Here is a 68935-nt window from a genome sequence, read left to right on the forward strand (position 1 = left end):
TGAGGGTATACATATGTGGAGAGCAGACTGGAGCCGTGTGTAGCTTTCCTGCCTTGAGTGAGTGGGTACCTGGGGTCGGGCCCTCAGAGAAGATGCAGCAAGGCCATGCTCAGACTAGAGCAGCAATCACGATGCAGGCGACAGGTGTGGGAGAAGCTGTGGTTCCAGAGACCTTACTCCTACCTTCCCCTTTGGCTTCTGAAATGGACTCCGGTGGTCTTCATTGTGGATGGAAAGGTCAGAATAACTTGGCAGTGACCCGATTACCCCCAGAGTTCTTGTCCCCAGAGGGCCGAGGGGCCACAAAATCAAAAGTCATGTGGTGCTTGACCCGGCCCTTGCCCTTACTCCAAAGAGCAATCAGACCAAAGCAAAGGGTCACTGAGGTGAGGAAGGGGAGGAAGCCCACGGCTAGCACCATAGCCACACCTCTGCTGTCCAGAGAGAAAGGCCCTGGGATCCCCGGCATAGTGATGTTGGGGTCAGACAGAGTGCCATTTGGTGGCTCAACTTGGATAACTTCCAGCCAGGTTCTCAGAGAGTCGTTCCCAGCAACATTGCTGACCACACAGACGTAGGCCCCCCTGTCCCGTAGCTGCACCGAACGGATCTCCAGCGTACCATCCTCTAGCACCCTTACCCTCCCAACCCTCCCTAGCCAAGATCCCTGAGGTCTCATCCAGGAAACAGTGGGGGCTGGATCCCCATCTCCAGAGCAGGAGAAAACAGCATGCCCGCCCTCCTCTGCAATGACCCATCGAGGCCCTGACTTTCGGATCAGGGCCGGTTTGCAAGTGAAGTGGCCTGGAGGCAGAATGTCTGAAAATTCCCTTAGGTTCTTCCCTTGGACATGCTGGGGGCCAGCACAAGCAGGGGGTGATGTGCCAAAGTCCAGGCGCCGGCGAAGGCGGAGCAGCCAGAGGAGGCGGCAATCACAGGTTAGGGGGTTACCAGACAGCCTCAAGGTGACCAGTTTGTCTGGAGAAGGGAAGGCTGTTTCCTCTAGGGTCTGAAGAGCATTGTCTGCTACATCCAGTAAGTGGAAGGCAGTCAGGCCGTGGAAGGCATGGGCAGCGATGGAGGTGAGGCAGGCCCCCGACAGTCTGAGCTCCTGGAGCCGTACCAGGGGGCTGAGCCTCCGGGCTGGGATGGCTGAGATAGGATTCTGAGATAGATCCAAGACTCGGAGGAAGCTCAAGTGGTGTAGTGCTTGGAAGGGTACTGAGCTCAGATTGCAGTGGGTGATGGCCAGGCTGCTCAGATTGAGGCCAACCAGGCTCCCTGGGTCCAGGGCCTCCAGAGATGGCCAGTGGTGGATCTCCAGCTCCTTTAGTTGCCCTAGCCCTCGAAGTGCCCCAGAGGGCAGCCTCTCAATATCTAGTTCTCGAAGTCTAAGAGCTACTAGTGCTGGGAGCTGGGCAAGAGCTAGGCCAGGCACTGTGCTGAGGTTGCAACGTTCCAGAGTGATGGTACTTAGTTTGGCCAGCCCTGAAAACGCTCCCGGAGCTACAAACACCAGGTGATTGTCTCCAACCTCCAGCTGCTGGAGGCTGCCTAGCTCACCAAAGGCTCCATCTAGAAAGAGGACAATTTGATTGAGGCGGAGGTCCAGCAGCGTGAGGGCAGACAGGCCTGAGAATATCCCAGGACCCACAATTCTCAGTCGATTGCCCTGCAGCCTCAGGGTGAGTAGACTCTGTAGGCCATGGAAAGCCCCAGGCTCAAGGGTGGAGAGCTGGTTGTAGCTGAGGTCCAGTTCTTGGAGCTGGCCCAGTCGAGAGAGCATGCCACGCTGAAGCCCCCACAGGCGGTTCCCACTCAAATCCAGGACTTCTGTGTCCAGTGGAAGCCCTCCAGGGACAGTGTCCAGTCGCCTGTGGGCACAGAGTACTGCCCGGGTCTGGGAGGTGCAGTCACACAAAGTGGGGCAGCTACTGATGCTCCCCCCAGGCAGGAGGAGCAGGAAAAGGAGTGGGGACCACAGGAGCCAGGCTTGCTTTGGGGCAGAAGCTGCGTCCATCCCCTGAGGCCTGGAATAGATGATGACATGGTCTTTTTTTTTTTTTTTTTTAAAATGGCTTCAGATGGTGGTGACCCTGCACTGCACTGAATCTCCTTAAAGGGGAGGAAAGGTGGATCTTGCCAGCAAGTGTGGCACACAACCAGGGAAAAGTACGGTACCTTAATGGGGAAATCTCTCCTTTGCAGCTATGCATAACTGGCCAAGTACTTCCTGTGCACGATCTGTGACAGAAAGTTTAAGGGAACGAGTAATAGGGAAAGAGCCCTGCATCTGTCTCCCTGTAAGGAGCTTGCCCTGTATCTGTGAGACCAGGGAGTCCTCAGGACCTGTCTCCCCGACGTCTGCTTTCTGCACACTCTGCTATGCTCCTCTCACCCCTTCTTATTCTCCCATATGCTGCACCCACAACTTTAACCAAAGCTAGCGAGATTCCATCCAAACTTGAGAGAGTTTCTGATTCTGTGCTACTGGAGAAAGGTCCTCACCTTGACCGAGTCATCAGAAGCTAGGGGCATGCGAGCTTTAGCTGTGCTCCAGTCTCTGCCCTCTTCCAGCCTGGCCCAAGGCCCAGGCTCTGGACTAGCCAAATGGTGTCCCCAAAATGTTTGTGTGGATGGTAAGGTTGGCTGTATATTATCCATGGAACAGAGTGGGGGGGTGGGGACTGGATGATGAGATTGGGAAGGCTTTATAAGAGCCCCAAGGACAGCACCTCTTCCCTTATAGATGGGGCTGGGATGTGGAAGGTAACCAAAAGGTATTCAAATATTTCATGGGGTCCTCAGCCTTGAGCTTCTTTTATATCCTTCCACCTGAGCTGCCCGAGAAGACACAAGAAATGGCTTGTTAGCCAATGAGGCACGGTTAAAGAGGGACTGACAGCACATGACCTGATGCTGTGGATGGGAAGAAGGGAGCCACTGGGTAGCACGGTGGACATCTGGATACAAGCACAGCACCCATCTGTATAAAGTGAGCACCCTAAGCCTGGGCAGCATCAGGAGATGGCGACCATGAGAACTGTAGGAGGCTGGACAAGGTGCTAGAGTTGGAGGCATCTTTAGTCTTGAGTGCCTCTGCTTGCCTTGCTAATGCAGTAGGGACCCCAGGAGAGGAGGGATATTAGAAAGAGATGTCAGAGGGCCTGGAGCAGGAGCAAGTGGACACTGCTGGAGCCACCTGCTGTGTTTCCCTGGTCCTGCACCTCTGGGCTTTCAGGGTTCAGGTTTTCGGGGCCCTGTGGACTTAGATTTCTGCTGCATGTCCTACTTTCTCCCATGAAGAATACGGGAGGAGCTGCAACTTCCCTTCCTTCCTACACTCCAGGAGAATCATTCCGGAGACTCTCCTCTAGCTACTTCATAGGACTAAAGCAGTTCGGAAAGGAAAGGAAGAAACCAAGTTCGATCCTCAGTTTGGATGTAGAGGAAGAACAGGGAATGAGGGGTGCAGGAAGCTGTTGTGGGGTCACTTGAGGAGGGGAAAGAATCTCAAGGGGCAGCAGCTGCTGTCTTCCCTCTTACCCCTTTCACAGCTGAATGGGCGTCTGTGTGGTACCAAGAACTCCCGGCCTCACCTCTCCCTCTGCCTCTTCTGGGAAGTCCACCTGACAGCTAGCCCTTCATCACTGTTGCTGCACTTCCTGTTCGTCCCTTTGCTCTGCATTCAGCAAAAGTGCAGTGAAGCATGTGCGCCAGCCAGCTCCCTTCCTCCTGCTTCCATGAGTTTTCTCTGTCCTCAACGCCTCCTAGCCCGGTGGCTGGGGGACTTAGGGTCAACACCTTCTATTTATAATGGCTAATTTAATCACAGCCTTCCTTTGTTATCCTCTATGACTACAGGACTGGCCTCTGGTCACTTTGCAAGAAGAGATGGATGTTACAACACTCTTTCTCTTCCCCGGGGTCTGGAGTCTGGGGCATTGCCCCCTCAGGGAGATGGAGCTTTCCTGTCTATGTGACAGTCATAGACCCCTATGAACACATACCCACTTTAAAGCACATCAGATTGAGGCACGGGGATCTGCATGATGAAGGGGCACTTGGGAGAAAGATTTTTGGAGTATCCACACAGATTGGGTGGCTTTCTAGAGGCTAAAGAGGGATGGGTGGTCTTCTAGGACTCTCCTTATCAGATGTTTCTGGGACATTTTAATTTTCCAACCACAGGACGAATGGTTGGCTAGGGTAGTGGGGACAAGCTCTCTTTCCTATAGGCTATTTAGCATGGCCTTGTCTTTGAGAATGCCATGGGAAAGGGCAGCTGATACTTGCCCTCAGAGGGGCAGGGTCACTTACCGGAGAAGCTGGGGGATGGCATCAAGTTGGGCGCTGCATCTCTCCAGGGCTGGGGTCTGTCCCATTCGAGCTGCACCTTGGCCTCTCCACCTCCCCTGTGTGTCTGACTCCCCACTCCCTGCTGCCCGGCAGCCTGCCGCATCAGCCGGCTGGCAAGACTGCTGTTGTGGCCGCTGCTACTGCGGCCGCGCTGCCAAGACTGAGGGAGAGAAAAGAGCCAGGAAGCATTTTCTTTTCTTTTCTTTTTTTTTCCCTCCTCTTCTCTTTTTTTGAACCGGAATGAGCCTGCAGCAACCCTGTTGGTGCAAAATAAATAAATAAAGCAACCAGGGAGGGCTGCAGCAAGCGCCACTACGGGGTGACGAATCGGATGGGGGGGGCGCAGGGCGGGGGTGCAGGGAGGAACTGAAGACCCAGAGCTGGGGCAGGGTCTGCTACCGAGGCAGCCTGGGAAGCTTGAAAGAGTTCTGACATCCTGGTTCCTCCTGAGCTAGAGAGCTCCCGGGACACCACTTCCACCTACCGCCTCTAGTCTCTTAAGATGCAGGGCAATTCTGTGCAATTTCTAAATCTAAACCTGCCTGTGGTTACCATTTGTTGGAAGTTCTCAGTCTAGAATATCTTCCTTCAGTTTAGTTTGCCATTCCTCTGGTGCTGGGTACCTGAGCATGTTTCTAAGTCTCCCTGGGGAGACTGCTTAGCTGGGGAAAACAGGGGGGGCTAAAATTCTTATAAAACAGATGAAGTGCTGACTCCACACGGGAACAAAACTGCAGAGCAAGCATGTATCCTAGGCAGTCATCTTCAAGTCTCCCAACACCCGACATGTGTGCCCTGCACCCTTGTACAAGCACACAGGTACACACGCAACGCACGTCCAGCCTTTAAAATCGTTTTATAAACAATGGCACAAGTTGGGGTTTATGTTCACCTAGCTAAACCCTTCTGTTGAGAGGGGGAAAAAAAAACCCTTCCTCCCTCTCATCTGCTGCTTACACCTCCTGGGAGAGTCTGCAGCTTACAAACTGAGAGAAATTCTGAGCAAGATTGTGAAGGAGAAACCGGTCCCTGTCCTGTCCCTAGTCACTCCTTCATACTGGGGTCAGCAGCCCACAGGTACAGAGCGGGGGGGTGGGGGGGTGCCCTCCTTCCCCATGGACAGGCAGTGTAGACTGAAGTCAAGGGCATCCTCCCAAGTGCTGGTCCCTGGATTCTGGCCGTCAGCATCAAGTCCTCTGCTTCTTTTACGGATCGTTCTTGGGACAGAAGACAGCTGGGGCTGCGATGTTGTGTTCTAGTGTCCTGTATGGATTGGAACTTTCCCCTAAGACCCTATGGCTTCTCAGAGCTGTGACCTCAAGGAAGAGATTGTGTCAGAAGAAACCTGTCTGTAGAACTGTGTCATCAGAGGCAGAGCCACTGTGTGCTCCACCTGTGTGGATGGCTGTCTCTGGTTAGACTGTGGTAACAAATTTGACTTTTAGAGCATACACAAGCGGTTTGCATTCTAATTTTGCCAGTGATATCCTTCTCCATACCCAACTCCCATAAAACAGTTATCCTGGGCCCTTATCTCCACCCCACTCTCATTCATTGTGTATCCAGGCATTTTAGGTCCCAGAAAACGCGTGTGTGTCGGGGTGGGGTGGGGTGGGGGTGGGGTCAACAACATTTCTCAACTAGGAAGAAGGAAGGCAGAAAATCTCAAGAATCCATATTCTTGTTATATACAGGTCCTTCTGGGTGCTTGCCCCCAGTCTCTGAGCTAGAGCCATCTCCCCCAGAGGAGCCTGTGGGGAAATACAGTGAGGTATTGAAAGGTCTGTTATCAGCTTCTGAGCCTAGATTTGAGTTCTCTCATCCCAGGTACTTGGATTTATCCCCGATGTTTGTCTTTCTGGCTTTTTGTTTGTTTGACTCGGTCATCCTATATCCCATCTACCCCACAGCTTCCAGAGCCAGGGTGGAACTTAAGGGAAATCAAACATGACAAGCCTTTTCTCCATCGCTTGCTGCTGTGGCACTACCGGGCAAGCCTAGGGGCAGAAACCAGTCTTAGTATTTGACTCCTAGGGAGATCACCCTTCACAGAGTGCAGAGAGGGAAAGGCTGGTGAGTGGAGTCCAGGGAGACGGTCAGAGGGCTGAAGGAAGTAGAAAGTTGTCCTTCCTCCGGGTCACTTTGACAGCCCCTCAGAGGACTCAACGTCAGTGCTGAAGAGTTCCTTATAGAGTGGAGGGAAGGCGGCTTGGCCCACGATGGGGTGGAGGTGCTGGAAGTCCTGTAGCTTTTCCACATGTTGGCTGCACAGGCTCCGCAGCTTCCCCTTGGGTGGCAGCTGGGGGTGGGTTAGGAGGGAATGAGTACTTCAGTGCTTAGCAGGGCAGCCACATCTCACTGTACCTGAGCGAGGGTGACCCTCCCGGTTGCCTCCCCCACACCTGACCCGACTGGAGCAGCCAATCCCATTGATTAGAGGTGTGTATATCTGGAAACTGAAGGTAAATTAGAACTGACACAAGAGGGGATTTAGCTCAGCAGTAGAGCACTTGCCTAGCAAGCGCAAGGCCCTGGGTTGGTCCCCAGCTCAAAAAAAAAAAAAAAAAAAAAAAAAAAAAAAAAAAAAAAAAAAAAAGAACTGACACAAGACAGGAGAGCTTTTGCTAGGTTCAACTTTGATGGTCATTTCTGTACCCTCAGCCCTGCGCCTGGCTTGGAGCAAGGATGTGCTTGAATGATGGCATCGGTGGCTCTGCCTAGCCCAGAATGAACTGCATTTGCTCCCGTGGTCCTTTGCTTGCTTCATGTTGTTTCCTCATCTGGAGAATGAGGCTCTGCTAACTCTTATCCTGCTAATTCAAGCGTTATCTCCTCTGAGACGATCATCCCCATCCCTTGCTGGGCTAAAGCCCTTCCTGTGGGCTTCCTCCTCTGTAGCACTTGCCACACTGTAGACAGAAAGGATCCAGTTTGTCTGCCTTCCTGCCGCACATGTACTTAGATAAAGTCCATTGGTCTTTCTGTCACTATGTATCTTCTGTTACTGGCTTGAATGCTGGCATTCATGCTCAACAACTGCTTGTCTGAACTAAACAGAGTTTCTAAGAAGGTGTCCAACACAGCAAGTAGTAAGTCAGTGCAGTCAGCCTCCAGCCAAAGGAAGGTAAACCTTTAAGAAAGGTGCAGAACCCCATGGGACAGAGGCAGGGAGAAAGACTTCAGACACAATCTTTCCTATACAATTGCCCAGCATAATGAAGCGAGATTTAAAAAGCACCTTTTCTTGACATCCCCCCTTCTTAGCTTAGTTCCCTAGAAAAGTAACAACCAGAAAAGTAGGCAGCAGGGTGACTCCCTCACATCTCTTGAATTTATTTTGTGTTTTAGTTCTTTGAGTTTGCCTGGGTTGCTACAACCGTTTCTTTTATTCACTCAAAAGATATTTGACTAGAAACTCCAAAAATCTAGATGAAGCACTGTCATGAGCTCTGGTGTAACATCGATGACTAAAAAAAAATGTACTTTTATTAAATGTATACAGCAGCCAGGGAGTCATAAACGCAGCCACACACTGCCTAACATCTTTTTGGGGAACTATGAACCTCAAACTTCAGTGGTCCCATAAGGTTAAAGGAGTATCATCGGTACAGCTGTGTTTGCCTTAAGTATATCCAGTTGTACTCCGCCGTGTGAGGCTATGGGCAGACGCTTCTTAGAACTTATTCCCCCTAGTAAGCAACACATGATTGTACCTAACACTAAAGCAGGACGAGGGATGGAGTTCTTCTGCTGGGTAACTGTTTAGGGCAAACCTCTCTTGAAGGAAGGCATGAAGAAACGTTTGGAAACAGAGAAGAGAATGCGACAGGAGACAATAGTAGGCACAAGAGGCCCTAAGAGAGACGGAACCAGGTATGTTTAAGGACCAGTGGTAAAACACTGCAGTCAGAGTAGGGGAGTCAAAGGGTGGTGCAAAGTTAGGTGAAGAGGAAGGCAGGGGTCACATCATGGTCCAGTTGACCGTAACACAGACTCTGGAGTTGAATTTTGGCTACCATAGGAGGTTGGAGATCAAACCAGGGTGGTTATTGAGCAAGCGCTGTGTGACTCTGACATGGCAGACAGAGATGGGGTGGGAAACTGAGTCAGGAGCAGTAGTCCAGTTGTGGCTGAGAGCTGGATGGGGAGGGGCGGCATCAAGGGACACGTGATATATTTTGAAAGTGGATCTTGCTGGGCAAGGTGGTACGTGGCTGTGATCTCAGCACTTAGGAGGTGGAGGCAGGGGGATCATGGGTTTAGGGCCAGCTTTGGCTCCATGAAACTGTGCCTACAAAAACTAATACAAAGCACACCAAAGTGGATCCAACCACTTTGCATTCCAATGACTTTCCCTGGACCCTGTCTCTCTTTAAACCCATTTTGTAGTAGATTGAAGTTTACATTCCCTAGGGAGAGACTGTTTGAAGTAATTTTCTCAGTTCTATGTGATGATTGTGCATAACAAAGGCCTAAGTTTACTAGCAATAGACCGATCCTTCACACAGGTCTCAAAGTAAACTCCCTGAGGACAGCTCTGAGTATAGCAGCGCCTGGAAGCCAGGCTTTCATTCTCAGACGGCTCTGAGGTTTCCTAGCTCTTCCTTCAGAGGTTTCCTAGCTACTTTTGGCTACTCTTCTGCTTTCTCAGTCTACCCCAGCTCTGACCTCACATTTACCAAAAGTACCATGAGGGTTGGGGAGGCCTTCATAAAGGGCTGGCCTTCAGGTGTGAGGGTTTGAATGCAGATCCCAGAACCCACGAAGAGAAAACCAGGTGAAAATTGGGCGTGGTGACACAAGACTTGATCTCAGTATTTGGAAGGCAGAGACAGGCAGGTCTCTGAGTTTAAGGCCAGCCTGGTCTATAGGGTTTCAGGGCAGCCAGGGATACATAGAGAAACAAAACAAAACACAACACAACACAACACAACACAACACAACACAACACAACAATAGAGAGAAGAAGGAGGGAGAGGGAGGAAGCCAGGCAGGGTAGAACACGTTTGTGATCTCAACATCTGAGATGTGGAGACAGGCAAATATCTGGGTGCTCTCAGCAGTCCTCGGTAACTCATAGGCCAGGCCAGGGCAGTGAGAGACCCTGTCTGAGAATGAATGAATGGATGGATGGATGGATGAGTAAATGAATGAATGAGTGAAAAATATAAAAATGCAGCACCAAGGGAGGATACCTGAGATTATCTGACCTCTGCAGGCGTGCAGAAGCCCACCCTCCATGTACGATTTGGCCTCCTCAGAGCTCCAAACATCCCATTCCCAAGGCCTGGATCCCTGCTCTGCCTCAGGAATGTTTATTGAAACCTTGTTTTTCATGGTCTCATTCTCTTGCCTCACACTGTTTTAAGGAAGCATCTATGTTTTACCCGCTTTACCTTCAAATTGTGAAGAATTTTTCCTTTTTTATTTTTGTGTGTGCTTGTGAGCAGACATGTGTGTATGGAGGTCAGAGGTCAACTTGCTGGAGTCAGATTTTTGCTTTCATCATGTGGGTCCCAGAGATCAAACCCAGGTCATCATGTTAGACTCTGTGGCAAGTGTCTTTGCTCACTGAGCCATCTCACCAGCCCCTTAAATTGCCTTGAAGCCCTGCCATTTTTCCAAAAGCAGTCCCCGCTTTTTAAGGGGAAATTTCATGTAGCCCAGGCAGGCCTGAAACTCATTATGGAGCTTAGGATGACCTTGGAGTCTTGTTTCTCTTGCTTCCTTCTGCCTCCTGAGTGCTGGTATTACAGGCACGCACCACCATGCCGCACTTCCAAGAGCTTTTATGATAGCAAATTAGGGGCCCCAGGGATGTTGTGGAAAGAGCACTGGGATAAAGATTTGTGTTATCAGTTAATATGTGTCACTGAATCACTTTATGCTACAGGAAGACTTTAACACCTGTCCTGTTATAACTGGCTTGCTGTAGGATAAGAGACAGATCAACAGCACTCTGTTGATCTCACTGTTAAAATATCACACATTCTACTCCATGTTAGCATTGTATTAGAAGGTACACAAGTCTCTTTTTAACAGATTAAAATCTCTTAGTGGGGACAAGAACTGCATCTCTGTATCTTTCCACAGTGCCTTGTATAAGCAGGTGCTGGGTAAGTGTCGGCTATATTAAACTGAATTGTTCCCTGGGGGTCTCTTCCAACTCCAAACTAACTTTCCATTCCTTTGTGCATGGAAACAGATGCTCCTGCAGTTCCCACAGCTGCTGCAAACACCACGGCATAGGCCAGCACTGCAGCACTCCCTCCTCTGCTCCCGAAGACCCTGGCCCTGATGTCCTAGAACTGGCAGTGGGCCTAGCCTCTTCTACCCTATGATCTGCTCCTACCTTGGCTAGGAGGCCTTGTCGATGAGTCTTGCAGAGATGATGATGAAAGGCCAGCTCCAAATTGTATTGCAGATGCTCCACTCTCCTCTTTTCTTGGAGCCCAGGACGGTCTGAAGGAAGGAATGGGACCAGAGTGAAATGGAAACAACAGAGACAGCCGTGCCCAGCAAAATGGGGTCATGTATCTTTTTGGAGAGGATCTCTCAGATGAGGGATTCTCTGTCTCTGTCTCTCTGTCTCTGTGTGCCCCCCCCACCCCCCGTTTGCACACATGTGCATACTGGTTTGATAACAGCAAGCTCTATGACTCTGGGCCTGTCTAGCTAACTACTAGGGAAACTAGGCAGGGGTGAAAAGGGTGGGGACTGTTAATCTCCTGAGCACCTTGTAGCTAGCTACCTTGTCTCTGGTAACCTGTCTTTCATGTAGCTGATTCAATGTCAGGCACTAGATTTTTGTCATGGAGGTAAAATGTTGGAAGAGAGCTTCCTCATTCCTATAAGAGTGACTCAGAGAGGTGACCTTCCTGAAGCTGTTCGGATAGGCCGGTTCCAAGGCCTCTAAATTAGTCTGTGGCTCTCTTTTAACTCCTAAGCTACCTTTTCCTTTGCTTCCCTCAAATGGATGCTTTTACAGAAGTCATCTAGCTTGAGGCCATCTTAGAGGAGTTGGAAGACTCGTGTGTTCATTAGCCAACCCAGAGCAGCAGGCCTACTCCCCTGGGTCCTCTGGATAGCCAGCGCTCAGCTGTGTGTACCCCAAGCTCTACCACCACTGTAGACATTCTGTCTCAAAATGAGCTCACATCAAGTGGTCATTCTCAATCTTAGTGGCTCAGTCTAGAGGTGGCTGTTAAAATTTTGGGCGCAACCCAGATGAGTTATGTCAGAATTTGGGCGTGGGACTCAGGGACTCAATCAGTTCTTAAAGCTCCCTAGGTGATTCCCATGTGTGTTGTAAAGGAGTCACTGCCATACACTGAGCAGTAGGATGATGTCTATGGGGGAGGTGGCTCATCTCCTCCCAACCCTCCCTTTTCCATGCTCTCACTGCCCCACTGTGTGCTACCCTTGCCCTGCCCTAAGGCTCCTCTGCAAACTTTAATCTATTGTATTTGACAGAAGCATGGGGAAGAGCTCATTTCCTTGTTTCAAGCAATCTCCCATTTAGTCAAATCCGAAGGCCTAGGTTTTCTATTAGCTGCTGTGCCCCAGCCACCAGAGTGTCTGCTCCCATGCCCAGTCACACTCACTGGCATTGATGAGAACCAAGGCCGTGTAGAGGGCAATCTCATCCTCAGAAAAACACAGGGCGCTGAGGAAGTGGGAAAAGTCGAATATGGAGCTGATGAGCTCGCTGCAGCCTGCCGGAGTGGAGATGAAGAGAGTAAGAGTGGTCCCCAAGGACACCACCCTTCGAATGTTTGGAGTGGGGGACGGGGCAAACAATCATGTGTAGAGGATTGGCATCAGGAACTTCTCCATTCCCACTGCCCTCACCCAAGGCTCGGAACAGCTCCACACCACCGTATTTGCCTTCAAAAAAGACTGTGTGGTTGTTGGCATTGTAGGCCCGGCACATTCTGACGAGGACGACTTCCATTGCTCCTGGGTAAAGGGGATAAAGATGGGTGGGCAGAGTTAAGCAGAGCCAGGAACCGACTCCCTCAGTATTTTGATTTCCTTAAGTCACGTCCTCCACTTGGCCCTGGCCCTGTCCTTCCATCCCCAGTCTGTGCTCCAACAAACCCCCACCCCCCACCCCCACCCCTGCCCTGCACGCCCAGGGCCTGCTGACCCCAGGGCCTGCCGGCCTATCCCAGAGCACCTGCTTTCAGTAGTATGATCTGATCATTCTGGCACAGCTCCATGAAGCCTGAGAGCCGCTTGGCGAACTCCACCACGTACTGAATGGCCTCAGTGAGGTGGTGGGCACAGCGCTCCCACATCTCCCACATTGACTGCAGGGACAGAGGGGGAGACCTGTGATCCTCCCAAGCCCCTGCACCCCATAAACTGCAGGGTGTGAGTTCTACATTTCTATGCTGTCAACCATGGCGCCTATTAGCACAATGTAGCCAGGGTCAATTCCTGTCAGTGGATTATAGTTACTGCTACTTCCAGCTCGGTATAAGGAATCCTGGAGAGTTATATAAGGGACGAAAACTTCTAATTTCTTAGCTTCAAATTCCTTTCTCCTGATAACCTGGTCTCTCCTGAAGCCCATTCAATACTAGGTATTAGGCTTCTGCCATGGGAGAGAAAAGGTTGCCAGAGAACTTCCCAGACTCCCAGGGAGTGGCTCCAGACAGGAAGTGATGGCTTTTCTGAACCACTCTGATAACTGCTGTGGAGAAAGGGAAGCCATACATGATACAGTTTCACCTGCAAACAGTGTACACACTGCTGTTTATTGCTCTCTCTGAAGAAGGTCTCAGCGACTGAGAGATGCAAATGGGAAATACCAACTGATTTCAGAGCAGCTGTATTGTCAGAGTATGACAGAAAGGGTGGCAGGCACTGTAGAGCCATCAGATTTGAACTTGACTTTGGTCCCATCACTGTGTGACCCTGAGTACCTCTACCTCAGTGTAAATTCTGTTCTCGGAGGTCAGTTGCTGGAAGGACTGAGCATGATCTCACAGGTGGTTCTAACCTCCGACATTGTGGTCTGACAACAGTTAACTACAAACTGAGAATCAAGTTTTTAAAAATCTCACATTTTAAAGCTGGGTGGTGGTGGCACACACCTTTAGTCCCAGCACTTAGGAGGCAGAGGCACGTGGATTTCTGAGTTCAAGGTCAGCCTGGTCTACAGAGTAAGTTCCAGGACAGCCAGGGCTACACAGAGAAACCGTGTCTTGGAACCAAGTCAAACCAACCAACCAACCAACCAACCAAACAAACCAAAAACAATCTCATGATTATGCACCTTCATCCCTATCTTTAGACACTTGTAGCTCACAGGCAGCAGATTGGACACACTTCATCAAAGCCTCTATTACAGTGCCTGACAAGAAAGGGTGTCCAATAAATGACGCTCAGACGCTGATTAGTGTCAGTTACTGATGGAGGATGAAAGGCAGCGTGGCAAGGTCTGGATGGAAGAGGATGTAGGTTGCCAGCTAGGTAAAATTACAACAAGCAGGAGCTACGGAAACAGTCACTGAGCTGCCAGACAGTCACGCCTGTTAGCCAGCCTGTCTGTGATGCCCTATAGCCCCATATCTGTGTGAGTCGCCATCTCTGGTCTCTTCCAGTGTGTGTAGGGGGTGAGGCCCTCCCTTCCCTCATGTCTCTTGCCCTCACCTTCCTCTGGTAGCTGGTCACCTCCTCCCGTGAGAAGAGGTTGGTGCGCTGCCGTAGAAGGTCCTCCAGGCGTAGCTGGCACGTCTCTCGGTAGGACTTGCAGACATTCTGTACCAGGTACTCTGTGGCCAGAAGAGGAAGGCCCAGCTAGCTCTCAGCTGGTTCCCACCCTGAAGTTCATAAAGAGGCTTCCTCTCTGCCTGGTCTCCCCTGCTCGGCCTCCTCCCTTGGCTTTTTGTCTAGGATCCCCAATTCCTTAGGACTAATGTTTGATTACATGGGTGCTGTGCCGGAAGATGTTCTTACCTCATTTTCACCGCCCCCACCCTTCCCAGATGCTCACCTATGTCTGTCAGAGAGGCATATGGTGCCTCTGGGGCACTGCAGAAACTGGGACTGCAGTGGCTGTCTGGGCCCTGTTCTGGTTCCCCAAGCTGAAGTCCACGTCTTCCAAGAGTAAGCTGGCCGTCAGTGCTATAGATGCTGTCTCTGCCTTCAGCTTTGCCTCGCTCTGGGCTATACTCAAGGTGGCAGGAGGCCCCTTGGACCTCTGTTTTGGCCAAGGTATTGGAATATGGTGGGCCAGAGCCTGAGGCTCTCAGGAGGCCAGGGGGACAAGCAGAGGCCTCGGGCAGGTCAGGTGAGGCGCCCAGTGGTAGCTGCCCATCTGGGACCCCTAAAGTGTATGTGAGTGTGTCTGCTCCATGGCTCCCAGCTGGAGGAGTCTTGGCTACTTGTTCCCGTTGCTGCTGCTGTTGCAGTTGTTTCTGCACCTCTGCATGCAGACTGTCCCTCTGCTTCTTGGACATTCGGCCGAACTTGACAGCTGAAGAAGGGTCAGGAATCAGTACAGGAGGCAAGAGAACACAGGACAGGACAGGGGCAGCAGGCACATGGATCGGACCCCAAGCTCGATTTCTCCAGCTCTGTGTACAAACTTTCCTTTTGGGAGCGTGGGCTCCCAGCTCCCTTCACGCCTGGCTCTGTTCTCTTTAGCATCGGTTCCACCAGCATTCCCATCTCCCCAGGCAAGTTTGTTCAGTTCTAAACCAGATGCTAATAGTGCAGAACTCAGGCAATGAGCTTGGACTGGGGATTCTAGTCTCCTGAGACTAGGGCTGAGGTGGGGGTCGAATAGGGGGCCTCAGGCTGTATTGGGGTCAGCTTGCCTGTCTGGGAGGGCCGGAGGAAGAGAAGGGCTGCGAACACAGGTTTCCCTGTGGTCAGGCCTGCAGGCTCCCTGGTGACCTAGATACTCACCACAGCCCAACCCAGGCTCCGGTGGCTTGCTCTGAACATCCTCTTCTGCTCTCTCTTTCCTGCCTTTTCGCTCCCCCAACCCCTCCCAGGTGTGGGGGCACAGCCCTTCGCCCCGCCTGCCCCTTTGCACCCCTGCATGTTTCCTTTCGCTTTGTTATTTTGAGCACTGAAAAGTGCTGACAGGCTCCTTCTGGGTCCTCCTCACCTCATGCCCCCCACTCCACCCAGGGCTCCTTCTGTGGTGAAGACGGTGGGTGAGGAGGTGGATAAGGCTCTAGGAACACCACCCTCGATCTCCCACCTTCTGGGTCATTCTCAAGTCAACTCTGTTCCTTGCCACAATCCTGTGCCTAGGGATGGTTACTCAGGAGGGAGATGGAGTTAAACAAGGCAGGAGGTAACAATGTGGGAACTGGGTAGGAACTAGGCCAGGAGAAAGAATAGAGAGGAGAGTTCATTAGAGAAAGGGGAGACAAGAGTAATAGGATGCCGGTAAAGGTCTTTTGGAGCACAGCCTGAAGTTGAGACTCTGAAGTGCCTCGAGGGACCCTCAAAAAGACAGGACAAGAGGCTGTGGGTGGAAGAACGGAGAGAAGTCCCTGGCAGAGTGTTTTTGCAAGCCTGTCGGGCAAGAGCCAGGACGCCTCTGAAAGTGCAGGGACTCTTTGGGGCTGCCACCACATCCTCACCATCTCTGGACATGCCCAGAGCCAGGCACTTCTGCAGGCGGCAGTGCTGGCATCGGTTGCGGCTGGTTCGGTCAATGGGGCAGTTCTGCTGACGGGTGCAGGAGTAGGCCACATTGCACTGCTGGCTGCGGCGGAAGAAGCCCTGAGAAACAAAAACTGCTTATCCCACCCTTCCTGAGCTGGAGGTGGTCGTGGGGACCTCTAATCCATGTGCACTGGTCTTAGGGATTTCTACATCCACCAAAGTCCCCAAACCTCCACTGCATAATTGTGATTGACCCTGTGGTCACTTTCCCACAGCAAGACTGGGTCCTCCTCCTCCCTCTGTTCTCCCCAGGGGAGACCACTGGAACGGCCAAGTGCATGTATGCAGACAAATGCCTGTAACTCACCTTGCACCCCTCACAGGTGATAACGCCGTAGTGGATGCCAGATGACTTGTCCCCACAGATCTTGCAAGGGATCACTTCGATTTGTGCTGGAAGAGAGAAAGAGAAGTTAGCCCAGAATATTTTTTCTGGCTTTCACTACCATGAACCTGGGCTGCAGACGCAGGTGTGTGGTGCTCTCCCCACTTCTTCAGTGAGCTCCAACGTGCCCTCTTGCATTATGGAAGGGGAAGTAAACTGTAAGTGATTCTCAGCAAAGGGTCTGAGGAGGCTGCGTTCTGTTCGCAAAGCAGCTGGGAGTTGTATCAGCTTTTATGGGGCCAGAAAGCAGCTGCAAAGAGGCCACCTGCTCAGTCCTTCAAGTTGAACATCTCCAGTGCCCTCCTCCCATCCTGTATAGGGCCAGAGGAGTCCTTGCTGCTTCATAACACCTGCTTCCCGCCCAGGAGGCTTCCTTTCTGTCCCCTTCCCCCCACTGAGGTTTGACAGAGTATGGGGCACTGCCACTGGGCACTAGACAGAAATGTCAGTCGCTCTTGGAAGAGAGTGAAGGCTGCACAGGGACAGGAACCGAGGGGAACCGACACAGTGGGGTATAGAGAGACTAGAAAGAAGCAGAGGTGAAGTCTAGAGAAGGGCTCAACCCAGCTTTCCCGATTGTCTAAAAGCCCAAATAGGGTTTCCAGACTGATGGCCCCAGAACCAAGACAAAGAAGTGCTCTGTGCATAAGTGTGTAAGAAGATGTACAAAGGCATCTGTGTCTATCCATAGGAGCACAGAACATGTCTGTTAGAACTGGCTGAGATTAAAGCATGCTCCACCTGTTCTCCTCACAGATGAAAAACCACTTAGCTTACACAGCTTAGACTGCGTGAGTGCCAGGGCTACAGCCCCACTCTCTCGAACAGTTCATTATCTGTAATGTTCTTGACATGTTTGCAGGCTTACTTGAGTGTGTGTGTGTGTGTGTGTGTGTGTGTGTGTGTGTATACAGAAGAAAAGTATACATGGCTTGTTGACATGATGCCACATGCCCTTAGTCCCAGCACTAGGCAGGCAGAGGCAGGTGGATTGCTGTAAGTTCAAGGCCAGCCTGATCTACATATCAAGATCCAGGCTAGCCAGGACTACTCAAGAGAAAGAAAGAAAGAAAGAAAGAAAGAAAGAAAGAAAGAAAGAAAGAAAGAAAGAAAGGAAGGTAGGTAGGTAGGTTGCTCTTTGTGGCCTGCTGACTGATGGCGTACTGTCTGCACCAGTGCACATGTGCACATTTGTTGGTGGTGGAGACAGCTTCCTAGACATTAAAATCCAAGGCAGCAGTGGTGGCACACACCTTTTATCCCAACAGTCAGGAGGCAGAGGTAGATGGATCTCTGTGAGTTTGAGGCCAGCCTGGTCTACGAAGAGTTCCAGGACAGCCAGGGCCACACAGAGAAGCCCTGTCTCAAAAAACAAAACCAACCAACCAACCAACCAAACAAACAACAAAATAAAAAAGCAGAAACAAGTTTTTACTCCCACTGAACTCATTGTAAGTGCTACCTGATCAGTCTTAGCTGTGGTCTGCTGCTGGTTCTCGGTTGATTTTCTTTATTCTGTCTTATTCCTGCCAGTGCCTACAGCTTTCGGCAGCATGTCAAAAGACATCAAGAGATCTTCATCCCGCACTTCTTTAAAAGGGAGCTAGATGAGCCGGGTATGGTGGCCTTTTACCCTAGCACTCAGGAGGCAGAGGCAGGTGGACTCTTTGAGTTTGAGTCTAGCCTAGTCTGCAAATCAAGTTCCAGGACAGCCAAGGCAGTTACGCAGAGAAAGCTTGTCTTGAAAAACAAAAAAGCCAAACCAAACCAAACAAAACAAAACAAAAAAACTGAAAAAGAGCTCGGACTTAGTTCTGAGGTAGAGCAGCATGCATGAAGCCCTAGGTTCAATCTGCAGTTCTTTGGGGGTTTGGGGAGAGACAGACAGCAGCTAGGTAAAGCTTGAAGTCCCAGCCAACCCAGATATTTTCAGCAGCAAGTCTAAAGACTGGGGGCAGGAGGGGTAGGGTGGGGGTGGAAGAGCTGGCTCTTCTCACAATCACGGACTGACCTCTGGCTTTTACCGAGTGGATAGTTGAGAGCTGAAGCAGGCTAGAAAAGTGATCTACAGTAAAAAACCCTTCTCATCTGTGACCTGTCTCCCACCCAGGGACAGAGGAAGTGCCTCATGGAGAGCAAGCCCACTCCCATATCATCTCACGTCCCATGAGAGCCTACTAGCTGGGTGGGGCTGTGCATCCCTGCAATTTCAGCACTTAGGAGGTAGAAGCAAGATGATCAGGAGTTCTGGATTATCCTTGGTTACATCAGGAATTCAAGGCTAGCCAGGGCTGTGTGAGACACTTCCGAAAAACCATAACCACAAATAGGTCTGTTGATGTGAAGGAATGAGGTTAGACCATGATTTGCCCATCACTTCCCAAAGTATTCCATCATCTTTAAACCATGATCTTGTCAAGCTGGTCTAGAGCTGGGTCAGATTAAGCAGCTGTCTCTTCAAGGGACTGGCCATATGAGTGTCTGAAATCCTTCCATGAAAACTCAATTCTTTGTCCCACCTCCAGACAGACTTGCCACCTGCCAACTGCACAGTAATCTGTGGCCAGCAGCCATCAAATGCTCTGTTCAATGGCTTCCTGTAAGTTACAAGCTGGCTCGAACGCTTGGCGGGAAAGAGAGAACAGGAGGGGACCTGGGTACCTGGAAGAGCGGTGGAAAGTGTGGGGGCACATACACTTCCAGTCACTCTCAGCCTCGGTTCCCTTGGCAGCAAATGACGGTGAAAGCAGCATTGCCTGTGGTGTAGGTCACACAGCATGATTCAAGAGAGTTCAGGGAGCACCACGAGAGGCAGAGCACTATAGGACAGGGTATTACTCTCTGAGATAAAGCAAATCCATGAGCATGGCCGCCTGACAGAAGCACTTGGGTCCATAGCCTTTGCTCTTAACCAACACCTTCTCCTCTGTACTCTGTGGTATACCACGTTTTAGTGGCCCTAAGACCGGAGAGGGGGAAACCAACATAGGTCACCCAGAAAAGCAAGTGGTAGGGAGATTAGGCCAAGCCACGGTGGGAACTCAGGCCCTGGCCTGGCAGGCAACCACAGGCCTCCCTACCTCTTCCCTTCTCCAAGAGCCACATCCGCGTGCGTGTGTATACTGACCGCGTGGATGACCCCTGTCATACCTCCTGACCCACACCTGACCCACTGTTGGTCCTGGTCCGGGAACCTTACAATAGTGTGAGTAAGACCCTGCCGTATCATAAGCGATATGGTCAGTCAAGCACTGGGAGATTTGGGGGCTGTGGGAGCCCAGGACCCCAGCTGTCAGCATAGCCCCTCCTCTGTCTTCCCATTGCCAGTCCAAGGCACTGGCCCACAGTGAGACAAGCACATAGAACAGAGCTGTCTGTGTTAGGTCCCCTAGCCAAGCAGGGAGACTAAGAAGTTCGGGACTGGGGGAAAATAGTTATAGCAAAAGAGAGACAACAGAAATCAAGGGAAACCCCTGCTTGTACTGGTCCTGTGCCCAACACTCCACATGACCAAGCTTCTTGTCTTTCTCTAGTTCTCCTTCTCCTTCACCTTCACTCCGTCCAGTACCATCTACCCTAAACACTTATCAAAGAAAGTACCAGTGGGATGTGTGTGTGTGTGTGCGTGTGTGTGTGTGTGTGTGTGTGTGTGAGAGAGAGAGAGAGAGAGAGAGAGAGAGAGAGAGAGAGAGAGAGAGGCAGACAGAGACACAGAGACAAAAACAGAGACAGACAGACAGACAGTTGGGGAAGGAGGGGGAAGGGCTGTTAGGGAAGTCCTGAGAGGAGGAGAGAAACACCTTCCACAGCAAGGCTTCCAGACTCAGACCCTGAACAACTTGTGATGGGAACCCCGCTTGGGGAGGGGGTGCTGAGTAATCACAGGATTACTCAAACTGTTGCCTGGGAGCCTAGTCTGCCAGGAACTTACCATCTCAGGGCCCAACGGTGCCAGGAACTGGAGCCAATCAAAGGTCAGGAGCCTTCAGGCCAGCCCATACCCCATGGCTCCCACAGCAGCCAGACTCTGCTTACTCTCTGAGGATTTTTGTGTCTTACTTGCTGTTCTCTCATTGTACCTTTTTTCTGAAGGTTATCACAAAGGAAACCCTCACGCTGGGAAATCTCAACATTCAAGAAGCTGGGGTAGGTGGGTTGCCACAAGTTTCAGGCCAGCCTGGGGTATGGTTTGAGATTCCGTTTTAAAAATGACAACCGAACCCTCTAACTTTATTCTCACAAAAGCAAAAATGCCTGGAGCAGGAGGGCACCCAGCTAGCCAACAATTCTAGTCTTTCGTATTTCAAAAACAGAGAACCTGAAGGTCTTGTTAAAATATAGCTACTGCAGCAGCAGAGGGCTTGCCCAGTGTACACATGTTCTGACTTTCATGACCCAGTACCACAAAGCAAATCAAACGAGAATCTTTGTTCAATCAGTCCAAGGCGGGGCTCGGAGAGCCTGCCTCTTAGTGTGCTCCAGGACGGTGACTTGAGACTATGCTTGGCATAGAAAGATTCTGGTCACTTTGGCTGCCTTTGTGCCAGGCTGCTCCTCCCAAGGGGTCAAGGTAGGTTTGACAATGTTTTCTCAAGCCCATTCTTTATACAGGTCAACTCACGGAGTTTTTCCCTGCATCCTCCCTACGGATGCGATGTTAAAAACCATAATTATGACACAGCCCTGGAAAGTAAAAGTGACTCTCCCTTGGATTGCTCCAGCCCTGAAACACTGTGAAGGGCGTCTCAGAGCCTCCCAGGAGGAGAAGTACTGTGGAGGCCATGTCTGCCCCCCACCCCCTAATCTCACGCTGCTCACAGCTGCAAGATTCATTGATAGTGCATTTTGACTATATCCAGAGCTGGGCCCTGGGTCCTGACCAGGTGCCTAGCCACAGAGAGGAAGTGGTTGGAACAGAGAGGGGCTGCAACCCAGGAGGGTCTCACTGCAGAAGCCCCAGTTGCAGGGAAGGAATGTTCAGGCAGAAGCATGCTAGGACTCTTTCCTCTGTTCCTCTTTTCCTGCTTTCCAGTTAATACTGAGTAAGAAGGATGTTGACACTGCCTGAATTTAGCGTATGCCATGCTTTACTCTGTGCGTGTGTGTGGGCATGTGCGTGTACGGTGTTGTGCAGGGGACACAATCCAAGGTCTTATGTGTGGGCCTCGCCTTTCTTCAGGGGTCATTGGCCACCAGCCCATGGAGATGAGGGGAGCAGATTCAAAGGACAGCTATTCCCCCAGCCTCAATAAGAAATTTTTTACATTAATTTATTAATTGTGCCTGCACATGAGCCACACACGACGTGAATGTGTGGAGGTCAGAGGACAGCTTATAGGGTTAGTTCTCTCCTCCTTCCATGTGAGGCCTGGGGACTGAACTTGGGTTATCAAACTTGACAGCAAGTGCCTTTACCCACGGAACTGTCTCACTGCCCACCAGCCCCTCTTTTAAACAGGGTCTCACTTGTACTCAGGCTGGCCTGGAATGCAAGATCCTCCTGCTTCAGTCTCCCGAGTGCTGGGATTATAGATATGAACCACCACACTCAACTTCCTTTAAAAATAATTTATGGATTATTATTATAGTGCATGCTATACATGTGGGCACACATGACACAGCTTACATGTGGACGTCAGGGGACAACCCTGTGAAGTCTGTTCTCTCCTTTCACCTTCACATAGGTTCTGGAGATTGAATTCAAGTTGCCAAGATTGCAAGGTGTCTTACAGCTGCAGCACCATCACATTGCCCTTAGGATTCTTTACACATACTTTTAAGGATTGCAACAATTCCGTAAAGTAGGGTCCATTATTATTGTCCCCATTTTACAGATTAAAAAAACTGAGTCCCAGAGAGTGACTAGACCAAGTCAATAAAGCAAGGAGTTTACATTCAGGTCTTGGTACCTGGAGTCAGAGTCCTCAGTCATTAAGCTGTAACCCCTTGGAGGATGAGATGTCTAAGTATACTAAAGAGAGTGAATGGAACAAGGTCATTGGCTGCAAAATGAACAAGTGTGAAATGAGGGTAATAATAGGCTAGGTGAGGAATAAACCAGAACTCATGCCTAGAACAAAGATAGGCAGACAGATGATAGATAGGCAGATAGATAGGTAGGTAGAGAGACAGACAGATAGACAGATACCATTCCTTGGGCCTAGTTTTCCTCAGTGGTCCTGGCTGGCTCAGACACCATTTATCTACTTCTCTAGAGCCAAGGTCAGATGACCTGTGCACCCCAGCAGAGCTCTTGACCCAAGGCTCCTCTGAAAGTCCACAGCTCCTTGAAGGTATGGGCTAGGTTGCCCCTTGATGGACCTTTCTTTACATCAATGAGCGAATGTCTGGATGAGAAAGAGAATGCATCTCTCAGCTTAGGCCCCTTCTCTATTCGCTGAGCCCACTGCTCCAGCCGGTGGTCCCCTATGTACGCAGCCCATCATCAGCCTCCCTCCTTCCTTAGCTCTCAGTTCCTCCAGTTTCTGCTGGAAACCAAGGTGATGGGTGCCACCACAGGGACAGGGACTACTGATCTACCTGCTGGGCTTGTCCCCAGCCAGGCAAGCCCTCATGAGAATTTTCTACTGACATACCTGATCCCAGAGCTGAAAAACTAGTGACTCTAAAACTCAGGTGGGCGAGGGAGAGACAGGTTTTGCAAAGCCATGAAAGCCAGCCAGCCACTCTTGCTGCCCCCACCACCCCCACAGTCTGGGACAGGAGAAAGGAGGGGAAACAAAAGACCTCAACGAAAACAAGCAGAGGAAGGGGGAAGGGGATGAATCACCAGGAGGAAGCTCTGAGGAGTGGGAGCTGTGGCTCTGCCTCTGGGTACTGCTGCTGCCTCCGGGAGGGAGCAGACTCAGGAAGACCTGGCTGTGGTACTGAAATTCACCTGGTTACTGATCTGCTCCCAAATAGGGATCTCCACACTTTTTGAGCCTTGGAGTCTCAGGGAAGAGGCCGTGTCATCATTGCAGCAGGAGTGGAGATTAGACCCCAGGAAATATTCACGGGACAGGAGTGAGACCCCAGGCTGCCTTCCTTAGAGAGCGCTCAACATGGGGAAAGTCCCTGCTCCTGTTGGTTTGAGTCAGCAGTAGAGGCAGGGGAGGGAGGGGTGGGTGAGCCCCTGGTAGGAACAGCAGTTATCAATACACATATTCATTGAGACGGAACAGATTGACGATCTTCACATTCTAGAATCTTGAGCCTGGGGCCATTGGGATTCTGGGTAGAATAGGAAGAAAGAAAAGAAAAGGATGCAGAAGTGATACAAGGAAGGAGCAAGGCTGAGGGAGCTCGGCATGATGCTATACTACAATCCTAGCACGTGGGAGGCAGAGGCAGGCAGATCAGGAGTTCAAGGCCACTTTCTCAACTGTATATTGAGTCTGAGCTCTATGACATTTTTGTCACAAACAAAACCAAATAAGACCCATGAAAAGGCTCTGTGGGCAAAAGTGCTAGCTTTAAAAGCCTGATGGCGTGGGTTAGATCTCCAGTATTGTTAAGGAAGGACTCACCTACCTAATGTATACAGGCATGCTCGCCCGCCCGCCTGTGCACGTGTGCACAGACATTCATCATATACACGCATCATATACACGCATGCCCGCCCGCCTGCCCACATACGTGCTCGCACACACACTCATACACACTGGAGACTTGAAGTTCTTTGTGGTTCATTGCTCAACATAATCATAGCTGTATTCAAGGAAGAGGATAGACATGTGACCTCCCATCCCTAGACTTCCCGTCTACAGATTCCACACTGACTAACTCCTAACAATGCGATGGCTTCGTCGTACACCAATGACTGGCTGAGGTAGGGGTGGAGGGATGCCCTCCACCCTGCCACATTTCTTCACCACCTCCCCTGTGTTTGTACTTCATGACCTGGGCCCGTCGTCTATGAATTTCTTACTCTATGGTTCTCCTGGTAGTCCTCCATCTGGACACCTTCCCCCTTGACCCTCAAAGCCATTGCTTATTTCCTAGGTTTGAGCTGCTCCTTGTTTCTCTGGCCTCACTCTTGGGTGTGTCAGGTGTGTCATAGTCCCAAGCCCTGTCTGCTCGGACCTCTCCAAAGTTGGTGGTAACTGGAATTCAAAGGGGTCAGAAAACTTGGACATATTTATGTGTGTGCATGTGTATGTGTATGTGTGCGTGTGCATAAAATGCAGAGCTCCCCAAGTGTCTCCCTCAGACACTGTTGGGGCTGCTGCTATCTGCTTGGGCATGAAGTACACAGAACCATGGCATCTCAGGGCTGACCTGGGGCCATTTCTATGAAATCGGTCTGCCAGCTTTTGCTGCTGAGGGGAAGAAGCCAGAAAAGAACCGTAGCTCTTACTCCCATCCTAGGACCTTTGATTCTTCTTCTGGTCCTCTTGTCTCATCAAGGCTTCTGTACCTGGACTGTAGTCCTGTCCCATGCATGCAAGTGGCAACCCCAACTTGACCTGCTTTCCTTGTACACTATAGGGGTAGATTCTCTTTCACCCATTAGGGGACGAGGGTTGTCTCTTTGGTCCTGGGTCCTTAGAACTTGGAGACTCCCATGCTTGGCTTTGTTGTGAAAGTCAACTCATTTATTTTGTGGCTGGAGACCAGAGCTCAGTGGCTTGCCTCAGGTGCCCCCGTGTTAGAACCTGCTCATTGGACTTTCAGTCCATGGGTCTTTCCAGGACTCAATATGGCCTCCTTTCTGTGGCTTGTGGAAAGACCCCAGGTTGAAGGTGGGGGCTCCTCAGGCCTCAAGTTACAGGCCTCCGGGTCACAGGCTTCCCTTTTCCTTATTCACCATGGATTTTGAGAGGTCCTCTGGCTTCCCTTACGTGAATATGGAGGACCCGATTTGCCCACATTGCTCAGCTGGAAGCCTAAAGGGCCCCTGACATCTGCCCAGCAGCTGTCAGCCCATGGTTTCAAACAGGGAAAGGAGTGAGACCAGCGGTTTTCTGCTCCCATCTCTCCTTGTTTCAGATGATCAACTGCATGTGAGGCACACACAGCACACACACAGCACACACGCAAGCACACACACAAGCACGCACAGAACAGTTCCTAGCTGGATTGTACTTAGCCATCATGCCCTGGTGTGTGTGTTTGGGGTTGGAGGATCAGGCAGACGATGAGTTCTGACCCCCACTGCCTGCTGATCGCAGTTACTGTGACTCCTGCCTCAGGGCACAGTCGTGCCTGTGGTTGGAGGTACAAAGAAACTCGTCACGAGGAACAAGGAATATAAGCTCTGGGTCCTGATGTCTACTAGACTCCACCAATCCCCAGGCCCTAACGGTGATGCACTCTTCGGCGATGCACTCCCCTCTTGGGTCTTGGTCTCTTTGTGAATCAAAGGGCTGGACACCTTGGGCATGCTCAGTCTTCCCAGAACTTATGTCAGGAATTCCTCAACGATTCGATTACCGTTGCTGTCAAGGAAGCCGCCCAGGCAGAGTAACTCTCTCAGGGCTCCACCCATGTCCCAGTAGATCTTGACTTTGGCTGGGACACACACTACCAAGGAAGCACTGTCTCCAAGACACCCTCCTATTCAATGGGTCTAAGGATGGTGATAGGACCCAGGCTCCCCCATGACCAGGTGGCCCCATTCACTTACTTCTCATGACTGAGCCTAGGCTCCGAGGCCTTGGCTCCCTGTCCTCCTCAGTAGGGTAGCCCAGGACAGCACACAGCTGGCAGTGGAGGTGGGGTGAAGCCCTCTCAGCGGGTGCCTCAGCCCTTAGATCTGCACAAAGCTTCCCCCAGTGTTTCTGGGCAGGGGGTTTAAGCTCTGCTCCACACAGGTGGCCAAGTGACAGCCCCCCAACCCCCAGGAGTGCATCGGGTATGATGACAGGCACCCCACGTGGCCAATCTGGGTTTAGGGCAGGGTGTGAGGGGCGGGGCAGCCAATCACAGGGGGCGTTGGAAAATTCCAAAACCACAGCTACAGCCGCGGTAAAAGCTGTTTCCACTTGCCAGGGGAGTTCTAGCTGGGGAGCTTCGTGGAGCTCATGGGCAGAGACCAAGCTCGAAATCCCCTCTTCCTGAGTACCCCAGGCCCTCCTCACCAGGTGACACCAGGGGTAGGGATGTCCCAGAGGTAAGTCACAGGAATCTCTGTCTTGGGTGGTGTCTTGTGGCACTGAGACCCTGTGGACTGTCAACAGTCATAACCAGTGTGGTACAATTGGAGGCTGCTGAACCCTCACCACACCGGCATTCCTCCTACACACGATGCTATCCTGGGCTGAGGAAGTGATAGCTGCAGTATCGTTAGGTAAATACCCGTTGGTCCTTTGGGAGCAAGACTGCTAGTCTGGGACACAGAGAGTGAAGCCACCATCTTCATCCTCTTAACAGCAGTGTGTTGGGAATGATTCAGTTCTGGGTGGATTTCATGAGGCCCATAAAACACTTTATGTAATAACTACTATCCCATCCCAAAGACAAGGAGGGTGAGACACAGAGAGATTAAGTAACCTGCACAAGATCACACCATAGTGACTGGTTGAGTAAGGGTTTAAGGCCAGGCAGAGTGACCTCAGGTCCATTTGAGGGGCAGGAGGTTGTCTCTGGTTCAGGTTTGATTTTGAGTGTGTCTCACACTGCCCAGTCTCCTGGCCCTTGAGTTTCTATGCAGGTTTTATGGGTGTGAGGTTCCTTATCGATGGCCCCTTTGTTTTCCATCTGCTCTGTGGGGTACCTCAGCCTTGGAGATTCCCCTCTAGTCCCTTAGTTATTAGGCCCCCACTTGGTCTGGGTGTGCCCCCTAGGTTTCTCAGCTTGGACTCCTTTCTTGAGGTTATTTCACTCGGGAGGCAGTTTTTATTTTCTTGGCCTGGGGTTGGGGAGTGGATCTCAGTGTCTGGACCAACCTCCTCGAGAGGTCTTCAATCTTGCTGGCTAGTAAAAAGCTCTGTCTGCAGGCTTGGGAGTTGGACATTGGGTGGATGAGGGTGACCAGCCTGGATCGTCAGGAGGACACATGGTAGGGGCTACAAGGATGGGAGGCAGGTCTAAAAGCTTGGCTTGCTCTCTCCCAGTTTCCACTCTCCAAAAGTCCCCCTCTTCCCCCAATGTGGTCCCTGGTCCCCTCCCCCAGTCTGACTGCGTCATTCTGACTCGCTTTCCTCCCAGGCCCCGCTCAGTGTTTCCGTGGGGCCCTGTGGCGAACACACATGAGGTGATCAGGATTATGCTGAGCCAAGCGGCTCTGACCCCCCAGGAGGATGGAGCCCCCAAGCTCAGGGAGGAAGGATGCTGGGACAGGAAGGCCGCAGATGTCTTTGGCAGTGGGAGGGATTGGTGGGCAACCAATGAGTGTGTGATGGAGGGGTAGAGGTGACCCCTCCTGATGAAATTGTCACCATTAACTTAATGACCATGCTTGTGTCTTTTCCAGAGTGCCCCCAAGCTGCTGAGGGTATGCATGACTCCCCTGGGCAGGACTTTGGTGGAATGGACACATTTTGTAGGAGAATAGCCTCTCTCTATGTGGCTGGATTGGGGGTGCTGCAATGGCCAGAGACAAGATGTTTACGTCCATTGGGAAGCCCTTCTGGAACTCTAGTCCTTTCCTCATACGCTGTAGTCTGAGGATTTCAGGACCCCAGGAAACAGTGTCTCTGTCCATTCCTTGTACAGAGACCAGCTTTCCTGCTCTCTGGTTCTGCAGAGCCTCGTTCCAGGCTTGCTCACACCTCAGAATGTGTTAACCACAGAGATGAACACCAAACCTGGCTCTGCCACCACAAAGCCCTGGGCACGCTCCCAGGCCTCCCATTGTGGCTGCTGAGTTAATTCAGAGGCTGGGTGGCCTTACACCTCCTCCCCGGCCTGGCCCAGCAGCTGAGCCTCTGTCCAGCACTCTGCCCTCCTCTTTCCCAGTTCCCCTTTTCTTTCTGTGCCTGTTACTTGGCACTCCTTGGGCTTCTTCTTTTTCTGTCCTGGCCTGTAAGTCTTTTCCTTTGGCCCTCATCTCTTGGGCCTTGCAGTCTTAGCCTGACTCTTCCACTTCTGTCCAGGCCCAGGTCGTTCCTTTACTCATGGCTTCCAAACTGAACAGTTTTGCCATACCCAGTACCACCTTGGCCCAAACCCCTACTCACAGGTGTGGGTCTTCTTTGCAGCCAGCAACTCTGTAAAGGGAGGGGGTGTGTCAGTCAACAGAAGCCCTGCGGGGGAGGGGGGGCAAAAACTCCCCCAGTTACTGACTCCCTCCCTACCCCAGTTTCCCCCCAGCACTACCTGGCCTCTGAGAAGCTGGGCCCCTTGGCAGAGCCATCACTTTGCCCTTTGGCCACACTGGCCCTCTTCCAGGTCCCGAAAGCGCCCAACTCCTCTCTGCCTCCAGGACTTCCCCACGCCACACTCTGCCTCCCACCCATACCTTCATTTAGCTAGGTCTCGGATGTCTCTCTTTTCCTCTGGAGCAGCCTCCCCTGCCCTCTCCTCTGCCCTCTCCCCTGCCCTCTCCCCTGCCCTCTCCCCTGCCCTGGGGTTCACTCAGCCAGCACTGCGCATTGTTCCCTGGCACCTGACGTAGCAGACAACTGCCCTAGGTGTGCCACCGTCCCTTCTAGATTGTAAGCCATCTGGACACAGAGCCTCTGTCTGTCTCGTTCGGCTTGCTGCTCTGGGGAACAGCAAGAACCTCTAGTATCTGGTGCATGTGAGGTACACAAATATTCTGCACCCAGATTAAGTCCCTGAGAGAAAGAATGCAGTCTTTTGCTTGCTTATCTCTGCCAGGAAGCATGGGGGAGTTGCAGAGGTGTGGGGCTGGGAATAGATGGGGAGGGGTGGAAGAGGAAGACAAAGAGGGCAGAGCTGTGGACAGACCCTCTCTGGCCAACACTGTGCGCTTCACAAGCCTGTAGAAGGAAGATCCCTTTTCCTTGCTGCTCTGCTGGGTCTGGGTCTGGACAGTAATGGATGGACGGACGGACGGTAGGAGGCACAACGGTTCATGGAGGTTTACAGAAATGTTTTGCTGTCCAGGGGAGCAGCTGCTAAGGGGAAAGCCATGGATACTGCAGAGTTACAGGGCTGCCCATGTATTTGGGATGAAGTCAGCAGGCAGTCAGTATTTGGGAAACACCTAGAGAGGGAACTCTTGGCAAAAGAGGCTCCGTTCCATTTCCTATATCCACAGTGCCTAGGGCCAGTCTTTGGTTCCAGAAAGTCCATTAGCCTGGCCTGTAATGTCCCTAACCTTTGATTCCTTTCTGTTACTTTTTGCCTTCTGCTGTCTAAGCCCGGCACGCAAGTCTCCTGTCTCTCCTTCACTGTCCCTCTGCCAGGAGATGCACCCTGCAGCCAGGCCTCCTTCATTTCATCGCCACGATAGTAAATGGGGCCTGGTACCCTGGTTCCCCAAGTGGGGGAGGGGAAGGTCTGCCCAGAGAGGGTGTGGCCTCATGCCATGCCCACCTCCCTCTAATCCTGTCTGGCCCTACTCAGTTTCCTCCTTGACGTGGCACCCTTGTCCAACCTCCAGCTTTGTAATTCAGAGAGAAGTCTTGCAGAGGGACACTCCCCTTGTTGGCCCCCCACCCCTACCCCGGGGCCCTTCTCTAGTGGCCCTAGAAGCTGGTACTTCTGTCGATCACTCTCTCTAGGTTCCCAGCTGACAAGCATGGGAGGGAGGGGCTGTCCTGTTCTGAAGGGCTCCCTCCTCACGCCATTGGTGGACTGTTCCCCCAGTACCTTCTTCCTGTGCTCCACTGGTGCCTCACACTACAAAGATAAAACTCTGTGCGTGGACCGGCTTGAAGGAAAGTGTGGGACCGATGGGCTGGAGCAGCTGGCAGGGTGCAATTGCATCTTCTCCCCCAGGCCCCCGCCCCCGCCCCCAGCCCCCGCCCCATAACGACAGACAGGGCACTCCACTTGTGAATGAATAGGAAGGTGGAGAGCTATCCTTCCAGTCATACTGCCCACGGTTCTGTGGCAGGGAGGGGCCTGCTTGTACCTGGGAGCCAGCCCGTTCCCATCCTTCTCTCGATCAGGCCTCCCTAACACAGCTCCTCCCTCCTGCCCCCACTCCAACCTGTCTCTTCCTTCTTGCGCTCCCTGCCTTCCTAGGCCTCCTCCTGCTGTTGCCCTAGGCACTCTTCCTATTTCCCTACAGTTATGTAAAGACTCGACCTGTCCCACCGTTCCGCTCTTGCCTGCCAGTCGGTCTCCCCTCTGCTCACCTCTCTTCTCTACAGTTCTTTCCCAGTCTCTTCCCATCCCTCCCCTCCTCTGAGTCCCCTGACAGTCCCTTCCACCTGCCTGCAGGGCTTTAGGTCTCTTACCCCGAGATGTTCGGTGGTGTCTCTGTGGGGCCCTGTCCATGGGGTAGCTCCCTTGGTGCCGTCCTTGCTGCCCTGGCTGCCCAGGAGGGCAGGGAGCAGGGCCCAGGGGAGGGAGGAGGGAAGAGGGAGGGAGCACCTGGCCCGTCAGCAGGCAGGGGAAAGGAGTGGCTGGCAGAGTGTCCTGGCACAGGAGGAGAGCAGTGGACCAGTGTCTGGAGTCTTGAGGAGAAGCAGGTGAAAGGGAGCTAGTATTTATTAATGACCTACTGTGTGCTGAGTCTCTGTTAGGCCTTGTAGGTAAATCAGAATTTTTTTTTTTTTTGGAAGTCCACATGATAACTCTTACAGGCAAGTCTGATCATCCATAAGCATTAACCCACCGTTGTCAAGGAATTCACCGGGGCAATTCGCGATTGAGTTGGGATTTGAACCTGGGTCTTTGTGACTTAAGGACAGAAGACAGAATGGCAAGAAGGGGAGACAGGAAGAGTAAGGAGAAAAGATAGCAAGTGTTGTGTGTGTGTGGGGGGAGGGGAGGGGAGACGACGACGACGACGACGACGACGACGACGACGACGACGACGACTCTGATCTCCAGGATGGGATCACATTTCCCTGCAGCTTGGGTTCCCCCAGCGCACACCTGCTTTGCCTCTTGCCTCTCTCTCACTCCCTGCTGCCCTCCTCTGGATTTTCCTGACTTCTAGGTGCTTCCTATACTTCTGGTGGGGTGAGGGATGTGTGCAGGAGGAGGAGCAAATTGAGAGGAGAGGGGCAGAGGAGGGAGAGAAGAGGAACTGTACTGGACCACCAAGTTGAGAGCCCCGCCACCCTTCGCGTTCTCGCTCCTCCCTACTCCCACCCCCGCCCCCGACTAGATCTGTTCTCAAAAAGGCCTGCACTGGAGCCTGAGGAGGGCCAAGAGCCAAGGCTTCTGTGGATATTGGATGTTACAGTTCGGGCACGTCCTCCGCCCAGAGTTTGATTAGCTGGGCCTGGCTTTCCTGCTTACCCAACAACGGCTGGCTAGGGTCCAGGCTGTGAGCGGGAGGCTCCCAGCCCCTCCTCCTGCTTTCTCCAGCTGGTAAACAGCAGGGCAGGAGCCGGCCACGCCAGGGCCTCGTGACTCGCCCACTCCCTCCACCTGGTGCACGTGGCACCTGGCATGGAGGAGGGCAGGCAGCTGTCCTTCGCTCCCAGCACTCCACCCTTGGCCCTCCTTGGAGCGTCACACTCTGCTTCCAGTGGCGCCCAAGATCTAAGGAGCTGATTTCCCTAAGCCTCAGAGACAGAGATGAGGAGAAATAGCCTTTCTTAGCCCCAGGGGGACTGAAAAGGGTTGGGGTATAGGATGGCTTTTGAGGACCTTTGAGGCTTTGACTGTGTCCATGCCCTTTGTATGCATACATGTTTGTGTGTGTGTACATGTATGTGGATGTGTGTACACCTGTGAGTATGCGTCTGTGGAGGGTAGAGATTAAAATCTAGTGTCTTCCTCAATTACCCACTACCTAATTTTATTTTTCTTTTTTGAGACAGGGTCTCTCATGGAACAGAGAGCTCACCATATTGGCCAGACGGGTTGGCCAGTGAGCCCTGGGGAGGTGCTGGTTTCCACCACCCCATTGCTGAGACTACAAACACCTACCTACCACCCACCGTCCCCAGTTTTATTATGTGGGTTCTGGGGGATTAAACCTTGACCCTCATGCAGCACTTCACTGACTAGGTCATCTCCTCAGACCTCATGGTCTTCAGTAAACAGGCCCATGTATACTTTTCTGCTCAGAAAATGATGCCAGTCTGGAGAGCTTTCGAGGAAGAGGCAAAGTTCTGGTGGTGGCCCCCACACCTAGGAACAGAGCTAGAAAGATGCCCTGGAAAAGGCTGGGGCGTTTAAAGGAAGGGGATCTCACTTGCTTACCCTTACCCCAGAATTATCCCCTCCTGCTCTTCCCATCACTGTTTTCTGTGCCTCAACAGCTCTCTCTTCCATCTCTCTTAATTTTTTTGTTCTTGTTTTTCATTTTCATTTAATTTAATATTTTTTTATAGTATGGATGTTTTGCCTGCATATTTATCTGTGCACCATTTGTGTACCTGGTTTACTATGGGGCACAGAAAAAGATCAGATCCCTTGGAACTGGAGTCATAGATGATTATGAGCCACCGTATGGTTGCTAGGAATTGAACCTGGGTCCTTCTGGAAGAGCAGCCTGTGCTCTTAACTGCTGAACTATCTCTCCAGCCTCCCCCACCCTCTTTTTTTTTTTCTTAAAGTATGTTCTCCTAGGGTGACCTCCAGCTCACACGGTACCTCAGCCTTGGGTGTACTTGGGTTACAGACCTGCATCATTGACCTAATCCTTTCTCTTGGTGTTTCTGGGTCTCAAGGCCTTCCAGATGGCCCCTCCTTCAAGCCAGAGGCACAAGGTGGAGGCCCCTAGGAATGCTTGCAGATGGCACATACAGTATGCAGGGCAGACACTGCCTGACACTGCCAGAGTGGCTGCTTCTCCCATGTACCATTTATGACCCCCGTGAGTGCTCAGGAAACGGCTGGGGGTTGGGAAGACAGGGTCCTGCTTTGAGAGCTGCTTGCTTTCAGGCCGCCCATTCATTTAAGCACTCAGAACATTCATTCCTTCTGGCTGTGTTGCTAAGATGATCTCACTCTGTAGTCTGAGGTGGCCTTGAACGTTCATGGCAGTCCAGTTCCTTCAGACTACTGTGTGCTGAGATTACAGGCATAAGCCATCCTACCCAGCTTTTGGCCACTGCCTCCAGCACGGGGGTTGGGTGGGGGTTCCTATTCAGACGGACACCATGACCAGAGAGTTCTCCGAGGTCCCAGCTATCGGGAGATCACGCCCACAGGAGGAACTGTTCCAACAGCTTCAACTATTAGTTCCTCCCACGGTGGCCATAGTGAGTGTACTGTTGTTATTGGCTGTGACCTTGGGCTTTACTCAGCGGGTAAAGAGCAGAGTAGGTTCTGGGGATTTTCCTTCCTTGGAGTTCCCACTCCTGCCTAACCCTCCCACCCCCTCACCCCTGTCTTGCTATAACCAGTGCTCTTTTCTGTAGGAATAGTGCTTTCTAAAGCAGAGCAGGGGTTGTTTCCTCCTCAAATACATTCTTACGCAAGGAAGAGGCTGATAGGAATCAGAGAATCATTCTACCCCCACGTGCCCCGTCCCCTTATCAGGCCCAGGAATCTCAAAGCAGGGGCCAAACAACCTGGAGGGGGTGGCGGTGGTGGAAATGGGGAGCAGTCACCAACTCTTCTTTCCCTTCCTCCCCACCCCTCAAACCGCAGAAACCACTTAAAGCTCAGCACAGGCCTGTCCTTCCAGGAGGACCCAAGGTAGCAGGCAAAAAGGAAGCCTCTGGGGTTTGGGCAGCACTCAGAGGCTGGCTTGGCCCAGAGAGGGCCAACTCTCACTGCAGCCTCATGCAGTGCCTTGAGACCACCTTTCTTTGACTCATAGGAGCTTCAGTCCCCCAGAATGACTTGGGGAGTGGAAGATGCCTTGGCCATTGAGAGAGAGAGAGAGAGAGAGAGAGAGAGAGAGAGAGAGAGAGAGAGAGAGAGAGAGAGAGAGATTGAGAGAGAGATTGAGATTGCAAGATCTTTGGAACACCTGTGGTTTCTGCATTCCCTTACCTTTGCAGAGGCCCAGTTCGGAGGAGTGGGAAGGCTTGACCCTGGTCCTACCTGGAACTCTGTATGGGTGACTCTGCTTATAAATCTCATTTCCCAACTAACACGGAGGTGGGACTGCATGTGGGAGGGTTGAAAATCAGGAGTGGAGGGATGGAGACGTAGCCCCAGACTGAACGCGCAGCACCTCATAACCTGATACGGTGGTGCTCTACTGTTTGCCTAGCCTTGGAAGGTGGAGGCCAGAAGGACGGTAGTTCACTGTTCTCCTCCGCTGTGGAGGGAGTTTGAGGCTAGTCTGGGTTACGTTAAGGCACACCTAAGAAACAATTGCTAAGGACAAACTTGGGAGCTCTGATTGGGGACAAGGACTACTTTAGCACTGCGGTCTGCTGGGTATCAGCCACGCTGACCTGTGTTGGTGGCAGTACTGTGCCAATGGCAGTGCTTTGAGGCCCGAGTTCCTTGCACACAGGATAGGTTCTTAGGCGTCATTTGCTCTCGTGGTCTGCATCTGAGGCTGGCACACTGTGCGCCTTCCTGAGCCCCCAGGGCTGGGAATGTGACAGAACCGTTTTGGGGGGAGGTGCTTTCTACCTCACAGACTCCTCAAATTCTTGGGCTGGGGATGTTTGTGTAGAAGCCTTCCTTCCTCACGGCCAAAGTCAATCCTCAGGCAAGTTTATTTAACCTCTCTGACCTCTTTCTGCCTTTGTGAACTGGGAATAGCAATGCCTACCTTACCCAGTGGTGGTGAGATAAGACAGTGGGTAAAGTACAAGGCCCGGTACAAAGTGCTACAGCAACTAAAAAAAAAAAATAAAAGCCTTTGAGGCCCCTCCTCTCTTTTCTTACTTTTCTCGATGACCTGTCACCACATAGTTCTTTACTGTTTCTTACTCATTTTCTGCCTCACTTGATTCTGCATTTGTTTTCAAGCCAGCTCCAGTGCGTGGCACCCCATAGCACCCACCATTGCTGGAGGGATGGACGGAGGAGGTGAGCTGACCTGTAGACATCCTTCCAGGTACGTCCAGTCGCATCGCTCACTACGGTTGTTATGAAAGAACTCGAAGGCCGATGTACACGTAGAGCCCGGCACAGTCGAGCTAGGGCAGCAGGCGGACATCTTAGAGTCCACAGGTGTGAGTACAAAGTGCTGGGATGTGAAGTGACTGAGGAAAATCATCCCAGGGAAGAAGAAACCTTAAAGGCTTTTCACATACACTTTAGAAGTTAGGTTTACTTACGTATGTGTGAGTTGGCCCTCTTCTTCCACCAAGTGGGTTTCTAGGACTAAACTCAGACTGTGAGGCTTCCTGACAGGTACCTTGAGTCATGTTACCTAGTTTTAGTCTTTATTATCTGTCTAAGGGCGAAGGTCGTGTTGAGCACACTCACAACAGTTACCAGGAAGAACTAATAATATTTGAAGGTGTTCCTCCTACCAGTTGATCAGGTTGCTGGCAGCGCTGAGGATTGTTTGGTCAATGCTGCCATCTGGTGGACAAGTGGAGCAAGGTTTCTTTTTTTTTCTTTTCTTTTCTTTTCTTTTTTTTTTTTTTTAAAGATTTATTCATTTTATTATATATAAGCACACTGTAGCTGTCCTCAGCCACACCAGAAGAGGGCATCGGATCTCCTTACAGATGGTTGTGAGCCACCATGTGGTTGCTGGGATTGAACTCAGGACCTCTGGAAGAGCAGTCGGGTGCTCTTAACCGCTGAGCCATCTCTCCAGCCCTGGGGCAAGGTTTCTTAAGCCTGGGGATTGGTAGTGGGAACTTAGTGGAGGTAGAAGGAACTTGGGAAGGGTCATATGTACACCTGTGAGTGTGCATGTGTGTGTGTGTGTGTGTGTGTGTGTGTGTGTGTGTGTGTGTGTGTGTGGTGTCTGTGTTTCTCTCTCTCTCTCTCTCTCTCTCTCTCTCTCTCTCTCTCTCTCTCTCTCTCTCTCTCTGGTGTGCACATGTATAGCTGCCCCTGCTGAGAGCTTTGTTAAGACGAAGCAGGTCCTGTGTGGGGACAACTGGCCTCATGGGAAGTGAGGAAAGGCTTAGGGGAGAGAAAAGGCTTAGGGGCTTGCTGTCTACCGGCCTTCCCCTATCTCTCCTCTAAGTCTGGCTTGAGCCAGGAGGAACCAGTTCCCAGGAAGGAAGAGGCAGAGAGAAGGTCACTGCTGACGTCAAGGATTTTCAGGTAGGAGGTAAACACAAGATGACCCACTTTTTTTCACTGTCTTTCACCTTTGTCTTCTGGCTGGAGTAGCCTTTTCTGCATCCCTGATAACAGCGCTCACTCCCAGATAGCATCCTCTTTCCCAGATCCCAGTCCTTACAATCCCAAGCACTGATGGGTGCCCAAGCACTATGCTGTGGCCCCCTGCCTCCACAGCCCCCTGTAGGGTTTCCAGCTGTCTTGGAACTTGCTCGGTAGACTTGAACTCAGAGATCTGCCTGTCTCTGCCCCCTGAGTGCTGGGATTGAAGGTGATTACCACCATGCCTGGATTACTCCTTGGTTCTGGACTTCATCCATTCTTCCTTCTCCTGCAGTGTAGGTGCACAGGTGTGGGCTGGCCAGAGGGAGGCAGGAAGGGTTAAAGGGCACTGTGTGTTTAGTCTGTGCTCTCCTGACTCACTCTTAAGGTTCAAAATTTTCATTTGTCTTTAGGACAAATATTGATCTAAGGGGTAGGAAGGGCCAGTTTCTTCTGTTCAGACACAGGCACCTTCATGAGAGGTTGGCTTTGTGCTCTTACTGGGGTGACAGCACGACTCAAGGGCTCTCTGAAAGTGCAGGATTTTGTTAGACTCGAGAGACCTGTGATGGTTAGTTTTAGTTGTCAACTTGACACAGTCTAGAATCTCCTGGAAGAGAGAAGTCTAGATCATGCTGGCCTGTGGTTATGTCAGTGGGGGATTCTCTTGATTACAGTCAGTTAGTATGGAAGACTGATCCACTGTAGGTGGCTCCGTTTCCTGGGTTTGGGTCCTGGACTGTGGAAGGGAAGTATGTATGGGCATATTACACTCATTTCTCCCTCTGCTCTTTTAAATATTTTTTGTTTGCATTTTGAGATAGAGTTTCAGGCTGGAAAGATGGCTCAGTGGTTAAGAGCACTACTGCCTGCTCTTCTGGAGGTCCTGAGTTCAATTCCCAGCAACCACATGGCGGCTCACAAGCACCTGTAATGGGATCCTATGCCCTCTTCTGGTGTGTCTGAAGTGTACTCATATACATAAAATAAAATAAAAAAAAAGAGAGAGCTAGAGCTTCATTACACAGCCCTGGCTGGCCCGGAACTTGCTTTGTAGATTAAGCTGGCTTCAAACTTAGGGATAACTACCTGCCCCTGCCTCCCAGGTGCTAAGATTAGAGGTGTGAGTCACCGTGCTCTGATTATTATTGTTGTTATTATTTTGTAATTTTTTCCCAAAGTTTCTTTTCTTTTCTGCAGGCCAGAAGAGGATGCCAGATCTCATTATAGATGGTTAAACTATTGGGAACTCAGGACCTCTGGGAGAGCAGCCAGTGCTCTTAACCTCTGAGCCATCTTCCCAGCCCCAGATAAAGCTTCTTTCTATAGCCTTGGTTATCCTAACTCACTCTGTAGACTAGCTGGCCTTGAACTCACAGAGAGCCACCTACCTCTGCATCTGGAGTGCTGGGATTAAAGGCATATGCCACTCCCACTGGGCATTATTATTATTTTTATTTATATATGTGATTTTTATTCATGTATGTGTATGCACACCTGGCCTTTAGAAGCCAGAAGAGGGGATTGGATCCTCTGTAACTGGAGTTTGATCGGCAGTTGTGAGCTGCCTGATGTGGGTGCTGGGGACTGAACTTGGGTCCTTTGTAAGGTCCTCCTCCTCCTCTTCCTCCTCCTCCTCTTCCCCCTCCTCCTCTTCCCCCCCTCCTCCTCCTCACTGTGGATGTGACTAGCTGCTTCAAGTCCTGACTATAACTTCTCCACAATGATGGACTATCATCTAGAATTGTAAGCCAAACAAACCTTTTTTCCTGCGTGCATATGTGTGTTGGGGAGATAGTTTATCACAACAACCGGAATGAAACTAAGACAGATACAGCTTAGGACTCTTGAAGCAACACGGTTGCTTGGGGATGAACCCAAGGCTGTCTCTCCATGTTTAACAAGCGCTTCTAGTGGTTCTGGGTCTCCCGAAGCACTGCTTAAGCCCTGCTCCTGATCAGGGGAGTGTGGACTGGGCAGAAAAGAGTTGCTGCAAAGCCTAGAGTTTTTGGTGCCCACTGAGGAGCACACAGCTAGAGACAAATGGATGTTTTATTAACAAAAATAAAAACATGCTGGACAGGTGGCAAGAATGGGGGCTGCAGACCCAGTGGAAACCTCCCGAAAAAGCTGTGGTGTCAGTCTACAGGCTGAGATGAGCAGGTGCCAGGGAGGACCCAGGGCCTAGACCTCCAGCCAGTGGGGGCAGCAGGGCGATGAGGGGCGTCTCACACTCCCCCAACAGCACGTCCCTGCGCAGCCCCGCGCCCCTGTCTAGCACTTTGGCCCTTAGACTACGGGCAGCTAGATCCGGCGGGCGCAGCCCTTCGAAGAAGAAGTCTTCGTTGAAGATAGGGTTACAGCTGCTCTGCACCACCCGGCTCCGCTGAGCTCCGGGCCTAACGCGCGGCTGCAACCGCAGCACCACGCAGCAGCCGCCGCCGCCGCTCCCGGGGCGAGTCCGCGGCCGAGGCAGCCCCTCGGCGCTCACCAGGCGCAGCCGCAGCCGCCCGGGCCCCGCCTGGTACTCGGTGGACAGGCGCAGCTGCCCGCCGCGGGGCCCCAGGCGCAGCACGCTGTCCTTGGTCGGCCGCAGCTGGCAGCAGAGGAAGTCCAGGTGGAAGAGCGGCGGCGCGCGGCGTGGCGCGTACGGACTCGTGTCCGCCGAGCTGGCCTCGTCGGGGGACAGGGACTGCGGCCTGGGCGTGCGCGGGGAACCGCAGGGCGAGGAGTCCGGCGACGAGGCTGTGTCGCTGTCTGGGGCCCGGCAGAGGCGGAGGTCGGGGGCCGAGACGTGCAGGCGTGACTGCGCCGGGGGCAGGCCCGCAGCCAGGCCGCGCGGCCGGTGGAACAAGGACTCGCGGCGGCGCGTGTGCGGGCTCTCCGGCAGGAAGGCCCAGCCCTCGCGGCCTGCCAGGTGCGGCAGAGAGCAGGCCACCGGGAGGTTCCGGCCGCCCGGGGAGCGGTCCACCCTGGCCTCGGCGCCGCTTGGGTCCTGGAGCCGAGGTGGTATGAAGAACTGCGGGATGCGGTCGGGGGTGAGGACGTTAGGGTTGCAGCGCAAGGGCGAGCCCGGGGCCTGGCGCTTGGGGACCAGGCTGGCGTGCGCCTGCAGCGCCCGGGCCTCTGCGGTCCGCACTCTATAACCGGCTTTCTCCAAGAGCCACATGCAGTGGGTGGGGGTAATGCAACACCGAGGCAGAGAACGTCCAAGTCCAGTCTCCCGGTTGGGAGCCCTGGCCAGAGGTGCGCTGAGAGAACAGAAGAGGATGCGAAGGTCGGTGGTAGTGCTGAGAGCGAACACTTGGCTTTCTGCCTCCGTGGCCTTCTCCCCACACTCATGGGACACAAGGCTGGTATTTATAAGCAGGTAAAAGAAAGAATGAAGTCTGGAAACTGGAGAAATGAAGCCCGGGACCGGACAGTAAGATAATCAGATGGAGAGTCTGGAGAAGGCTCAGTGGTTAAGAGGACTTGTTGGCCCTGCAGAGGCTATGGCTCCCAGCACCTACGTGGTGATTCACACTCATTCACAACTCCAGTTCCAAAGGATCCAATACCCTCTTCTGCAGGCACCAGACATGCACATGGTGCAATACATACATACATACATACATACATACATACATACATACAGGCAAAACACTCATACATCTTAGAAATAAATTTAAAAACGATTTTCAGGAGGCCTTGTATAGCCAAGTATTTAGATTTCCTATTGCTAAGGAAGTTCCACCCACTTCAGGGTTAGAGGGAGTAACACCCCTATAACCCAAAGATTTGTAGTCACAACTACAGACCCAGATATCAATTCTGCACATATATATGCTAGCTCCGTATGGTCACCACGGCCCTAGGTAGACTGGCTCTCGTGTCTTGCACCAAAATCTGGTCAGGGGCCCGGGAAGCTCCTTCCCTGTGCAGGCAGGCGGCTGTTGTGCCAGCTTCTCTGAATTGACTTATCCTTGGGTGCAAGCCCCACCTAACTCTTGTCTCCTCCCCCAAATCACAGTCCACCTTCTTAAATTGCTCCTGAATAAGACTCACTTCTGCTCCTGGCAGCTTGGAACACACCTGATTGCTGACCGTGGACATGCGGGGACAGGGCTAGTCCAAGGAGATTCCCCTCTTTCGATGAGGCACAGAACCCCTCTCCCCTCCTTTTTACCCTTAGTTTCTCAGCCAGGTCACATCGCGAGGCTGTAAGGTGGAGCTGGGCAGTCGAGCGGTTCCTCCTACTGTCCACTCTTTTTCCTGAAGAAACCTTAGAGCACAAAGGCACTATTGATTCTCCGCCACCCCCAGTGCAGGCCCAGGAAGGCTTCTTTGCAGCGAGCTCAGTGCACTCCTGCATGAAATCACCATGAACAATGGAAGTACCAATAGTCTGCCAGGGACTCCTAGCCCTTGCCTGGCTCAGTAATGCACCCAGAGTTAGACCTTACCTGTGGGCACGTGCTAGATAACAGCGTCTGGCTTCTGGCTGTAAGGTGCGCAGAACCGCAGTTTTCTTCCTAGCTTGCTCCCCTAGCCCAGTCTTTCGGGGAGGAGCTGGCAGGGGCCTCTAGTGCCTACGTCTGACTTCTTTTCCTGGATAAACACGGTCTGTCCCTCTGGCCTTCAACAGGGCTTTTTTAACTCCTTCCTTCAGTCAGAGCTAGGTTTCCAGCAGCCGCCTGCTGGACCTGATCACATGCTGCTAAGGTTGGGTGGGCGGCAGAGAACAGACACTATTATCAATGGCTAGTGGCTAGCTGTTGTCCCCCATCCTCCCCACTCCCACCCCAAGGTAAAGCCCTTAGCCGTATCCACACACAGCATATCTTCTGCAAGACCTCCCTATTGGAATCCTGGTTTGGCCCCTAGTTCCAGGCTCTGGAGCCATCCCAGGAACTCCTCAGCATCATGGTTTTCAATGACTAGTTCCCTGAATTATATCCAACCTTCCCTCCCCCCTAGAAATGGGACCTAGGTTCAGGATTTCTGGATATAAAGACACTAAGGACAGCTGGCTCCAATAGTGAGGACCAGCTGACTTATATCCTCTGTCTTTGGCAGGCTCTAGAAATGATAATTGGCCACTGGGCAGATGAGATTATTAATTTTACTGGCACACCCGCCACTGGTATTCCTCAAAGACAGATGCTCACTCCTTCCTCAGCAGGGGCTATTTCTCCTTGTTTTCTTCCCTCATTGACAACTTTTCTCTCTATTGGAAATGCCTCCTGTTCCTATTTCACAGTACCCCACCCTTTTCCTTTATGACATTGGTTAGTTTCTTCTGTTTATATATTTTTTTTATTTTCCTTGTATGCCAGAGTAAGTAGCTTGAAATTCTCTATCTAGTCCAGGCTAACCTATCTGATCCAGCACCCCAAGGGCAGGAACTACAGGTATAAACTATTATGTGATTATTATTTTTTTAATGTCTGCTCCTTCTTAGGATGTAAATGTCATAGGGACAGGGCTTAGCACAAGCCAGGTGTTCAGCCAGGATTTAAAAAATACATTATTGATGTGTATGATTATTTAGTCTGCACGTATGTTTGTGTATGCCTGGCATCCTCAGAAGCCAGAAGAGGGCGCTGGAGCTAGAGTTACAGACATGAACCACAACATGGCTACTGGAAATGGAATCTGGATCCCCTGGAAGAGCAGCAAGTGCTCTTAACTGATGAGTCGTCTCTCCAGCTCCTCAATTGGGATTTTTAAGGCACAAATGAATGCTATTAAGCAGAATTATACTTAAAACAGATTGCCCATCTGTTCACTGAAAATCTAAATTGCACCAGTTGTAGTGATGAGCACACAGACTGGGGAGCTAAAGAGAGTCAAAAACATGCCTGCGCAAGCACAGCCCTGAGACAGACTGTGGAATGCAGGATCATGAAATAAACCAGGAAAGCAGGGATTATTCTGTTGTCTGATGGCACTGGAGGATTTGGTTCTTTTGTTGCCCTTATACCTCCGACCTTGCATTCCTCTCTGACTGGTTTTCAGGGGAGGGTTGGTATTAGAAGGGCTGGAAGGCCTGGCTAGCTTTGAGACCTATTACAGGCAATTTCCTTTCCACATCTGGTTACTTAAGAAAGCAATGTACCCAGCTCTCAGTTGTTGTGAGGGCTAGATGATGAGATAACACGTGGGCGTTAGTTAGGCTGACTCCTGCTGTGAGAAAACAGAAAACACGACTTAATGTGGAGTAAGTAATAAGGACATTAGAAAAGATTCATTTTCATGTGAAGAGATGTCTTGTCTGCATGTATGCTTATGTACAGCATGGCTGCAGTGCCGGAGGAAGCTGGAGGAGGGCATTGGGTCATCTGGAACTGAAGTTACAAGCAGTTGTCACCCACTATGTGGACGCCAGCTCTTCTGCAAGAACAGCAGATGCTCCAAACTGTTGAGCCCTCCCTCTTGCCCTGCTAAGGACAGGTTTGACTTGTACAATAAATTCAAAAGTAAAGTAGGATTTGGGAAGTCTTGATCCATCCATCCATCCATTCACCTGTAGGTACTGAGTATCTGCTATGTGCTCTGTCCAGGAGTCTGGGAAGATAACAACAAGAAAACAACCCCCCTGGCTAGATGTAGATTATACTTTCTAGGGGCAGGGCAGACAGCTGGGACATATGCATTGCTTAGGGAGTGATGAGTCCTGTCTCCTGTGTAAGAGAGTCTGGTGTCTGTTGAGGGGAGGATGGAGGGGTAAGGGTACTTACGGAGAGAGAAGAGGACTGCTGAAATAATGTAGCACGAGATGATTGGTACATGAACCAGAGCTACAGTCACCTGTGTCTGATGTATTCTGAAGAGAATTTCCAGATAACTTCATTCCCACCCAAAGATTTTTGACCTGAGCATCTGAAAAAAATGGAGTTACCATTTTATGAAAAGGGGGAAATAACAAGTCTTCAGTTTCATATCTATTAAGTTTAAGGCCCTTTAATGTTGGACATCTAAATGGGGATGTGGAGTTGACATTTGGATATGAATCTGGTGCCCAGTGGAGAAGCCCAGACTACCTCAGAGACACCAGGAAGAATGAGGATGGAATTTAGAGTCATGAATCTTAGTCAAATGCCAACTAAGAGGACCCAAGAACTGTGTCCTGGGTGCTCCCACATTGGATCCTGAGGGAGGAGGTATGTGCTTGGCTGGATGCTGAGGTGAAACGAAGGTGGGGGTAACCAGCACATAGAAGTTACTGGCGATTTTGCCAAGAGTAGATTTGGAAGAGTGGTGGGGCAAACGCCTCAACAGAGTGGGTTTAAAAAAGATGGATGGCCGGGCAGTGGTGGTGCACACCCTTAATCCCAGCACTCAGGAGGCAGAGCAGGCAGATCTCTGAGCTTGAGGCCAGCCTGGTCTACAGAGTGAGTTCCAGAACTGCTAGAGCTATATAGAGAAATCCTGTCTCCAAAAACAAACAAACAAAGGAAATCAAGGAAAGAAAGATGGGTGAGGGACTGGAGAGATGGCTCAGGGTTTAGAGTATGTACTGCTCTTCTAGAATTTGATTCCCAGCACCCATAGCCAGGTGACTCACAGCTGGCTATAACTAGTTCTGGGGGATTTGATGCTTCTAGCCTCCATGGACACCCACACTAACAGAGTAGCAATTCTAGGCTCTGTTGTGTCTGTTTGATTATTATCTTAGGTTTAATTCAGGATTCCTAAAGCAACCACAAAATCATTATTTCTGAGAGCACACACACATGATTAATATAAACACTCTCCTGCCATGGGGGTGTGTGTGTCTGTGTCCCCTCTTCAGAGACCCTGCCATGCTGTTTCTTCTCTGTCTATCCATGGTGTTGGTAACTTTTCTAATAAATTCCTTACTCCCCAGGACTCTGCCTCAGTGTCCTTCTTGAAGCACCCCCATCAGAAACCATTCAGTAAGCTGCTTAGGAGGTGAACACTCTTGGCACTGCTACCATTCCTGACAAGGTTTTAGTTCATTTCCATTGCTGTAGCAAAGAACCAGAGACTGGTTGGCTCATAGGGAATAATGGTTTTGGCTCATGTTTTTGGAGACTGGAAAATCCTAGAGCTTGGAGCTGGCCTCTGTAAGGGACTTGGGGAAAGTGGGCATGTGGAGAGGAAGGGGAGCATAAGGAATGACCTAACTGTAGTAATGAAAGGTAAAAGTTTTAAAGTTGCCCCCCTAGACACAAAGTTTAGAGCAGCAGAAGAAAAAAAAACAGGTTAGGCCCCAGAATTGTATGTTCCAAGAAGCTCTCCTAGAGCTATAGAATGGGTAATTACATTGGCCAGCTCAACAGCTTTCTCCCAGAAGCTAGCTGACCATAAATCTTAGAAAACAATCTTGAGAAGCAGGAAGCAACTTCTCCTAGGAACTAGCGGACCATGGAGTTAAACAACCTTGAGAAGCAGGAGACAGCTTCTCCTAGGAAACAATCTTGAAAAACAGAGAGTTTTTCTTGTAATTTTTCACTGTTATTCTACACACTTTCCAATGACGCCATCCCTGCCCCCTCGGGTTGTGGTTTCTCCCTTTAAATACCTCTTCTCCCAGCCTCTCGGGGTCGAACTCCACTGCCCCTGCGTGGGATACGAGTCTCGACCCCAGTGTTGCTATCAATAAACCTCATGTGATTACAACAAGGACGGTCTTGTGTGAGTTCTTGGGGGGTCTCGTCATCCCGAGACTTGAGTGAGGGTCTCCCCACTCCGGGGGTCTTTCAGTAACCTGAATAAACTCACCCTGTGTAGCTCTTTCTGAATGCTGGCTGACTGGTCAACTACAGCTAGCTGTTCAGGCTCAAAACTCTCCACACTGATTCTCTCTGGCTTCAGTCTCTCAGCCTGTTCTGAATTGCCCTGCTTGGCTGCATCCTAACTTTGCTATCTGTTCTGATCTTCTGGCTTCTCTCATTCTCTGGCTCCTTCTGTCTTCACGTGTGTCTAGCTTGTTCTCTCTCTCTCTCTCTCTCTCTCTCTCTCTCTCTCTCTCTCTCTCTCTCTCTCTCTCAACCTGTCTCTGTATAACTGTCCTGGTAAAACTGCCTCCAATCTCTCTGCACTGCTCTTTCTCTTAAGTAGCTTCCCTTTCTTTTCTTGTGGGAGTTGGGCAGATCCTATTCTGTCAAATCTTTCTCTGATTCATCACTTTGTCTGCCATTCAATTAGGCATTGATTTTAAACATGGGTGCTTCCTTCTACAAACTAACTTTATCTTCATTGTTTGGGATCAAAAGTGTGTATTAAGGGCTTGTCTGTACTCCAGCCGGGGGATTAAAGGTGTGTGCTAAGAGCTGAGCCTCACCACAACTAGAACAGTGGTCCCCCCCCCCCAGTGAATCACACAATCTCAGGGGTCACAGTGTGATCAAATATCCTGAAACACAACTCACTCTCACAAGAACAAATTCATAAAAGAAAGGCATTGAATGCTCTTTGACAGATGGATAGCCCAGTGGTTAAAAGTGCCTGCTGCCAAGGCTGGTGACCTGAGTTGGATCACTGGTTTAAGAATTTGAGTTGCAAACCCCAGAGCTCTCATCTTAAAGGGAATAAGAGATAGTTTATTCTAGAGCCATGTGCACCTGGGGAACACAGATTTAGTTTACTCCCCAAATTCCATGTTCCAACATGAAAGCCATGTCACAGAATTTTTATAGTTTTACAGAACAAAGGCATTCATAAACCGAGGCTGAAAGGATTTTTTTTTTTGGTGAAAGAGTACCTCAATAATTGGGGCCAAGGAATGTTGCAAAATCACACCATAAAAACAAACCTCATGAAAGATGTTTATTGGACAGTGCAAAAGGCTGCCTCTAAGTGGGGATGGAGAGAGAGAGAGAGAGAGAGAGAGAGAGAGAGAGAGAGAGAGAGGAAGGATGATGGTGTGGGACTTTTAAGAGAGATGGAGCACTGGAATAGGAGAAATGTGTTCTATCAATGACAGGTTGCAGTTGGGTGGAGATGGGGGAGTACCTAGTTCCAGAATGTGAGTGGTTCTTAATTGACCAACAAAAGGGATTTCAAAAGTTGGTCAGGGTATGTCAGAGACACAACTTGAAGATGAAGACAGCTTTCCTATAGGCTCAGATGCTATCTGGTATTGTTCTTAGATTTTGGACTGATAGAAGCTTGTTGCCTGCTACATGAATAGATTCCAATCTTCCCACAGTACTGAAATTTTAGCTAGTCAGTCTCCGCAGACTCAGATTCCTTTTAGGTTTTTTTTTTTTTTGTTGTTGTTTGTTTTTTGTTTTGTTTTGTTCTGTTTTTTTCCAAGACTGGGTTTCTGAACTCTAGGCTAGCATTGAACCCAGAGAGCTGCCTGCCTCTGCCTCCTGAGTGCTAGGACTGAAGGCATATGCTACCACCACCCAGCTCTTCAGAAATTTTGAACAGAGTTTAATAGCTGGGCATGGTATTTTATGCTTTTAATCCCAACAACCAGGAGGCAGAGTTCAAGGCCAGCCTGATCCAGAACAGCCAGAGCTGCTACATGGAGAGACTTTGTCAGAAGAGGAGGAGGAGGAAAAAGAGGAGAAGGGAGGAAGAAAGAAGAAAGAATTTGAGTAAATGGGACAAGATAAAGAACGAGAATTCAGGTCAACCTTAATGCTGAGACTAGATTTACTGGTCTAAGAGATAGTGTCCTTCCTGTCTGGACAGCCCTACAGGGTTTGTAGTTGAGAATAGAGAGAAGGTGGTGCATGCCTTTGCCAGACCCAGAAACTGCTTTTCTGGAAAAACTGCTTCCCTTGCTCCCTCTCGAGTGAGGATGGTTTTCCTCCTTCTCCCCTCCCTCCCCCCAAAAAAACCTACAGAATGAGAGTCAGACTGCCTCTTTTTGCAACCTTTGGGTTCCAGGGTTGCTGGATACGTTCCAGAATTCCATGGATGGTATATTTTTTGGAACATCAGCCTGTTTTATAGCCCTGGTTTGGGGGACTTCTTTTGCATGGGACTCACATGGTAGAAAGAAAGAGAACTGACTTCTGTAGCTTGCACGTATGTACACACGTGCATACACACACACACACGCATGCACACACACATGCACACACACACATGCTTACCCACACATGCACATGTACACACACACACACACACACACACACACACACAGAGTAATAATGAAAAAAGAAACACTCACAGTGACCTAATCATCTCTTAAAGACCTCACCTCCCAGTCCAGTCAATGGCAATCAGATTTCAACGTGAGTTGTACGGGAGCACATTGGAACCATAGCAACTCCTCAGGTGTGCCAATCTCGCTCTTGCTGAGGCCACTGCAGAACACTGAAAGGAGTGAGGCAGCCCTGATCACTGGGTCAGAGCCAGATGGGAGATTCAGAGCAGCGCAGGTCTTTGTTTCTAGGCAGGCAACTTCTAAGACTCCCTGTAAAACAAACAAACCCAAAACAAACAAACTGGGAGCTGCTTTTGGGTATTGCTCCATGTCTCCAGGGCTCCACTCAGGCAGCATGAGTTGGCTACTAATGCTTACTGGTGATAAACCACGGCTTATAGTTCTGGCTTAAAACCAGGACCTTTAATTACTGGCCCAGCTCTGCAGTCTCAGTTCCAGGAAGGCTCTTTCTTTAAAAGTTGGTATGAGGTGCTGGTCTTTCTGATTTCTTAGATGGCTAGACTTTGTGTGCCATGGCTACTAACGTTGGTTTCTTGTGGCTCCTGACTCAGGCTGACTCAGGCAGCATATCCTCTGCTTCAAGGAGAGTAAGTCGCCACTTACATCTGGATGGCTGTCTTAGTCATTGTTCTATAGCTGTGAAGAGACACCAAGGCCAAGGCAACTCTTACAAAAGAAAGTATTTAATGGGAGATTTGCTGTAACTTTAATTTTTTTCAAATCCTATTTTCAATGATGGTTCTTAAATGCTATCATCTCCCTTGTAGCCCACAACCCACCAGGGGTAGTGGAAAAGAAATGATATGGGGGGTGGGGATGGGGGAGTGGAGTGGACAGTTTTAGAAAGGTTTTTTTTTGGAGCAACTTCCATTTGTGTTGTCTGGAAATCAGCATTTCAGCTCACAGGTTAGCAGGCAGCTTTAGCTCTTGATCCACTCACAAACACCTCACAGATACACCAGCAATCCAGTTCAGTAGAGTCGGGTTAGCAGCAACCATTACACAACCTGGCAGAGACAACTGGGCTCAGCCTTGGCTTGAGTCAGCAGGAGGGACCAGCAAAAACACCAGAAGTTCTCTGCTGTGCCTCTCTCAGAGAAGTGAAGGTCAGCGAAGACTGGAGACCCACGAGCATGGCACAGCTAGCGGTACCAGCAAGCCAAGCTCTGCCTCCATCACTCTGTGGAGTCCAAACGTCCCGTGTCCTCCACATGCCTTGCTTCACCATGTGCATCCAATCAGCCAGAGTCTGAGTCCCAACAAATGGAGCTCAACTATTCAATGTAAGATGGATCAATAAATGAGTGTTCTTAGAAAAGAATTCTTCATCACATGTTCTTTCACGTGTTTGCTTTAGCAGAACATCCTCTCCCTTGTGTTTGCTTCAGTGAAACGTTCCATCATAAGTCTTTCACCTGTGTCCACTTCAGGAAAACACTTCTTCACGTGTTTGTCCCAGCAAAACAGCATCCAACTGACTCTCCAAAGAGCCTTTAAGTTTCCACTTCAGTTTTTTTTTTTATAGTTTTAGAGGTTTAGTTCACTTAGTGGCATGAATAGTGCTGGAGCAGTAGCTGAGAGCTACATCCTGATCCACTGGCCAAGAGGGAGAACTGGGCCTAACCAATCCCAGAGACACAGTCCCTCTAACAAGGCCAGGCCTACTCCAACAGGGCCACACCTCCCAATCCTTCTCAAACAGTGCCACACCCTAATGACTAAGCATTCAAATATATGAGTCTATGGGGGCCCATTCTTACTCAAACCACCACAGTGGTCTTCTTCTCAGTAGCTGCATTCCAGATGAATACTACCTGAAGGAATAGGTTTGCAAATGAGGAGGCAGCATCGCCTTCATTTCACCTAGATAGATGGCTGCCAAATCGGCCCCTGGAGGCCTGCACTGATCAAAGTATGACACTAATGAAGAGTCCTAACCCTGCTGATCTCTGTCCCTTTTGGGACTCCTGCATACTAGCTAGCCTTGCCAGGTCAGGCGTGGCTGTGGAGCTGTGCCCGAGAGGCTCCCAACTCTATAGATTTCCACAGTATGGCAAAGTGCCAGCATGCAACCAACCTATTTAATATGGAATTCAAACACAATGGTCTCTCTCCACCCCTTATTTATTTTTTAACTGCTTAAGAGGGATGACATATATTCCCATTCTTCTGGGAGTGTTTGGATGAATAATGGACTCACCTTGACCATGAGTAGAGGAAAACCTGTTTTTCAATACACAATGGTTTAAACTCTGAGTTTAACAGAACATTAAGGGCAACTGTGAAAGCTCAAAGAAGAAAGGAGAAAGAGTTTTAATAGAAGTGTGTGTGTGTGTGTGTGTGTGTGTGCGCGCGTGTGTGCGTGCGTGCATGTACTGTTTCAGCTTTTGGGAGGCACTAGGCCAAGGCCCTTCAAACCCTGTCGAGCTATCCTTTGACCATCCCTTGAGATTGACTGCTTAGAAGCAGGTTCCTTGCTCAGATTGTACATGACTCCTCGTTATAGCTACAAAGGGTTTCATTCTCTCTAACCTCCCAGTCTAAGCCCCAGCTCTTAGAACCCCAGTTTAAGTTTGAAACCAAATCCTTCACTTGTTAGTGTATGATTTCAGCACAGATCCTCCTACTCCTTTCAAATCCTTCACTTGTTAGTGTACGATTTCAGCACAGATCCTCCTACTTCTTTCAAATCCTTCACTTGTTAGTGTACGATTTCAGCACAGATCCTCCTACTCCTTTCAAACAGAGCAGAGGCCACTACTATCAGCGGACTCATGAAAGCCATCGCTTTTTCTCTTTAAAGTTAAAATACAATTTCATCATCCCCTCTTCTCTCGTTCTCTATCCTCCCTCCATTTTTTATCTTTTAAACTTTTTAATTACTGTTTTTTTTTGTTTGTTTAATTTTATGCGTATGGGTGTTTTGCCTGCGTGTATGTCTGTGCACCACTTTCATGCCTGGTGCCCATGAAGGCCAGAAGAGGACGTCAGATCTCTGGATCTGGAGATAAATGTAGTTGTGAGCTGCTCATCTGGGCTCTCTGGAAAAGCAGTCAGTGCTTTTACCATCGAGACATCTCTCCAGTTCCCTTTATCTTTTTAAGCAAAACAAAGCTGGAACTTTTTTACAAACTGTTTTTAACACAGATTTAAGTATAAATATCAAGGGAGTGAGAGAGCTTTGAAGGGCAGTACACAACTAAAATGATGCAGGCTGCTGAAGAGAGAGCTGCCCAGCTTCCCCTCCTCCTCCTCCTCCCCCTCCTCTTCCTCCTCCTCCTCCTCCTCCTTCTCCTCTCCTCTGGGTGCTTTGACACTGTGTAGTTCTTGATGTCTTGGAACTCACTCTGTAGACCAGGCTACCTTGAACTCAGAGATCTGCTTGCCTCTGCCTCTCAAATACTAGATTTCAAGTCCTGTGTTATCATGCTGACTTCTCCTTCTTCTTTAATGTAAGTTAGACCATGTTTTCAAAACAAAACAAAACAAACAAAAAACAACTCTTAGGTTTGGGAGTATTTGAATAACTTCAAGGAGGATTCTCTCTGCTTTTACCTAGCTGCTGGAAGTTAGCACACAGTATGACTGCTTTTACCTATCCGCTGGAAGCCGGCACACAGTATGACTGCTTTTACCTATCCGCTGGAAGCCGGCACACAGTATGACTGCTTTTATATATCTGCTGGAAGCCGGCACACAGTATGACTTTGGCAGTCATGCACTGAATATGGCAGAACCTTTTTTGTCAGTCAAGAATGACTGACTCCCGGACCCCACTGTCTGGAATGAGAAACACTGTCTGTAGAAGACATGGGTGAGACTCCAGAGATTAAGCTCGTTTGACCTTACCATATCTCCTAAGAAAAGTCTTTGTGATATGGCCATTTGAGACTTTCTTAATTTTAACCTTTTTCCTCTTCTCTTGCAGCCTGCCCTGCGGAGACCCCTTTCTTCCCCAGGCTCTAAGGAGACTCAGACTTCTTCCAATGCCCATCACCCCCTCTTTGCTGTTCTCTTGCAGAGCAAGCATTTTCTCTCTAGACACGTGCACCAGCCACATCACCTCCCTTCTTCCTTTATCACTGCTTTGCATAGCTTTTCTGCCACCACCCCCGGGCGGTGCTGGCTGGCTCTCCCATTTGCTCTCACACGGACGGGTTCATGCTACTCTAGGTACTCTTTTCCACTAGAGTGGGGTACTCAGCGTGGCCATATCATGCACTTGGTGAGCTGGGTTTCCTGAGGCCACAGAGGCTTTCCCAATCCTCCTTCCCAGCCTTTTTTCCCATCCGAGGCCATGCCTCTCACATCACAGAGGAAGCTGATGTGCTCTGATGTGTGTTCCCTCAATCCTTTGACACTCTCTGTCCCCATTTCCTGACTTTGTTCTCAGTCACTCTGATGCTGTCCCGTGACTCCTGTCTCCATCTGTGTCCTTCATCTGACTCAAAGATCAATTCTGAACCAATTTATAAATATTATCAAAATTCTTTCCTTAAGGAAGAGTAACAACAAAATTCCCAGAAAGAAAAATATATATATATTCATCTCCTCGTTCTCTTTTCATTTCCTATTATCTAGATTTTGTCTCCTTCCTTAGTGACATGCTCTGAAGCCTCCCATTATTCCTAGTATCCGTCTTCCTCACCTTCACTTCTCTGCCTCTTTAGGAGGTCCTTGGTCTTCCACCCACTTTCATGTGGGTCCAGGGCCTCCTTTGACCCTCTCTGTTCTCCCGTCTGCTCCCTTCGACATCACTCCTCCTGCTTCCTCTGAACTTTCACTGACATCACTTCCAGGGACCCTCCCCCACTCCATGTTCCAGCACCCAGGCTCTTGATGGTACTTCCTACAGAGTGGGAGTTCCCTGAGCACTTCACACCCAGTGTGGAATCCCTTAAGTGCACCCTTGACCTTTGCTTCATGCCTCTCTTCTCCATCCCAGGAATGCCACTTGGGACCCGCAAGCCAGACAGCACCCTTCACAGATGCACTCTGTGAACTGGTCTAAGTCCTGAACTTACTGTATTCCCGGAAGCTCTCATACCAGTGAGTGAGACCCATGCAGCCCCTGAAGGGCCTCCCACCTAATGCTCTGTCCTTAGCCTTCTTTACTCTTTACTGCCCCCAGTGCCGTCTTCACACAAGTGCTTTACTGCTGAGCTTTCCCCCTCCCTGTTGTTCTGGGACAAAGCTTCACTATACAGCATAAGAAGGCTGGGAACTCAGGATCCTCCTGTTTCACCCTCCCTAATGCTGGGATTTCAGCCGTGTGTCACCACACTACTTAACTCTTGAGTTTAATTCCGTTTAGGCAAAGCTTCCTTCTGATTGTCACTGGTTCAGGGAGTTAAACAGACCTGGCCCCCTTTCTCCAGCACACACTGTTCTGCTGACAGGAACCAAGGATGGACGGGAAGATCTTGGTCTGGTGCTCTGTGTGCCTTCAGTGTGTCTCTAGGCCAGTAACTCTGATTTGCATCGCCTGGTTCAGTGTCTGGCACTTGGCAGGAGCTCTGTAAGTCTCCTCTGTTGGTGCTGATGGGAGGACATTGGAAGATTAAAAATGTCAACTAAAAAAGTTTAAAACATGAATTTATTTTATGTATATGGGTGTTTGGTTTGCATGTAAGGCACCACCGTATGCATGCCTGGTAGTCCATGGAGCCCAGGAGAGGGTTTTGGATTCCCTGGGACAGGAGTTACAAGATGGCTGTGAACCACCATGTTGGTACTGGGAATCAAACGGCAGCCAGTGTTCTTAACTGCTGAGCTATCTCTGGCCTGTGGACGATTTTGATTCCAACTACAAAAGGCTCTTGTCTGCCCCCTGATTCCTGGGGACCCTTTGTTATGTGGCTGCTGAGTCATCAAGGTCAAGGCAGAGTCACTGCTCCCCGGACTGTTCTTCTTCCAGTTGTAGCTGAAGGAAAACACCTGTAAGGAAGGAGTGAGCTGAGTGCCAGGACCGGAAGGCGGAGTTTGCTCCGGACCGGGAGCTGGAGTTGCCCCGATGTGCAACACTGTTGCAGATCAGTCATCACCCGAGACTGTTCTGCAGAGGTGCAGACGCAGAGCAGGAGTTGCCCCGATGTGCAACACTGTTGCAGATCAGTCATCACCCGAGACTGTTCTGCAGCGTGCAGGTTGGGTAATCCTCACTAGGAAAAATTCTAGTTTTGTTCTCTTTCTCTTCATCCATGTCTCTAGCAAGTACACATTCCCACTCCTAAAAGTACTAGACTCCAGCTTAGGACTTGATCTTTAACCCTCTGCTTCCCTCCCTGTTGTGGGTTGGGTAGTGGCAGGCAGGCCCAGACTGAGGCTGCAGGTTTCTTTACCGGAGGACTTGGCATAGACTGTCTGCTTGTCTCTGCTCTGGGCGATACAGGACATGTAGAGCTTCTGATCTTCAATCTTTTCTACCTGAAGGTCCAGGACAGCCAGAGAGCCCACGGGGATCAAGCTGGAAGAGGTGGCGGTTGAGTTCATTTCCCCACCTGCTCCCACACGGGTCTCTATCCTTGGCTCACCTCACCCTGCCTCCAGGACTCAGAAGCAGCCCCAGGTTCAGGGCTATGTGTTGGCTTCTGGTACAGCAGAGGTTGTATTCTGGGCTGGGTCTAGGGATATGCTTGGCTGGGAAAGAAGGGAGACAGGCGGGATCTTCACACTCAACTTGCAAAGCTTACTTAATCTCATGGTAAAAACAGAACCCAGACATCGGCCCTGGTGTGAGGGCCTGCACTTACTTTTTGAACTTGATGTTGAAACTTAGTGTGAACAGTCCTTCTCCAGCCAGATAGGCAGTCTTAGAGTATGTCTCATCCATCAAGGCTGCCAGTGACCCTCCGTGGGCAAACCTGGGGATCAGGATGGGAAGTAAGACTAGGGTTAGGGCTGGGTTAGGGCTGCTGGACAGGCCCCTGTGCTGGGCGTCCTCTCCATACTGTACCAAACCCCTCAAGCATTTTTCTTCCCAAGTTCCCCAAAGGCGGCTCTTCCATCCCAGGCAGCCAAACAGGAACGGACACAGAGATATGTCCTGTGGGCCTCAGAAGGTCAAACATAACTAACTTCCCTCCTTTTTGCTTCAGCATGTGTTAACAGCTGACACAATTATTTTATCAATAGGATTTTTTTCCTTACAAAATTAATGGAGGATATCTTCCTGACTTGTCACCTAGTTGCTGGCTGCAGCTGTCACATTTTAGAAGGTTGCAAGGAGTGGGAAACACCTGGACTTTTCGACTTAGTCCTTCGTTGTTTGTAGGGACAGGATCTGTATCTGAAGTCTAGGCTAGCCTTGAACTCACAACAATCCTATCTCAGCCTCCTGAGTTCTGAGACTGTAGTTGTAAGCCACCAAGGACTTGATTAAGTCTTTGAAACAAGAGCTTGGGCCATCTCACCCTACCAGTCACTCAGTCAATGTTGGACTCACAGCTTCAAGGTCCATCAAGGAAGGCTCCAGAAAACCACTGCCTGGAAAAACCTAAGAGATCACTTCAGTGTGATGCCACAGATGTTTGCTTTACTTCAAGTATATAAAACCTTCATTATCATTTATGCAAACTGTCCTTTATGACACACCTTTGTCACTAGTGGTTAGGCTAGGAGAAAGTATTGGGGCATCATCCTAAGTTAATATTCAAATGACATAAAACAGCCCTGGGGTTGGAAAGTAAATACAATTTGTCATAGACCCAGGCCAGCCACTCTTGCTGATCTGCCAAGGCTGCAGTGGGCCCTGGCACTCCCAGGCACCTCCCCACTGCTCAGGTGACATTACGCCACTTGGCTGGATTCCTAGTTCCTGAACAACTTACTGAGCTGTTCTGAGCCTTTGTTTTCTTGCCAGGTATTGTGAATAAAAAGAATCACTATCACACTGATTAAGTTCCCCAAATCTCACCGACACCTCTGGGCACTTGCCTCTATTACTGTGAAGAGAAAATGAGTTGATGCCCAAGAACCCAGACCTTCCCTTGTTTCTTATGTGTTCCCTGGCCAAACAAAGGATCTATTGGCAAAATGCTGATTCTGCAGAGCAGTTCTTAGCCAATGGGCAAATCCTTCTCATACTGGCCTGGGACCCAGTGGAGGTTGATCTCTTCTCTGTACTCTTAGTCCACTGACTGGCCTCATCTGCTCTGCCTTTTTTCTTTTTTTCTTTCTTTTTTTTCCCCCCCAATAGCACCATATATCTTTGAATGAAACTCATCAACTCATTTAACTTTTGCTCTGTCTTCTTGGGGATTTCTTTTTTAGAAAGAAAATATCCTTGACCTCTCACGACTTTTCATTCTGGAACATTCTGAGGCTTCGATAAGGGAGTTCTCCATACATGCACAGTGGCGCCTGGATAAGCTAACTCAGGTTTTCCTCTCAGACCTGGCATTGAAAAGCTGACATCTAATTCCTTGTACCCCATTTTAGGTCTCTTAGAGACTCCAGAACCAGGTAGGTGCTGAACCCACCCTGTTGAGCCGAGCCTGGGAGGCATCCACCCCAGCCTGTGTGAAGCCTTACCCTGGTGCCCCCTCTAGGTAGGGGCCTGGCTGGAAAAGGCAGACTGACTTCTTCTCAGATGGGTGGAAAAAGATGACATACTCATAACCTTGCCCTTCCAGTTGGATGGATCTTGTAAAGAGGCGCCAGTCCTGTTTGTCTGGGGAGAGATCACAATTTGAAGCAGAGATACTTCAGGGCATGGGGACCTGTCAGGACATGTGAGTTTGAGTTTAGCAAGAGCGAGGAGAGAGAACCAGAAGACATCTAGGATTTGTTGTTAGGGAGCCCTTGAAGGGGGGCAAAGCATGGTCCTTGTCTTTAGAGGGGCTGTGTCTTGGGGGGAACAAACTCTAATAAAGTCCCCAGCTAGGGGTGAAGGCAAGATCAGGACTAGAGAAGCATCCCACCAACTGAGCCATATCCTCAGTCTGGAAATAACAATTTTTGTTTTTCAGGCTCTCATTCCAGTCAGATTTCAGCTGGATGTGCTCCCCTTCAGAGGGAAATAATGGGCTCAGACAGAGAGATCAGTGCAGACATGCTTCCCATACAAGGCTGGTTTGCAGGAGAGGGAGGTGTAGGTAGTGTAGAAGAACCTCCCGTCTGAGAACTGGACAGGAGGCACCTGAGTTTCCTTCTTGAATGTCTTAAATTTTTTTAGTAATAATTCTTGGAGAATCTCATACATGTGTTTTAATCATATTCACCCTCTCCCCTTTGGAGAAAATTCACTCTGTAGTCCTGGGTGGCTTTGCAGACTGTATTCATCTGCCTCTGCATTCTAAGTGCTGGAATTTGTGTGCTACCATGGTTAGCCTTCCTGAATGTCTTTGAACCAGAGGAAGGCAGCAGGCTGAACTGACTGAGGGTTTCAGGCACCCCAACCCCTGTGTGTAGGCATGAGTGTGGGGTCGGTGTGTGTATGTGGTCGGGGGAGGGTATGTGTATGTGGGGTGTGTGTGTGTGTGTGTGTGTGTGTGTGTGTGAGTGTGTGTGTGTGTGTATAGAGGTGTGTGTTTTGGAGGGTGGATGTGTCTGTGTATGCTCCTGGATCCTTTCAGACATGGTCTTACCTGAGGCAGCTACCAGTCCAAATGGGAGCTTAAGGCCCCGGATATGATCTCTGTTGGACTTGAAGGAGGGTAGTTTAACCCAGCTGCCTGATTTAGTTTTCTCCAGAAATTCTTGGTACAGGCTCAGCATATCTGGACACCAGCTGGCATTGGGAAGGGCATAATCCTTCAAATCTGTCTTCTCTCCACAGAATCTTGCGACCTAGGCAAGAAAATTCAGGGTGACATGATGACATCTTGGAAGGTTGGGATGTTGTTGGGTAGGCGATGTCTGTTTCTGGGTTTGGGGCTTTCAGTCCTGTCTGCTGGGGTGTTTAGCTGAGGGAAAGACTCCATCTTCCTTGTAGGGGTTTGGGAACCTCTGTGGATGAGTGGGGTATGAAAGACAAGAAGTAGGGATATCCGGGACATAGATGGGGCTAGCCATTCCAGACAAGTGCAACATTGTTACTGTGGCTAGTTCCTTGAAATGAGAACTGCTACTATTAGATCCATTGTACAAGTGGGGAGGCAGGAACCTGATTTAAAGTTGTTACACTTGGGAGACAGATGCTTGAGTTAGTCACTGTTTTCCTAAGGGATAAGCCCACAGTTGGTGAGAGATATTTATTAGCCCCTCACTATAGCAGCTAGTTAGCTTATGGGCTTGTCTGGCAGCTCCTTTGAAATGCTTTCAGGCCCCAAGGAAGTGTAATATCATAGCCAGGGTCAGGGATAATGTTTGTCTGACATATGTCATGTACTAGTCACTTCTGTGGATAATAAGCAAGCTGACTGCCAAACCCACAGACAGGAGCTTCTGTCAGGGGATACTCTACTTATCGGTTGCAGTGTGGACTCTACGAAATATTTACCAATGGCCACACAGGATCTGGACCAGCATTTGTTCTAGTACTTTTAATTCAGGATATGGTTTATGTAGTAACTACCCCAAAGCATTTTCCCCTTGCCAAACCAAACTGGTCCTTATCACCCCAGATATAAGGCAGGAAAAGAGGATTTAGGGTGCTCAAGCCCTAGGCCCTTAGAGAGGAAGGGAGCTCATCTGACTGCCTGGGAACTTACCAGGGAATCTGTGGAAGATCCAAACGCCGAGGCCAGGTGGAGTCTGGGCAGGGTATGGGGGCTTCTGTAAAGAGCTTTGTGGTGGACAAGTCTTGCTACCCCCTGGAAACCTGTTCTCATCATGGCTGAGTGCCAGGATCCAGGCTTTGCTTGGATAAATAGTGGCTGACTCCAGAGGACAAGTGAGTGCCAGGCGCTCCTACACAGGCTTACTTCTAGCAGAGAGCTCCAGCTGAAGAAGGGATGACTGTGCAAGACTGGGCTGGGCTGCTCTAACACAAGTGCTTTTAGCTGGCTCCAGAGCCCTGCCCAGTGCTGGGGAGGGGTAGATGCTGCTTGAACATGAATGGGCAGGAGGATTGGCCTGTGCACAAAAAGCACTGCAGGGAGACCCAGAGATCAGCCCTGGGTTTCTGAGTACAGAAGTCAAAAACATTTCCAGAATGATCCGAGTGGTCTTGTGAGGACCTAGATCAGACAATCCCTTAGGCAGCCCCTGCCCACCTATAGATCCTGATAGGTCTGTGACTGTGACTCTAGCTCATAGACTCCTAGGAGCTCAGATTTCTCACCTGTGGGAATGAATGGGTTCCTGCACATTGAAAGGCTATGGATGACCACAAATCATGCTTCCCCTCTTCCTTCCTTACAGGAAACCCACCAGAGATGACCATTCAGACACAGTTGATAGTTAATTGAACATGTTTATTCCAGCAGGCTGGGATGGCAGGCACTCAGGTATTTGGGGACTCATGTGTAGCCCCGAGAATTTAGACCAAGGGGCTTTAAAGGCAAAACCCACATTCTGGTGTTTCTCTCAGCATCTGCAGGGGAAGGTTTGCATAAGCGAACAGTTTAACAGATGCTAGGAAAAGTTAGCAGGGGGTGGCAGTTGGGGAGGTGAAAGGGGGTGGGCATCTTGATCTTGGGTTCCTAGACCAAAAAAAAAAAACAAAAACAAAAACAAACAAAAACAAACAAAAACAAAAAAAACCCAAAAAACACCACACACCTAGAGTTGTGTGTTTTTTGTGGAATTCTCCATCAAGGAGATAAAAATCTTCTTAAACCTGAAGTGGCCTCAGCAAAGATACGAGCTGTAAGAATCTCTGCGGTCTTTCCCTGCACACAAGCCTAGCGCATGTGAAGCTCATGTGATGTAAGAGACTAGGAGTTGGACAGACTCCCTGGTAGGCAGAGAGATGGGAAAGGACCCACAAATAAGTTCTAAAGGCAATGAATTTCCAGGATGGCTGGCTTCTTCCTCACCTTCCTGACCTGGGACAAAAAAAAAAAAAAAAAAAAAAAAAAAAGCCTGGCAGCTTAAAAGAAAGGCCTTGTAGGTCTCTGTTTTCTACTAGCAAGGCTCCTGATAATGGGTCTTCTCAACAAGTTCAACACGTTACACAACAGTTGCAGACTAATCAGCCATCTTATCTTTCTTCAAACTAGCCACCCTAGCTAAGAGGAGGGAAACTCCTTAAGAAGGGACTGGATTTTCTGCATTCTTCCTACTGTTGCTTTTCCTTTTTGCAGTGACAATGTCTTCTCTTTGTATGCTGAAGTACAGAACTTCCCGAGGGCTCACTATCCCTGCTCTGCTTTGCAGAGGATCTTTTTGTCTGTATGGCTGCTGTGCGCATGTGCAGAGGACCTTTTTTTTTGTCCGTATGTCTGCTGTGCGCATGTGCAGAGGACCTTTTTGCCTGTACGTCTGCTGTGCGCATGTGAAGATCTTTTTGTCTGTATATCTGCTGTGCGCATGTGCAAAGGACATTTTTGCCTGTATGTCTGCTGTGCGCATGTGCAGAGGACCTTTTAGCCTGTATGTCTGCTGTGCGCATGTGTTCATTCACCCCAAGTCAACCACCTTTTTCCATGGCCGATTTTGTCTGCTGCTGTCTGCCGAGCTTGAGAGTTCTCTGTTACTGACTGTTGTGTTCCACCCAGATTTCCTCATTTTAATTCTTCAACTCGCAGAGAAAATGGGTCCTATCGAGACCCCTAGATTATATCAAGTGTTCAATCAATGCCTGAAAAGTTGTGATTTGTTATTTTTGGTGGCATTTTAATTTTTGTTGTTCCTGTTGAATTAAAATCACTTTCTTCCCCCTACTCTTTCTTTTATTCCTGAGACAGGGTCTTGCTTTGTACCCTAGGTTGGCTTTGAACTCATGCTAAGGTTTCCCAAGAGCTAGGGTTACAGATGTATACTAATAGACCCAGCAGCCAAAACTCCAGCTTTGAACAAAAAGTTCTGGTTTTAAGCCTCTTAAAATAAAGCATGTTCTAAAGAAAAAAAAAAATCAGAACTGTACAAAGGTAGGATAAGAGTGGAAATATTTTGGCTGGTCCTGAAAGATCAAAGTGATTTATCAGGAGTGGTAAAGGTTTGTTTAATTACGAACCAAGGCCATTTTATCAACCATACAAAATACCAACCAGGGAGAAAATGGTTTCAAGAAAGATTTTACTAGGATGGATCCCACAGGATTTAACACTTGCCCTGTTGGATTTGCTCTAGCTTTAGTCCATCTCACTTACTAATCCTATTTTCTCTTTCTGGAATGGGAATGCCCACTATCTGTCTGTCCCATTACTGCATGTTGGAAGTATAAAGGTTGGCTTTTTGTTGTCTCAAGTCTCAGAGAAGATGTTGGACTCAGACTCTGAGCGATGCTGAGACTAATCAAGACTATGGGGACTCTTGGAGAGCCTCTGGACATATTTTACATTGTCAATGGCCTAGCGCCTTTGGGAGCCAGGAATGAAATGTCATGCATTGAGGGTGTGGTCCCAATGCAACAATGGTGATGCTTTTGAGAAAGAGATTGGATCTGTGCATTAATTGACAGGTGGGTTCATAACTTGAGAAGGATGGAAAGGAAATGGCACTTAGGAGGTAGGACCTAGTTGTAGGAAATGGGTCACTGTTGCTACAACCTGAGGATCATGCCTTGTTCCTGGCCTCTCCAGTTGTCTTTCTCTGCCCTGAGCAGCATGAGGTGAGCCGTCTAGCTCCATCACACCTCTGCCTTTCCACAGATCTATAAGCAATAGAACTAGCTAGCCATGGCGGAAAACCTCTGAAACCATGAATCAAAAGAAAGATCTTCCCTCCTTTAAGTTGATTTTCCATGGTGTTTTGTCAGTGATGGAAGGCTGGTTAAATAAAATTTCAGGTATTTGCAAAATTACAGTTATGTAAGCTTGTCTTGCCACATACCTGATAACGTTCCCTTTTTTGTGTAACTTTTATTTTTCTTGTGTTGGTAATTACTAAGGTTTGGCAGGGAAATATAGAACAGCAGGGACCAAGTCATTGAAGTGACCAACCTTAATTTCCTAGCTGGGAAGAACGAACACTTAGAACAGAGGAAAAGCCCCTCTAGTGATATTTGCCATAGTTGAAGAACAGCCTTAGTGGACTCAGTGCTCAATGGAGGTAACTAGGAAGGAAACTAGATAGAGACTGAGTTAGAAGGCTGGAGAAGGGAAGGGCCTTGGAAAGCTGCTGCAAACGAGGAGGAGAACTTGGCCCTCAGAAAGCTACTGCCCACCTCTCTGTTTCTGTCTTCCGCCACACATTCTTGTGGATGCTTTTTCCTTCTATGATTGCGTTCTGTAGAATGGGCCCCTTCTTAAAGAGGGCTTTGATAAGGCTAGCTGTCCATGGAGGTAGAAGGGTGCTTGGCTAATGCCTCAAATGGGTTTCATTAAATCATACACTCTGGTTCAGACCTTTCTCCATCTGTATTAGTTTCAAGGGGAAAAAAAAAGAATTTAGTTTCAAAAACAAAACAAAACACAAAAGCAAGTAGAAAAAGGGTGAAATCAGTGAGGGGTTGGCACAACCAGAAACTTGTAAAATTCAGATTAAGTTTGTTACACTGTTTGGTCTGCTGCCAGTTGGGTATCCAAAGGTGACTTGATCTTTCTTTGCTGATTAAGGACCTGAACTTCTAGGTATCTCCTGGCCCTGGTAGTCTAGGGAGGACCCAGCAGTGGTATACTGGTGCATGTCTAATAATCTGCTCTGGAGTTAGGGACAAGGTAGCAGTGACCATGAAGTCTGGTTTGTAGAATTAGCCAATTTCTGTGGTGCAGAAATTGTGGCTGATTTTCAGTCCCTGTGCTCACTGTGCATCTGGATCACAGTGTGCACAGTCAGTTTAGGTTAGGAGTGGGAACTGGCTGTTATTGGTCACAATTTGAGTGATCGTCTTGGGCTGAAGTGAAGCAACTTCCCTGACAAGGTCTCAGCAGGTTCAGTAGGCTGATCTCTGCCCCAAATCTGAACTCACCTCCGTTTCAGTGTGTTTTAGATTATTGTCTCTCCAGGATAGTCTCTTTAGCCTATATCTATTTTTTTTAAAATATATATTATTTTTATTTTATGTGTTTTGCCTGCATGTTTGCAAAAACTTCCAGATTTCTTGGAACTGGAGTTACAGACAATTGTGAACCACCATGTGGTTGCTGGAAATTGAACCCAGGTCCTCTGGAAGAGCAGCCAGTGTTCTCAACCACTGAACCATTTCTCCAGCCCTACAGTCTATCCATTTTGTTGCTCCTCAAACAATGTATAGGAAGGATATTTAATCACTAAGGATCAACAAAAATTCTCAGCATTTCCAGAAATCTTCCAAGTCTAACTTATCTTGGGTGGCTATGAAGCTCTTCTCAGATAAATCTGAACACAGTGTTCCTCTGATGTGGGCTGGCTCTATGCTATGATATGGGATTCTCAGCACTTTGGGAGGCTCTGTTGGGGATGACCCTCCCTCCCACCCCCGCCCCGGCCCCCAGCCTTTCCGGATAAGGAATGAACTTCTTAGATGCCATTCCTAGGAAACATGATGTCCCAACTCAGACATCAGTCCCAAGTTCAGTCCCAGTGAATGCATCCTGCAATCTTGTCATGAAGCAAGAATGGCTCCTTTTCCTCTTAGCTATGGCAGCTGCCATACACATGCTGAGGCTGGCCTCCTCTCATGTGAGCTTTGGTTCCAAGGCCAGCTGGGCCGGAGTAAGGTTGTACACTATCAAGCTGGTAGGCTTCACAGGTGGCTGAAAAGGGAACACAATGGTCTAGTTCCCCTCATACTGTAGGCCCAGATATCAATTCTATGAATTTTTAGAGAACACTTGACCAGAGCCTTTTGGCCTTATCTCAGGGTCTGGAGCTGCTATAAAACTTAAATGAGATCACATGGTGCTTATTGTGTATAAACTTAGCACATGAGACTTTCACCTCATGTTTTCATGTTAAATAGAAGTTAATAGGCTTGTTCCTGAGACTTCTAGAAAGTATCTGGGGAAGGAGAAGGCCATACTCAAAGGTCATATGGATGAAGTCAGCAGGGAGATAATCAGACAATGTTACACGAAGGAAGCATGGGGCTATCTCAAGAGGAGCACGGATCAAGCACACGGCAGCCTTGGGACTAATAACCATAGATCCTTCCTTAAAGTGGGAAGGAAGAGTTGAATTCTCAGGATCCAAAGCTGCAGGTTCCTCAAACCCCTGGTCCCAGGCAATTACTGGCTCTGCCAAGCATGCTCCTGACTTAAAGAAGGAGCCAAGTTCCTTCACATTATCAGAGCTTAGGTTGGTACTCAACAACCGCCCCTAAATTATTGGGGCAAGATACTGGAGGTTGTTGATACTTGACCATGCTGAGCTTCAAAAAGTCAGTTTCTCATGGTTTAGTCTAAACTTTCAGTAAAAAGAGAGGAAGGAAGAAAACAGAAGCCCTCAAAGTATTTATTGTCTGCATCAAGAAGCAATATGTAGCCCTGTGAACTATGGTAATAACTGATGTGGAATGCCATGTCTGTGGATGCAGTTGTGGTGTGAATGTTATCAGGGCAACCAACTGCTTTTTGATTGGACCTAAGGCCACTGGAGAAAACATAGGTCTGGCCAAGAAGCCATTGTTGGGGAGTGTGTAGGACCCCAACGGTCTACTATTATTTTGCTGAAAGTATGTCTGTACCCATAGATCAGTTCAGTCTCGGTCTTCACCAAGGTTCTTTGTGCAGTAGATGGTGGTTGACAAAGAGATCCTCAAATGTTTATAAAGTACGGCCCATGAATGTCTGTGGAGTGCTCAGCCACGAGTGGGTCTTCTATACCATGTCCACTTCCCACAAGGCTCGGGGACCATTGTGGAAGAGGAGGAGGGAAAGACTGGTAAAGCCAGAGGTCAGGGAGGACTGGAGAAAAACAGAGCCTTCTGAACATGACAGCACCATGAACTCACAGTGGTTCCCCTTCTAAGCCCCACACAAGATTAAACCATCAACATCCCAGAATGGCTCATAAGTCCCCAGTCCTACTAAGGAACCACTGACAAGTGTGTATCCTCTCAGGGAGGGAGAGTCATTTTTCTTTAAAAGGGTGTGGCTTCTAGTAGGTTGACCATGCTCCAGTGTGTGACCTCTCACCCACATGTATATGGGTAACCAAAGTTGGACTTGGTGGATTAGTATTTGTAAAAAAGAGAGAGTAGACAAAGTAGAGTAAGGGTGGATCTGAGAGGAGTTACAGGAAGGAATGGGGGAGAAAATGAGCAAAATATATTACATAGACCTATAAAATTATCAAAGAATTAATAAAATATTATATTAAAAAAAGGCAAAATATAGGAGGTTGGAGAGATGGTGTGGCAATTAAAGACCAAGTATGAGTCTTACAGAGGACTTGAGCTTGAGTCCCAGTTTCAGAGGATCTGACACCACACACAGTATACACTCACACAAACAAAAACACATCGCAAAACAAAAAAAAAAAAAAAAAAAATAAACCTTTTAAAGACAGTGTCTCACTCTGAAGACCATGCTGATGGCAATTTAGAGATCCACCTGTCTCTAACTCCCAACTCACAGGATTAAAGATGTACATCACCAACCAGGGCCAAAAATAAATCTTTAAAGCAAGCAAGCAAGCAAGCAAGCAAGCAAGCAAGCAAGCAAGCAAGCAAGCAAGCAAGCAAGCAAGCAAAGCAAAGCAAAATATGGTGACAATAGTGTTGACAAACACCCTTAGCCCCAGTATTCAGAGGCAGAGGCAAGTGGATCTCTATTGAATTCTAGGCTAGACAGCCTGGTCTAATGCTCTAATTTGAAAGCTCTAGGAACTGTTTCAGAAACCAAAACAAAATCCAAAATAAAAACAAACATACAAAAATGACCCAAAGGAAAACAAACAAACAAGCCAACCAACCAACCAGCTTCCTTCCAGTCTATACCTTTACCTGCAATCACAGTTCTGTACCCGCCACTGCCCACCCAGCAGCTCCTCCTGGCTTCCACCCAGGACACCCAGGTAAGACACACATGCCCCGATCCTTGAGACCACTGGGACCCCAGCAAGCTTAATAGATGTGGGCTCTGCCCCATGTTACTGGAGCTCCATCTTCCTTCCAGTCCTCACCTGTCTTAGTTAGGGTTTCCATTGCTATGAAGAGACACCATGACCAAAGCAACTCTTATAAAGGAGAACATTTAATTGGGGCTGGCTTACAGGTTCAGAAATTCAGTCCATTATCATCAAGGTGGGAGCATGGCAGCGTCCAGGCAGGCATGACACTGAAGATGGAGCTGAGGGTTCTACAACTTGTTTTGAAGGGAACCAGGAGAAGACTGACTCCTAAAGCAGCTAGGAGGGTCTTAAAGTTCAGTCCTACAGTGACCCACTTCCTCCAGCAAGGCCATTCCTACTCCTGCAAGGCCATACCTCCTAATAGTGCCACTCCCTGGGTCAAACATATTTAAGCCACCACAGCACCTGTACCTACAATTGCAGGTCTGCACCCCACTGTCCACCCACTGCTTTACACGCCTCCATTTTTCTTTCATAGCCCCATCTCCTTTCCAGTCCAACCTTCTATTTGAAATCTTGGTTGGGAATTCCATTCCCCAGCCCACAGCCCTGCCTGCCTTTTGGGAGGCCTGCTGCTGTCTGAGACAACTAGTTCCAGAGGCTTGCTACTCCCAGGGACTACCAGGCCAGCCCAAACCAGAGACTACCAGATGGTTAAGGACAAGCTCAAGAAGATAATCAACAGAAGCCAGTGCACCAGAGCACCATCAGAACCCAGGTTTCCTACTACAGCAAGCCCTGGATATCCTAACACACCTGACCATGTGTTACGACTATGACCTTAAATCTCATCTAACAAAGATGATAGAGAACTTTAAAGAGGATATAAATACACCCCTTAAAGAAATACAGGGAGATACAACCAACAGTGAAGAAAAGGAATAAAATGGTCCAAGATCTAAAAAATGGAAACAGAAGCAACAAAGGAAACACAACTGGAGGCCACCCATTTCCTGCAAAGCTCTTAAATGTTCGACATCCTTAGTCATCAAGGTAATCAACATAACCTTGAGATGCCACCTTACATTTCACCAACCAGAATGGCTAAGATAAAAAAATCCAAGTGATAGCACATGCTGCAAGGATGTGGAGAAAGGGAAACACTCCTCCATTGATGGTGGGATTGCAAATTTGTAAATATACTCTGAAAATAATCTGGCATTTTCTCAGAAAATTGGAAACAGTTCTATCTGAAGACCCAGCTATACTGCTCCTGCACATATACCCAAAAGACGCTCCATCAGATCACAAGGACACATGTTCCACTATGTTCATAGCAGCTTTATTTATAATAGAAACTAGAAACAATCCAGATGTCCCTCAACTGAAGAATGGATACAGAAAATGTGGTTCATCTACACAATAGAATACTATTCAGCTATTAAAAACAATGACATTATGGATTTTGCAGGCAAATGGATGGAACTAGAAAATATCATCCCGAGTGAGGTAGCCCAGACCCAAAAGGACATGCGTGGTCTGTACTCAGTTATAAGTGGACATTAGCCATAAAGTACAGGATACTTATGATATACTCCACAGACCCAAAAAACGTTTGAATCTCACTTAGAAGGTATACTAAGATAGTCATAGGAGGCAGAGGGAGGGAGGGAGGTGGATGGGAGAGGGAGGAGTGGAGTGTGTGTGGGGTTAGGATCAGGTGTAGGGAGAGACAGGAGAGAGGCCTAGAGGGTAGGAGAATGAATGGAGATCTGTAGTTCCCGGAGGTGAGGGATGTGGGGGAATCTGTAGGGAGTCCCAGAGACCAGGGATGGGGAGTCTTCCAGGAGTCAATGTAGATGGTCTTAGCCGAGATGCCTAACAGTGGGGATACTGACGCTAAAGAGGCTACTTCCTGTAGCCAGGAAGGACCCCCAGTGGAAGAATAAGGACATCAACCCACCCTCAAAACTTATGACCCCAAATTTGTCCTGTCTAAAAGAAATACAAGGACAAAGATAAAGCAGAGCTTGAAGGAATGGCCAACCAATATCCGGCCCAACTTGAGACACATCCCATGGGTAAGCACCAATCCCTGACACTAATGATGACACTCTGTTATGTTTGCAGACAGGCACCCAGCATAACTGTCCTCTGAGAGGCTCTACCCAGCAGCTGACAGAGACCCACAGACAAACACTGGATGGAGGTTGGGGACTCTTATGGAAGAGTTGGGGGAGGGATTGAAGGCCCTGAAGGGACTCCACAGGAAGACCAACAGAGCCAACTAATCTGGACCCCTTGGTGCTCTCAGAGACTGAGCCACTAATCAAAGAACATGCACAGGCTGGGCTGAGGCCTCCAGTACATTCGTAACAGATGTGCAGTCTCCATGTGGGTCCCCCAACAACTGGTGCAGGGGGCTGTCCCTAAAACTGCTGCCTGACTGTGGAATCCTTTCCCCAAGAAGGCTGCCTTGCCTGGCCTCAGTGGGAGAGGATGAGCCTAATGCTGCACAGACTTGAAGCGCCAGGGTAGGGGATACCTAGAGGGACCCCACCTTCTCAGAGGAAAGCGGGAGGGAAGGAGGCACTCTCTGTGAGGGGAACAGTGTTTGGGATGTAAAGAAATAAATTAATTAATCAAAAAGAAAAGAAAAACAAGACGACAAAAAGAAAAACATTTTAAATGAAGAGATGGGTCAGAGGGTACAGGTACTTGCTACTCTGATGACCTGAGCCCAATCTTCGGGACCCACATATCAGGAGAGAACCAACTCCCTTAAGCTGCCCTTTGAACTCTCCATACACACTGTCATGGCACACATACATATGCAAACAAATGTGAAAACAAGAAGCAAATACACTTTCTAGAACACTAATCTCCCAATTTATTTTAGCACCTGAACACACACACCCACCCAGACAAATAAATAAATAAACATTCACAAAGGGAAATGTGGGTACAACAGAGAGAAGATGATAAAGAGATGCAATTAGGAATTATGCTGTGTCTAAAAACCAAGGAAAGCTGGATGCTTCCTTGGTAGAAGCCAGGAGAGATGTGAAAGTGCCCACCCAGAATCTTAAGAAGCAACGTTTTGTTAATACTTTTAGACTTCTGGCCTCTGGGGCTGTGCCAGTGAC

The 68935-nt window shown here is 49.5% G+C and overlaps 5 protein-coding genes across 6 annotated transcripts in view; all 5 read right to left on the reverse strand.

Moving 5' to 3' along the window:
* Positions 1-167: 167 nt before the first annotated feature.
* Lingo4 (leucine rich repeat and Ig domain containing 4) lies at positions 168-4385 on the reverse strand. The gene is made up of 2 exons (XM_032896696.1): positions 4321-4385; positions 168-2030 (listed from the first exon to the last, which is right to left on the reverse strand). The coding sequence occupies exons 1-2, from the start codon at positions 4383-4385 to the stop codon at positions 239-241; spliced, it is 1857 nt and encodes a 618-aa protein (XP_032752587.1). The 3' UTR covers positions 168-238.
* An 811-nt stretch (positions 4386-5196) lies between these two features.
* On the reverse strand, positions 5197-30876 carry Rorc (RAR related orphan receptor C). 2 transcript variants are annotated; one of them, XM_032897831.1, is made up of 11 exons: positions 30754-30876; positions 28561-28590; positions 16361-16446; positions 15969-16110; positions 14363-14845; positions 14020-14141; positions 12539-12671; positions 12211-12318; positions 11964-12074; positions 10712-10821; positions 5197-6658 (listed from the first exon to the last, which is right to left on the reverse strand). In XM_032897831.1, exons 1-11 carry the CDS (start codon positions 30791-30793, stop codon positions 6497-6499), a joined length of 1527 nt encoding a protein of 508 aa, XP_032753722.1. In that variant the 5' UTR covers positions 30794-30876; the 3' UTR covers positions 5197-6496. The 2 variants fall into 2 exon arrangements, with proteins under 2 accessions (XP_032753722.1, XP_032753723.1); XM_032897832.1 differs by lacking the exon at positions 14363-14845.
* A 7695-nt stretch (positions 30877-38571) lies between these two features.
* On the reverse strand, positions 38572-41527 carry C2cd4d (C2 calcium dependent domain containing 4D). The gene is made up of 2 exons (XM_032897833.1): positions 40845-41527; positions 38572-39927 (listed from the first exon to the last, which is right to left on the reverse strand). Exon 2 carries the CDS (start codon positions 39843-39845, stop codon positions 38820-38822), a length of 1026 nt encoding a protein of 341 aa, XP_032753724.1. The 5' UTR covers positions 39846-39927; positions 40845-41527; the 3' UTR covers positions 38572-38819.
* Positions 41528-53956: 12429 nt separating this feature from the next.
* On the reverse strand, positions 53957-58697 carry Them5 (thioesterase superfamily member 5). Its single transcript, XM_032896698.1, has 5 exons — positions 58463-58697; positions 57398-57599; positions 56343-56481; positions 54563-54673; positions 53957-54276 (listed from the first exon to the last, which is right to left on the reverse strand). Exons 1-5 carry the CDS (start codon positions 58583-58585, stop codon positions 54075-54077), a joined length of 777 nt encoding a protein of 258 aa, XP_032752589.1. The 5' UTR covers positions 58586-58697; the 3' UTR covers positions 53957-54074.
* Positions 58698-68652: 9955 nt separating this feature from the next.
* Positions 68653-68935, reverse strand: part of Them4 (thioesterase superfamily member 4) — a 19775-nt gene continuing 19492 nt past the window's right edge. Inside the window, exon 6 of the mRNA XM_032897834.1 lies at positions 68653-68935. This exon is cut by the window's right edge and continues 717 nt beyond it. The gene's annotated coding sequence lies outside the window, so the exon portion shown is untranslated.

The sequence above is a fragment of the Rattus rattus genome, chromosome 3 (assembly GCF_011064425.1).
Source record: "Rattus rattus isolate New Zealand chromosome 3, Rrattus_CSIRO_v1, whole genome shotgun sequence".
Lineage (NCBI taxonomy): Eukaryota > Metazoa > Chordata > Mammalia > Rodentia > Muridae > Rattus > Rattus rattus.

What these genes read in the sequence shown, in the direction of transcription:
- Lingo4 (XM_032896696.1), bottom strand. Translation starts at nt 4,385, where the DNA reads ATGGGACAGACCCCAGCCCTGGAGAGATGCAGCGCCCAACTTGATGCC. An exon ending in GCCATCCCCCAGCTTCTCCG is followed by an intron (nt 2,031 to 4,320) that starts GTAAGTGACCCT and finishes CATCTATTCCAG; the next exon opens with GCCTCAGGGGATGGACGCAG.
- Rorc (XM_032897831.1), bottom strand. Translation starts at nt 30,793, where the DNA reads ATGGACAGGGCCCCACAGAGACACCACCGAACATCTCGGG. An exon ending in TGACCAGCTACCAGAGGAAG is followed by an intron (nt 12,672 to 14,019) that starts GTGAGGGCAAGA and finishes CTGTCCCTGCAG; the next exon opens with TCAATGTGGGAGATGTGGGA. An exon ending in GGAGCTGTTCCGAGCCTTGG is followed by an intron (nt 12,075 to 12,210) that starts GTGAGGGCAGTG and finishes CCACTCCGGCAG; the next exon opens with GCTGCAGCGAGCTCATCAGC.
- C2cd4d (XM_032897833.1), bottom strand. Translation starts at nt 39,845, where the DNA reads ATGTGGCTCTTGGAGAAAGCCGGTTATAGAGTGCGGACCGCAGAGGCC.
- Them5 (XM_032896698.1), bottom strand. Translation starts at nt 58,585, where the DNA reads ATGATGAGAACAGGTTTCCAGGGGGTAGCAAGACTTGTCCACCACAAA. An exon ending in GATCTTCCACAGATTCCCTG is followed by an intron (nt 57,600 to 58,462) that starts GTAAGTTCCCAG and finishes TTTCTTGCCTAG; the next exon opens with GTCGCAAGATTCTGTGGAGA. An exon ending in TACCTAGAGGGGGCACCAGG is followed by an intron (nt 54,674 to 56,342) that starts GTAAGGCTTCAC and finishes CCTGATCCCCAG; the next exon opens with GTTTGCCCACGGAGGGTCAC.